General features: G+C 38.6%; 5 protein-coding genes and 2 pseudogenes across 5 annotated transcripts; 6 read left to right on the forward strand and 1 right to left on the reverse strand.

Annotated features, from left to right (window-relative positions):
* Window positions 1-24,302: 24,302 nt before the first annotated feature.
* LOC140921999 (melatonin receptor type 1A-like) lies at window positions 24,303-36,188 on the forward strand. The gene is made up of 2 exons (XM_073372019.1): window positions 24,303-24,823; window positions 35,048-36,188. Exon 2 carries the CDS (start codon window positions 35,080-35,082, stop codon window positions 36,079-36,081), a length of 1,002 nt encoding a protein of 333 aa, XP_073228120.1. The 5' UTR covers window positions 24,303-24,823; window positions 35,048-35,079; the 3' UTR covers window positions 36,082-36,188.
* Window positions 36,189-39,969: 3,781 nt separating this feature from the next.
* Window positions 39,970-40,977, forward strand: LOC140953631 (melatonin receptor type 1B-B-like). Its single transcript, XM_073403049.1, has one exon. It carries the CDS (start codon window positions 39,970-39,972, stop codon window positions 40,975-40,977), a length of 1,008 nt encoding a protein of 335 aa, XP_073259150.1.
* A 1,083-nt stretch (window positions 40,978-42,060) lies between these two features.
* On the forward strand, window positions 42,061-43,068 carry LOC140953632 (histamine H2 receptor-like). Its single transcript, XM_073403050.1, has one exon. It carries the CDS (start codon window positions 42,061-42,063, stop codon window positions 43,066-43,068), a length of 1,008 nt encoding a protein of 335 aa, XP_073259151.1.
* Window positions 43,069-48,062: 4,994 nt separating this feature from the next.
* On the forward strand, window positions 48,063-49,091 carry LOC140953633 (melatonin-related receptor-like). Its single transcript, XM_073403051.1, has one exon. The coding sequence runs from the start codon at window positions 48,063-48,065 to the stop codon at window positions 49,089-49,091; it is 1,029 nt and encodes a 342-aa protein (XP_073259152.1).
* A 7,232-nt stretch (window positions 49,092-56,323) lies between these two features.
* On the forward strand, window positions 56,324-57,346 carry LOC140953634 (melatonin-related receptor-like; annotated as a pseudogene).
* Window positions 57,347-63,805: 6,459 nt separating this feature from the next.
* Window positions 63,806-64,935, forward strand: LOC140953521 (beta-2 adrenergic receptor-like). Its single transcript, XM_073402923.1, has one exon. The coding sequence runs from the start codon at window positions 63,824-63,826 to the stop codon at window positions 64,793-64,795; it is 972 nt and encodes a 323-aa protein (XP_073259024.1). The 5' UTR covers window positions 63,806-63,823; the 3' UTR covers window positions 64,796-64,935.
* A 6,715-nt stretch (window positions 64,936-71,650) lies between these two features.
* LOC140953635 (uncharacterized) overlaps window positions 71,651-72,089 on the reverse strand; it is a 1,523-nt pseudogene continuing 1,084 nt past the window's right edge.

Consider the following 72,089-nt stretch of genomic DNA (forward strand, 5'->3'; position numbering starts at 1 on the left):
GCAAATCGTGCAAAAGAAAAAAAAACGATTTTGCAAAAGTCGAATTCATATGAAGCACCACCAAAACAGGAATTTAAAGCCTAGTATTACGGTATTTTCAGCTTTGGCCAATATGGAGAAAAAAGCCCACACTGTTATATAACAATGGGTTTTTCTGCTTTACAAATGGTTAGTCGCCAAAGACCTTTACTAACAAATTATTTGAAATGTTAATTAACTTTCAAGTCCCAAATGCCATAAGGTGTAGGTGGTAAACAACCCTTGTTCTTGCTACATAGACACGTGCGGTAAGAAAATCCAATCAGAAATAATTATTCAAATTGCGAAACGTTGCTCCGCGCTACATTCAAAACTTAATAGCTTCAGTTGCGAAGGCTGCTCCCGAAAGAGAAACAAGACGCTATAATTCACAGAAAGCTGGCTAGAAACCCCTCTTTCTCAGCCTCACTACAAGAAAGCTTACAATGAAAGCAGTCTTGGATGTCAAAACCAGCGCCTGAGGTAAAATTTCTTGTTAAAGTTACCTTCAATTCGGTAGAAATTTGTCATTCTGGCCAGTCCAACTTAAAATTAAATTACTTCATTGTCGAATATTCTTGTTTTAGATTAAGCTAATTTGTTGTCTGAAAGGAACGTAACAGTGGAAATGAAAGTAAATGCTAAAGCAAGATTTCAGAAGGACTTGGAAATCCCTGCCGTAGAGTTCGTACACGTGCATGCGGCAGTCACTAAATTACGAGCGAAGCTCAGTGAAAACATCATTGACCACAAAGAAAACCAAAAAATCATGTCTCGCTTTTCTTCCAATTCATATTGGCGATCCAGAGACGAATTATTTTACAAAAATGACAAAATTAACCACTTTCTTTCCCGCCAGGTTATATTTTACAGGCGAGATTTTGACGGAGTTAACCTCACAAAATGAGGCCATAATACTTTTAAATGAGGTGGATCTAGGCTATTACTACCCTGGTCCCAGAGGTTTTTCTTGATTTTTCTTCGCGAAAGAGATCAAGAGGAAGGCGCGAAGCGGCGACAACGAGTCGCGAAAGCGACGAGGAGAGAGAGAAAAACCTCTGGTTACCTTGGCCTCGAATCTCACTTTCATGCAGACGACAGGGTCAGGATCTGACCCTCGGGCGTTGATTGGTTAATAGTTTTTCAAACACGCAAACCAATTTGATTGGCTCGTTTAACTGTAACTGCCGAGGGGACGCTGAGGATTTTCACACTTCATTTTGCCTCTCTCTACTAGGGAAGAAAATTGTTTGTATGCTGCACTCGCAATAACATTTGCACGGGACCAAGGCACGTAAAGGCACGCCATATTTCGAGATTTTGACATAGATGTTGTTCCTGAAAGAATATTCGAAGAAATTTTGACCTCGGTACTTAATGAGCGCTTTCCTGAGTCTCACTGAACAACAAAAGAAAGCTTTGTTCGCTGCGTTGAGTAGAAAGGATGTGTTCACCATTTTATCAACCGGACATGGAAAGTATATTTTCTGTTACAATACTGTCATTCCATTAAATAAACTAACTTGTTTCGGGCAGCAAAATAAAAAATCTCCGAATACGGAATGAAAGTTTCTTTGTAGGAAAAAAAACATACAACTTTGTACAAGTACGTAATCATTTTCGGTGCAGCTTGATTTTCCTGCGACGCCCAAAAAAGATCTAACCAACGTTATTTTTGGCATAGACCTATTCGGCTAACTCAATGTTGTACCCAATTCAAATCTCCCGGGGATAAGATTCTTTGTGTATTGCATTTGCATTACAATATGGCATTCACATTTAAATGATATGGAAATTCCTGAAACAAAACGTTTTATTCCCAAAGGGTTTGAATTGGGTACAACATTGAGTTAGCCGAATAGGTCTATTGGGTCAACAAAAACCTCTGAAAGTACAGTCCGAACATTAAGGGTTTGTTGTGCTGCATGACTCTTCCTAGCGTCGTTGTTCCAAAAAAAAAGGAAATGGAGCCGCCAAACCAAAATGCGAGCCAGATTGCCAGAATACATAGTAATATTACTTTTTTGAAGGGAATGCCCGCGAATCGACGCGAACGGTGCGCCCCGCAGAAGTAAACAATGCAATAAGCGCGATTGATAGACTCTTGCAAACTTTACAACTTCCCGCTGGCACACTGCCGACAGAACAGATGACAATGTTTGTGAAAAATCCTTGTTATTATACCCAAAAAAGTTGATTTTAGACCGGCCACTTACTTTTACATAAATTCTGCAAATCCTGCAGCAGTCGTTTGGAACAATGTCGGTTTCTTTATAAAGTGGTCTTCTTATTCCTGGACTCTTGTCGCCCATCGTTAACACATGCTTTAGCTTGACCCCGATTAACAAATCACTCTTTACCACCCAAGTGGAGATGGTTTGTTCATAACATAATTTCCCCAGGTCTACCCCAACTTAAAAAAATAGCGGCTGATAAGCACGTGTTTGCTAAGTTGCCATTGGTCACTCCTTTAATTAGCAATTTGACGCGTTTGACAGCTGTCGTCTGCATGAAAGTGAGATTCGAGGCCAAGGTAACCAGAGGTTTTTCTCTCTCTCCTCGTCGCTTTTGTGACTCGTTGTCGCCCCTTTACGGCTTGCTGTTGATCTCTTTCGCGAAGAAAAATCAAGAAAAACCTCTGGGACCAGGGTAGGCTATTACCGAAAGCCTTGATTTTTTTGCTAGATGTTTTTGTGATTTTGAACTTATTTAAACAAAAACGTCTGTTAAATTGAATAGAGAAAAGTAAGATTTCCTTACAGCCCCATACATTTATTATGCATAGATGATTCGACTCTTCGTGAGATGGAAGTTGCTGCATGTACAATGAATGTGTGGAGTTGTACGGAAATCTTACCAATAAGAAATGGTGTTTGAATTCTCCTTCTTCTTTCATACACGAAACCTATCGTTAAAAATGATTGTAAACAGTTATAACTAATAATTAGACTAATTTTATATTAATGATTTGATTTTTAGATTAATGTTGAGTGCAAGAATGAATTAATTGCGATATAGTTGTGAAAATTTGATCAGTTTTCGCATTTTTCATATGGTTTCGATTATTTTTGGCCAGATTGCTGCTAAACTGTTCAGCAAAAAACAAACAAAACAATTTCAATATGGCGGCCATCTGCAATCAAACCTTGATATCACACCTCATATGGCGATAACAGCGCGCGACACGCGCGAACTCTCGCGCGAGTAGCTTGCGACAGAGCCTGGATTGTTACATGATGTTGGGCATTGCAATTAATGATACGTGCTACAAATAATGGAAAATATTCGGCGCGGAAAGATCGTCAGCACAGCTGGCCCTGGATCACTATGAGTTTGTGTCATTGTAGCCTATTGCAAATGCCGGGAACGTGAAATTTTAAGTATTCCTTTTTTCCTCCAGTTCTCTTTATGTAGTTCTCTGGCGCGCTCATTTGAGCCATTTCACTACTATTACCTCATCTTTTTATCTTTCCAATTTTCAGCCCTTAAACCAGACCATCCTTTTCAGGTAGACCTTCAGATAAGACCACGGAACCAGACCACCACTGTACACCAGTTTGTAAGATCCACCCCACATCAGACCACCACAACAGATCTGATGGGGCCCCAGATCAGATCACCAAATCCGAGCACCATTCCAGACCATCAGACCCAACCGTTCGCCAAGTCAGACTATCAGAGTAGACTGCCACCGCCACACCAGCCTACCAAATTAGATCAGCCATCCAGACTATCATCTTTGCCTACTCAGCTTCAAATCAGCACAGCACACCCAGCCTCCTGAAGTAGTACAGGTCAGGTGCATTCCTTGTGGGTTGGGACAAGGGGGTATATAGAGCTCTGGATGAACCTTGCAAAGCATACTATCCACACACTTTCGGCCTAAAGCATCCGGACGGTTTATTCGGCTTAACTTAACAGTAGTTAGATTAGCTAGTGAGCTCCCCGGACTGGTAAGGGCCTCCCCTGCCCTTTTTCATAAGTTGGGTTCCTTTGCAGGTGTTCGGTCAGCGACAAGAGTTCGGCTTTTAGGATTCGGTTTGGCATTTAGGACTCGCTTCGGCTCCGTCTTTCTGCGCCTTTTTCACGTGGACTTCGCCCGCCACTTGCTGTCGTCGTCATCGTCTTCACTGCAGTCTCCCGCTTAGTTGCGCCAAATTCATTTATCTATAACACTTCACTTGACAGTCTATGCGCTGGGCAAGTGAAGCTTTCAATCGTAAGGTTCAACCAGATATTGATCATTTAAAGACATAACTTAGTAAACCAGAGACTTTACATCATTCAGCTTCAGTGAGAGGACCTTATTTGGTCACCAGGTACAAGCTCAATGGTCTTGTACCGCCACCGAAATGATCCCCACCATCGAAATGATCTCCGCCACCGAAATGACCCCCAATCACCGCCGAAATGATCCCCACCACCGAAATGATACCGGCGGTCACCACCGAAATGATCCCCGGAATATCGGGAATGGAATTAAGAGGACTACAAAAACTGGACAACAATTTAGAGCGTGCTCTTTATGTATTTATATTGCATCTTTTTTACGGTGTGTAATTTACCTTTTTACCGCGCTTTATTTTGCAGTAAATTGTTTGCTTGTTTTTTTTGGTTTAACACTAGACAATTCTTGTTCAATAGATGCATTTCACTTATGTCTTCTATTTCTTCGAATTTCTTTTTATATTTTTGCAAGAAAATTAATCTTCTTAATCAGTGTATAGAACTGTTACCAGTCTATTTGCTTTCTCTATTTTCCTCTGTTTAGAATCGTGTTTGCATGAATAAACGAAAAATTTAGAATAGGTAGCAAAGTCCCAAGTCCATTTAAGCCAAGGTTCCGAAAATTTAAGACGGGATCATTTCGATTGCGAATAGGTATCATTTCGGTGGTGGGATCATTTCGGTGGCGGAGATCATTTCGATGGTGGGGATCATTTCGGTGGCGGTACAGGTCTCTCTGGTTACAGGTAGATAGTTAGTTTAGTCTCGCATATTCGAAGTCTGCTCCTACCCTGGCCAATTTGACTTTTCACGTTAAACAGTACGAATGTGAATCGAAAATGTTTAATGTGCTTTGATTTTCAGACTTCGAACTTGTGAGGGTAGATCAGTTGACAGGTTTAGTCTTACAAAGAAGGTAATTTGCGACCAGGCGTTTCTTCCCGCGAAGAGTCATCGCTTTGTTGCAGGTTACCATGGTAACATGGGACAATCCACACACTATAGGCTAGATCGTTTACAAATCGTAAGCGTAGGAAGTCTTCGAGACCAATCTACGACGCAGTTTCATCGTTGGAGGAGCCCGCACAAGCCGATAGGCTTTTAGTAACGTTAGTAGGCTGCGAAGTAATTACGAGAATGCTACTTGACCGAATATTTCCGGGACACACATGTGGAGGCCCACCATACCTCCATATGCGTGCCCCTGAATGGCATTCAGGTGAAAACCTCGCAGGTTATAGATAGTTTTTCCGGAGGAAACAGGAAAATAGGAGAGGATACCCTGGCTTGGCATCGTTGACACTAAGACGATAGTTTGTCTTCTTGTTAATTTTGCCTTGCTGGAGGATTTTCTTCTTAGGAAGCCCTGCATTGCACTACGCAGGCACAGACCGTCTACAAATGGTAGGCGTACGTAGTCTTCACGTCAACCGTTCGTGGCTTTCTGTTTCTCCTGATCTGAGAGTGGCCTGCAGTGTTCTACTCCCAAGGCTCTTGCAGTTGAAGGACGTCATGGTTGGGACTGAATCCTAAAGCAGCACACTATTTGTTTAACTTATTTCTGAATCTTGTAACGAGAAACATTTGCTTTTGGAAATGTGAATAAAATATATCTTATCGTACTTTATGGTATTTTATTGTAATGTATTGTATTTTGCGTCCTTGGCTACATCAAGGGAAGAGGCCGGCCGAAGAAAGAAGAACAAAGATTTCTCAGATGTATAGAAAGATAGTTCAGTTAATTAAGTACGCGAAGTAGCTGCCTTTGCAGGACCAAGCCAGACAATGATGATGATGATGATGACCACGATGATGACGACCATGATGATGATGATGATGGCGTTAATCGCTTACACTATGACTTATTTCTGCTTCTACTAAAGTTAGTTTCGTTGCCGTCGGATTAGGGTCAAAATTGATTGAAAGAAAATTACGCTGAATGTAGATTGGCAATTTTGCAAACAGAAGCCGATGACATCGTAGTGAAAACTACTTCATCATTAGGAAGGCAAGGTAAAGGCAGAGGAGACAGCATATAGCAATAACTTTAAAGCGAGCTGTCTTAACTAACGTTGATTTCTGTGAGGGCCTATATCTGTCCATCTCTTTCACTTTTTCTTTAAAAAAAATTACTCACGTTAATTCTGAAATTAGCTGAATTTTGTTATCTCAGATCCCCTGTCCCGCAGTTTTTGATGTCTCGTAGTTCAATTTTAGTTGAGACAGTTTCTTCAATTAATTTTTCAATTAATTGAAAAATTAATTGGCCGGCCGGACTTCACCTTTGGACAACTCCGCCATCATGGACTTCTAAGACTTCTTTTTCTTTCCAATATCTACGCCTTGGTGTATTGGATTGTGAGTACCCGTCTCTTTGGTCCTTTGGTTGAGGAACATGACAGTGTACAGCAGCCCATATAAGGTAGGGCTGATTTATGCTGGTACAAAGTTTGCACAAAGCTGACTCACTTGGTCTGGAATAGCGTAATTAGCACATTCAATTTCCTCGGCGACGTTGTGTTTATATTAAAGCCAAAGTTCGTAGCTAATGCAAACATTGCACCGCATCAATCAGCCCAAGTAATAATCCAAAGTGGCACGAGGTATGTGGAATTTTTTTCTTCTTTAAGCAATTTAATTTTCGGTTCGGTCCACTCGGCTTTTTTCGGTTTTCGATTCGACTTTCGATCTGGCTCCGGATTCGGTTTAAAAAATATGAAGGCTTAATATGGACAATGTTTCGATAGCGAGCCGCCAAATATCCCTGCGAGCCGTCTGGGGGACCCTGGTGTGTTTCATTCGAGGTGTCAAAGGTTTAATGGACACATGTCACACTCCTCGGTCTTGCTTGGACGTCAAATTCTTAGGAGCGCACCCCATCTGTGTAGAGTACTTAATTTCTGTAAATTACGAACTCAATATAATAAAAACACTTGAACTAATGTGTCGTCTGTGGGATTTTTTCTTTTAGTATAAAAAAGTTAAATCTGTAATAAAGTAGTTAATTATAGGTACTAATGACGATTTGATTTGCAGAGATTACAAAATACTTGATGTAATAATGGCAATAAAAAATAAAACAGCCAAAAAACACTGACTGTGAGTGTGATGTCTTTTAATTACGCACAAAAACAAAATCTAACTCACTTTGTTTGATTTATTAATTATAGGTACTAATGACGATTTGAGTTACAGGAATTACAAAATACTTGATGTAATATTAGCAATGAAAAATAAAAAAGCCAAAAGAAAAACACTGAGTTGTGGATGTGATGTCTTTTAATTACGCACAAACACAAAGAATCTAACTCACTTCATTTAATTAATTATAGGTAATAATGACGATTTGAGTTGCAGGGATTACAAAATACTTGATGTAATAATGGCAATAAAAAATAAAACAGCCAAAAAACACTGAGTTGTGAGTGTGATGTCTTTTCATTACGCACAAACACAAAATCTAACTCACTTTGTTTAATTAATTATAGGTACTAATGACGATTTGATTTGCAGGAATTACAAAATACTTGATGTAATATTAGCAATGAAAAAATAAAAAGGCCAAAAGAAAAACACTGAATTGTCAGTGTGATGTCTTTTAATTACGCACAAAGAAAGAATCTAACTCACTTCATTTAATTAATTATAGGTACTTATGACGATTTGAGTTGCAGGGATTACAAAATACTTGATGTAATAATGGCAATAAAAAATAAAAAAGCCAAAAAAAACACTGAGTTGTGAGTGTGATGTCTTTTAATTACGCGCAAACACAAAATCTAACTAACTTCATTTGATTAATTGTAGGTACTAATGACGATTTGATTTGCAGGGATTACAAAATACTTGATGTAATATTTGCAATGAAAAATAAAAAAGCCAAAAAAAAAAAAAAACTTAGTTGTGAGTGCGATGTCTTTTTAGTATGCACATTGAGTCATTGAGTGACATTTTTTGAGTGTCGCATTAGTGTGTTTGCTCTATGAAAACACAAAGTCTAACTCACTTCATTTAATTAATTATAGGTACTAATGACGATTTGAGTTGCAGGGATTACAAAATACTTGATGTAATAATGGCAATAAAAAATAAAAAAAACCCAAAAACACTGAGTTGTGAGTGTGATGTCTTTTAATTAAGCAACATTGAGTGACATTTTTTTAGTGTCGTATCAGTGTGTTTGCAAGAAAAACACAAATAACTAACTCATTTCATTTCAGCTACGTCAGATATCATTAATTTCATCTTTTTTGGACTCAGTCGTCACTTTTTTTTCTAGTTTGAATGGACACATTTTTTTTGGGCACGCTCCCTCAAGATGACCCTGTTTTTGTCTTCCTTCTACTGCGTTTTGGATGCGTTCTTGAAGAAACGCGTGGCACTACCGTACTTGGAAGTCGGAAGTGAAGTTCTGAATGCAGGACGATATTCTTATACCAATGCTCTTGTAATTACATTGTACCTGTCTAATTAAAATTTGTTGAAAAATAAAGTTTAACAAACAAAAGGTATATCATCAGCTTCTTTTGTTTTATTCTTTTATTATTTTTTTCAATTAAACCTGCGCTAAATAGTCTAAATAAGTTAGTTTTTGTTGTAAAGGAGTTGCTTTTAAGGTGACTCGACCCAGTTTTTTGGGGGGGGTACCATCCTACTTTGAAGCTCTCTGGTATCCCCACCTTTACTTTTATCGTAAGTCTAACACTTAGAATGGATAACATATAGATCAATCTACAATACAACATAAAATTTTTGGCGATCGGAGTAAATGTCACGTGGTTATAATGCCACGCCCCTTTGAGGTCTGAGTCGAAAATCTGCTGTTGCCGGCATTTTTTCGTGAAAATCTCTCGGCTACACATAGTGCGCATTAGTGCCTTGCGCTGAACAGAGTTTCACCAAAATGGCAAAGACCCAATTCGAGAAATTCAGCGGTTTCCAAATTTAGGTCATAATTTATGCAAAAATGATAAGCAAACTTTACACGGATTATATCTAATAAACTATGAGATTCATCTCTTTATTTTGGGCATCGTTATAACAGATGGGTCCTTGCAAGTGAGCAAAACGCTTTAGGGCCTTGTAAATGCGCGCGATTTCGAGCAAAGCAAACATATAGAAATTATAGTTTTCGCTATTTGTTGACGTTTGTCAGCGTTTAAGAGTCCTTCTCACGAAAAAAGCATTTTCTTAAAAATTCGTAGTTTTTTTTCCTTCAAATTTTTTCAGGGCCACAATTGATTAACTAACTACCCGGACTCTGAATTTCATGGTCATTGAAAAACTGTGACATTAGCTTCTATAAGCCCAAACTTGAGTAAACATTGAAGATTTTTAGCGTTTTGGCTGAGTTTGTGCTTTGAGAGTTGTCTATTGTTTCTAGTCTGTCATTATACAGCATTCTTGTTCAGCACGCGTGCAATGACCACGCTTGGCTGACTTCCGAATGCTCACCGAGATATTCCCGTCACGACTTGGTTTAATTATTGGCTTGCATTAAACCTATGGAAAAATGATATTTTTTTTAACAGTAAGTTGATTTAGTGTGTAGCACTTCTTGATTTTTTTGCAAAGGCACAAGAAGCACGAGAATATTGATTAAAAATTGTGACTTAAACCTCTATGTATCACGCGATGGCCTGTCTCACTGTACCAAAATTATTATACCTCGGTGAGCATTCGGAAGTCAGCCAAGCGCGGTCTTTGCACGCGTGCTGAACAAGAATGCTGTATAATGACAGACTAGAAACAATAGACAACTCTCAAAGCACAAACTCAGCCAAAACGCTAAAAATCTTCAATGTTTACTCAAGTTTGGGCTTATAGAAGATAATGTCACAGTTTTTCAATGACCATGAAATTCAGAGTCCGGGTAGTTAGTTAATCAATTGTGGCCCTGAAAAAATTTGAAGGAAAAAAAACTACGAATTTTTAAGAAAATGCTTTTTTCGTGAGAAGGACTCTTAAACGCTGACAAACGTCAACAAATAGCGAAAACTATAATTTCTATATGTTTGCTTTGCTCGAAATCGCGCGCATTTACAAGGCCCTAAAGCGTTTTGCTGACTTGCAAGGACCCATCTGTTATAACGATGCCCAAAATAAAGAGATGAATCTCATAGTTTATTAGATATAATCCGTGTAAAGTTTGCTTATCATTTTCGCATAAATTATGACCTAAATTTGGAAACCGCTGAATTTCTCGAATTGGGTCTTTGCGATTTTGGTGAAACTCTTTTCGGCGCAAGGCACTAATGCGCACTATGTGTAGCCGAGAGATTTTCACGAAAAAATGCCGGCAACAGCAGATTTTCGACTCAGACCTCAAAGGGGCGTGGCATTATAACCACGTGACATTTACTCCGATCGCCAAAAATTTTATGTTATATTGTAGATTGATCTATATGTTATCCATTCTAAGTGTTAGACTTACGATAAAAGTAAAGGTGGGGATACCAGAGAGCTTCAAAGTAGGGTGGTACCCCCCCAAAAAAACTGGGTCGAGTCACCTTAAGGAAACTACAATAAAGATTGACCAACACGTTGTCGCTTCACCAGTGTATTTTTTTCTAATAAACCGACATTAAGTGATTTAAAAAGTTTTATTTCAGGAACTTCGTACGTGGTCTTTTTAAACACTTTTTTCGTACTAACATCATCTTCTCCATGCAAGACGTCTTTTTGGGCGCGCCCTGTCAAGACCAAGCGCGCTAAACTGATTGTTTGACGTATGCTCTCAAGAAGCGACGTTTCGGAAGTATTTCTTGCTGCGTTCCCGAAGAAACGCATGATGATAGTAACTTCAACTGAAAAACAACTCAAAGTTCTAAAGGTAAGGCATATGTTTGTTTATTTTTGATGTTCTAACTGTTAGATTATCTTTTTGGGTTTCAGTTTTAGAGCGGGAAGTTAGCGTTTGCCAGCGCATAAAAGGTAAGGAAGAATGACAGAGACCGCGAGTACATTAATCTGTGATTGTGATGATACACGCACTTATCCCGAGATGATAGTAAAACGTATTCGTTAAGGCGTAAGTGGAATTCAAACCCTCGACCTGTGTATTCACTGGTCCTCCTAGTCGATCAAAGAATTAAAATTTTAAGACGTAGGATTCCAAACGATCGACTGAATCTATTTGATGCTAGCTGACAGAGATTGATTGCCTGTCAGCAGTAGTCTAGTAGTCAATTCCAAGGCCCTTTTTAAAGTAGACGGAGTCTCCAATCAGTTTTCCGACTGCTCAAAAAATCAGTGTTTTGATACTATATACTTACTCTGTTCTTAAGAAGTATTTCTTTTAGGTCAGAGAAGTCCAGCCGTGATATGGCAGTTCAAAAGTCTTTTCAGCAGCGATGTGTAACTTGTACGTAAGTACCGAATATAACAAAGTCTTGGTCTTCAAGAGCATAAACATGCTAACCCGAACAGAGTCATTTACAGAAAGAGTTTAAAGTCAATTGTGCTCCTACTGCACCAAGTCGTAACTTTATAAGTGAATCCTCTGTTCATGCTAACCTGAACAGTGTCATTCACAGAAAAAGTTTAAAGTCAATTGTGCTCCTACTGCACCAACTAGTAACTTTTTTTAAATTACAAGTGGGATTCCAACCTGTGAACTTTGCTTCATCAGTGAGCAAATCGATATGAAATTATTACTGAGATTCAACTGTAAGGGCGTCTTAAAGAACTCGCTGTACACTTTGAAGTTAATTTTCAACTGTCATGGTAAACCTATGCTTTGGTTATTTGTTTTAAGAAGCTTTTTATTCAGGTCTGTGCAATGCCAGAAGTTGTTTCCAACCCACTGTCCTATAGCCGGCCCATTGACATTGGGATTTGAACAAGTGACCCTAGCTACCAGATCCGAGGTAAGTACCGGAAAGGTAAAACATACTCACCCAAATATTCTGAAAGGAATTGAAATAAACCCTTTGATTGTCATTTCAAGCCGTGACTCTCACGCCAATAATCATAGTACTCGGAGCTCTACAAAGATGAATATCACGTTTAAATGGAATACAAATCCAAGACTGAGGTCATATCCGAAACAGCGGTTTGGCTACAGGGAAAATACCGGGAATTAATAAGAGCAATTATTTAGTTTGTAAAAACCATGGGAAAACTTAATCCATGTTCTTGAGAAACCTTGCATTTAGGTCTAAAAATTCCTGATAAAATCAGTGGAGAAAAGCAACCAGGAAGTCTCTCTTCAACTGTTACATAGAAAGTGATGGTAAGTACAGAAGAAAAATACGAACACGTTTAAATCAACCTTATCATAAAAGTACCAGGAAAAAAAACGGATAACAAAGGCAGCTCACCATGTGGCATTTGCTCAAGTTGTGAACTAGCAGGGCATACACTTATAAAACTGCATATTGCAAAACAAGCAACTAGGAAGTTATGCTGGATACCTGTTGATGTTGATTGAATCACCCAGGGGCAAATCATAATTTCAGTTGAAGGTCCCTATACTGCACATTAAAACACCTCCTCTCCTCAATGGACTTTTAACTGGTGAACGTTGCTTTCATTCATGAACCTAGGCCTTCTAAAAGGAGCGAAATATGCAATAGGCTCTCAGTTGCCGAAGGACAAACTTCCCTTCGATAAGCTAAATATTTTGTTCTTGAGATGTATGTTATTTAGATCCAGAAGATTTCAGATGTCGCGCCTCGTCAGCTGGTCGCAGTCAGTGACTTAAAAATTATGTGGAGGAGCCTGCTTAACTCAACAGAGGTAAGTAAAAGAGCAATATTTCTCCATCTAATTTGCAAAGACTAGACTGACAAGAAATTAGTCTCGGATCCAAACCGTGCGGAAATTCTGACAATTTTGTAAAGAATTGAATCGACTAAACATGTACCAAAACTGCAAAAATATTGGAGTAAAAGGGCGTAGCTAATTCTTTATTCCTTCCGAACTTTTACTAAATTTTCTTGCAGTCTTAAATTTTTGCTTTAGCGTGATTTAGGGGAAGGCTGACAAGGCACTGTCATGGGCAGAAGCTAGTAGAGGGCTAGATAAATGACAGACACCTATTGTATTGATGATGATGATTATTTTGCTGATGGCAATGACAGTGATGATGACGACCAAGAAAATGATAATGATGATGTCAAACAATGACGATTATGGTGATGTGGCCATGTCATTCTTCAACAGGTGAAAACGTACCTTGAAACTTTAGTAATTTAGGCAACATCCAAATCCAGCTATTTTAACTAAATCCATAGAACTTTAACGACACAACAGCAAAGACAAAATAAAGTGACTTGAACTTTTTTTTCTTCGGACGGCGTTGGCGCTCTTCTCGGAGGATTTTGAGGCCAGTAGGGATAACACTTCAAATAATACAATGCTGTTGGACTAATTGGAAGCACAAAATTAAGGCAAAGAAAAAGGTCAAAAAAGAAAATAAATGTAGAAAAATGGAGCAAAAATGAACATAAAATGAGAGAAATGAAAAGAAAAATATATAGATAAATAATAATAAAATAATAAATAATAAAGTATCCTATAATAATGAAACTAAATATGAATTTAAATGAATAATAATAAGGATAATAATGATCAAGATAATGATATAAATAATAGAAAAGGAATTAACAAGCAGCTGCAAAAAAAAAAAAAAAATAATAAAAAAATACTCGACTGATTTTTGAAAAAGTAACTGTTAGCACTTTAAATCAGTCACGTTTCAAAAATCCAGCTAGAAGTATGAACGCTTTTCCTTTTCTATTAAAATCATTATATATAATCATCATTATTTATTTTATTATTTCTATCTGTTGACTATTAGTTTAAAGTAAGGTAATATTTGTTACATTCTTCAAATTTATTTACTTTTTTGACATTTTCTCTTCGTTATTTTGCGCGTAAGTCATCATTTTTAAAATAAGTCTCTATTGGCCAGTATTATTTTTAGGTTTTAAGCAATCGTATCAAATTTCCAACTTTGCTGCTTTCATACTAAATAAGCACGACCTGACTATCGGAAATACGCGGAAACGCAATGTAGCTTTGGTCTTTGCTGTTTTGTCATTATAGTTAATGAAACGGGGGCGGGGGGGGGGGGGGGGGGCGGGGGTAGACTACTAAGGTTTGATAATAAGTTCAGTTAACTGTGTGGTCTTGACTTCCTTGAGAGATTTAGGAGAAGTGAACGTTGGCAAGCAAGGCAGCCTGTTGAGGTATTGCGATGTGGAAAGAGCAAGATGACTGATGCCTGTTACATTGTTGACGATGACGACCATGGCGATGATGATGATAATAATGATGATGCTGATGACGATGCTGACTGACGCTGACAATGACGAAAATTGTGATGATGATGCTGATGAGCTGACAAAGACTGATGCACACGATGATGATGATGATGATGACAAAGACTGGTGCTGAAAATGCTGACGATTATGTTGATGACGCTACAGTGACAATGACGCTGACAATGATGATAACGATGGTAATCATGATAATGACGATGAAGAAGATGATGATGGTGCTGACAAATACGGAAGCTGACGTTTATGTTGATGACGCTAACGATGACGATGACACTAACGATGATGATGATGATGATGAAGCATTTATGAAAATAAGTAATTGTAGCTGTTACCTCACAGTTTTTTTAGCAAACCCTATGATGTCAGCATGGAAATAAAACTCTTTCAGCAATAATCGATGTTTAGAACTTTAAGAAATAGAAAGCAAGATCGGAAATAAACATTTATGAATAAGGACTGGTATTCTTAAGAGGCAATTAAAGCAAAAGGGTTGATAAGAATCCGTAGTTTACTTGTTATAATCAGTACTAGTTTCGTGCTAGATGAGCATGGAATAAAGTCATTATTCAAAAAATGTGAGACCCATGATGTAAAGTGAGAAAGCTGTTTTACAAATAGCAAGATCTAGTGAGATGTAGAATTATCACAGCTTCACTGTACGTAAGAGCGTAACTTGGAACTTCTCAATTCTTCTTAATTAATGCAACTGACGGCGCTGATTTCATAGCTTAAGCAAGTAACATAACCAGCGATAACCTTCTAATGCATGAAGATTTTGAAAGGTTCCAAGGAAATGTTTTGTCTGCTACGAATTTGTCTGAAGGAAAAATTATAGCGGCTATCTCGCAAGTGAAGGTACGGAATTATAGCTTTCAAACCTTTACATTGGTTTAGTAAACACAATTTAATATTTTGCAGGCTTTAAATTATTACGCGCTTAAAGTGCTTTGATATCTTTGCTTGAGCACTTTGAAACGGAGACAGTCGTGAGATGTTCAAGTCGCGCTATTCTAGGGTCAACTAGGGTTAGGGCTAGGGCTAGGGTTAGCTATTCTAGGGTCGCTATTCAACTTCAGTCAGCGAATAGCCTGCGAAAACGGCCGTTTCTTCTCGTTCTTAAGACTATATTCCACGAATGCTAACAGTTTTGTTATAGATGCATTGCGCTTACCTTTGACTTTTGTGGCCTTCTATCTTTTGTATGTCATTCGTAAACAATAGCTGAAACAATATAACTACTATGTCGACCAATCAGAGCTCCTGACCAGATTTCAGATACGTCATCAGTATGGCATTTCTGTTGCTGAGGCGCAGACTTCTCTCTTGGCAAAACCTCCAAAGCGGAGAGAAGCGAGGAGAAACGTATGTTTTCGCAGGCTAGTAAGCAAGCCTACACGAGAGATGTACTTCTATTACCTTGACTTGAATTTTTTTTCTCGTATTTCTATACGCTATCAGGCCTTAAGACCCCAATAAGGCAGCACCATAGTACTGGCCCTGGGAGTACACGGTCCCCATTTTTTCGAAAATTAGTTTTCCGGGTTTACTTGTCCGGCTTTGGTGAACTCTTTTTTTTTTGTGATGATGATACATGTAATCTTAATTTATTTCTCACTAATAAAGTATACTTTCTTGGGTTTTCTTAAAACGCGTGTCTGTTTCTTTGGCTGTTACCCTGCGAGTAGAGGTTTCTCGCTTGCGTGACTTTTAACGTTTACAAAGTTGTACGCGTCGATCGCTTGTCAGTCGCGTAATTGGTTTGTTTCATACCAGAATACCAAGCAAAGCGAACGATTTCGCAAACGCTAAAACGGTGGCATGCAAGAGAGAAACTTCTGCTCGCAGGGTATTTGGTTGTTAATATGAAGAGTCCATGAAGGGGGCGCAAAACATTTTGTCAACTAGAACAACATGATGACGCTCTTATCGTAGGGTAACATGATTTAATAATTTCTTATTCCTTTTTGTTTTATGAAAGGTTGATATGTATCGTTTCAGTGACTTATTTGCTGCACAAAATATTGTGTCACGTCTCAGTTCTTTCTTGATTTAGGGAGTGTTAATTATTTATCCTTTGGGGAGCAAGCGAGGATTGGCGATATCAGGCGGGGGGTGTGGGGCAGAAAAGTTTGAGGTGCTTCCTTATTGGGGAGGTCATTTGAGTTTCAAGATAGTTACTGTGTGTGTCATAATAATGAATTTTACAAAACTTGAGCATTTGAAGGCTGGAATTAAAGGTGAAGAACTATTCTTGTGATGGATGTGCCTACGAGCTGAAGGAACACTGACAAGTCTGAGCTTTATATATTTCATATTTCTTAAAGGTTGAAGACTTCTGTTTATTACCTAATAAATCTGGAAACTTGTGTACTCAATACCAGCAAACAAGCAAACAAACTAACCAGCTTTGTAAACAAATACAAAAAAGAAAGAAACAATTTTTTTTACTAAATCAATGCTTGTTTCTTACGAAACAATAGACCTTTTTACCGATACGACGGCCATATTGAATTAATTAGATTTAGGAACATTATGGGATGACCAAGAGGCATGAGCACGATCCAATGTACTCGCTTGGTATTTACGCGCGCTTTTCAGGCAATTTTTCTGAACGTTTTCCTACAATAAGATTGTAACCAGTTTCTTCGCGATCGGAGGTTGGTTTCTGCTTTTGCAAGGACCCAAGGCACTTGGCTACTTGAACGAGACTGCTGAGCCGGTAGGGATTTAAGGTGAACAAAAATGCTAAAGTTTGCTTAAGGTGGCTCGATACAGTTTTTCAGGGCCAATACCATCCCAAAATATCTCGATAACGTTCTTACAGATGTCGCTTAAACTTCACGAACATCGAGGCGGCTATTGGAGGAAAAAGCTCCCGAAAATGATTTTGGAAGAACAGTTCCCAGTGCCGAGAAATACTGCGGCAAGTAAAATAGGTAATAGCGTCATTTCGTTGCTATGACAACTCCGATGTCATTGTAACCCTGATCATAACAAGTTTTCATCTTTATCTAATACAACTGTGGTGGCAACTTTGTTTATGGCGACGTCGTTTATGCTCAAACTTGGGAGGTATTGGTCTTGGAAAAATGTATCGAGCCACCTTAAATCATTTTAAGTTTGGAAGATCAGTTGGCAGTTATCCTCATCCCAGCACTTTCTGACGGGCTATGATCGGGAAAGAGTAACGCGTAAGAGAAAGGCTCCCATGGACAGGCTTCCAATACAACCAATTAGGACTAAAAAGGAGAAGCCAGATACTGAAAAAAGAAGCAATATTGTGGACACCCCGAAGAAACTGTTATGGTATTTCACTGTACTATTTCTCGGATAAAAGGCGATCGTTATTACATTCAAACACGGTACAAAGATTTTTTTTCCCATTGCAATCCATCTTATTCTGGGAAAACTTTAAGAAAAATTGCCTCGAAAAGGGCGCATAAATACTGAGCTAGTATATCGGGTGGTGCTCATGCCGCCCTGGGCATCCCACAATACTTCTTAATTCTAATCATAGTCATTAGAGGAGACTGGTTATGAAAAGCGACAAGCATCAATGACAAAAACAACAGCGCTGCAGTTTATGTTGGAAGCACCCTGAAAGTGCACAATCCTTTGTTTTCTGTTGGCAAATTGTTACGGAATAAATTAATGCAACGTTTTTATTGGCCAATACAATCAAAATGATAGGAATTCTTTTGAACGTTGTGCACTTTCGGGTCCAGAAAAACATATAACAAAGGAGTCTGACGGGTTTCATAACCATTCCACTCAATTAACTATGTCCTAATTAATCAAGAGAGGATAAAGGGGACAGAGAAGGCATCCCCAATACACACCCTATTCCATAGGTGATTCGTCTCGAGTTATTTTTAGAATCGGGATAATGTTACCTCGCGCGCTGCGTGGATGTTTCGTGGAGGTTTCGCATGACTAAACGCCGTGCAAAACATGTCGGGCGAAAGGCAATGAAAGCGTAAAAAGATCGAGAGCATTCCTGAATATCGACGCGAAATGAGTCGGGTGATCACCTGGGAAAAGGGAATCGTTAGACTCTTTGACAACCCGGGAAATCAGTTTAAATCGAAGTTGTCATTTTAATCAAATGAGAAATTTCCCTTGTCTATTGAAACCGGTCGTTTGTACAATAAAACAAGTAGGACGCCAAGTGTTATTTTTGTTGAATAATAAAAGCCTAATAAAAGAATAAATATTAAAACAGAAATTGCTCTCTCCAAACTGTAAATTATAAATGATCCTGAGAGAATATTCAGTGTGTTAAGGATTTCCCTGCTGTACTGTCAGCTCTATACAAGAGAGGAAGGACGATTCTTTTTTAATTTCCGTTTCGCTGACAGAGCTTTAGCAGAAATCTCTCTGTAGTCGTTTTCGTCGACAAAACGAATAGCAATATCGCTCTCCGCGTCTTCCGCCATTTTGTTCTGCATCAATTCGTGAAGGACGCGTGGCTCTGAGCGTGGGTCATCCACGCCGAACTCATTCGCGCTATGTGATTGGCTGTTGTCTAATCCCCCTTGGGATCCGTGGTCTTAAAAATAACATGAGACGAATTACCTATGGAATAGGGTGTGTATGTGGGATGCCTTCTCTGTCCCCTTTATCCTCTCTTGAATTAGTTCAACATGGCTCGTGAAGGGATCGAATACTTGTACTGCAGAAAGATAATGAATATCATCGACTGTACAATTCGCATTTTCTTCGACCTCAAAAACGTTATGTTGATCCACGGAAATTTCAATAAATATCACTTCTTGTGCATGTAATATTTTCTCTTCTACTAAGGTTATTTCGGGGGTAAACACTTCAAAATGTTTCAAAAGACGAATTTGGACCAATATCTTCATTAAAAGTGTTGACGATTGCAATTTGCGAGGAACCTCCTTATTAAGAATCGATTCAGAAACAAACGGTAAATTCAGTTGAACATGGTGGGTAGACATGATTTTCAACAATTCTTACGGATGTGTTTCGATCGGACGTTTGTCGTCGAGGTTCGTAAGTGTAGTAATCATGCGACTGATTTGGACAAAACACACGCTCTGTGGCCGACTACGCCACATTTGTAGCCTGGTATGGCCCTGAGATGTGAACCCATGCCCGGTATAACGAGGGTGATAACGCTGCAGTGCTGCAGTCTGAGAATTTCCTTCACGATTTGGAAATTGGGGGAGAAACCTTCCCTTTAAGACTCTATTTCGTCTTTTATATACTGACGCAATGGTCAAGTTAAAACCATCTTGTAAATATTTCTTTACAATTGTTTAAGTTGCTTTGGTTATTTGCAATAGTGCGATCAACTAATTCAGTTGACGGCTTGCCAAGTTCACTGGTGTGAGGTAATCTTTCGGCTGACGCATCAAAACTTGACGTTTAATTTCGGCACGCAACCCGTTAACAAAATAGTAAAACTGGTTTTCTTTACACTCACCTAATCGTCGACAAGTGCTATTGGCAAATTCGATATAAGAATCCAAAGATTCATGGAGACCCTGTTGTCGCGAAATGAGCAACTGTCTTAGGCGCCATTTCAAATCATCGGAGAAAAATCGTTCTTTAGGCGCCGTAGTTAAGAAGTCGAAATTAGAACGTCTTGTCTCCGGGTTCAAGAGAGAAATAAAGAGTCTCGGCAAGTCCTATTAAATGATATGCCAAGTTAACGGCCAAACATGCCGAATCTAGTCTGCGATCGCAGCCCTTAAACTGATTTTCAAATTTCTCAAGCCAGCAATAAATATCCTGGGATTCGTGACAGGAAGTGTTCCAAGTTTTTTTCAGCGCAGTCATGGTGTGATATGGTTTGATAACTTTGCAATGCAAAACAACAGAGGTAAACATTTGTCGACTTATAAGCTGATCTAAGTTTTATTGCTAAAAATGTAAATGTTTTCCGAGGGACATCAAGTTTGGAGACAAGATGTCTCACTCTTAAAACGTACACTGTTTCTGTGTATCTTTCTAAATGAAAACCTTATTATCAAATTGGTTATTTATCATGTTTTATTTTTCAAAGTAAATACTTAGAATATTCTATAACCTTAAAAGCCTATTGATGGGATATTTATCGATCTTTCATTAACTTTCTATATCTTCAAAATCGGGGACATAGGTCCTGTAACAAACGTATCACTAATGTTTGCATGTTGTCTTTTGACAGTTTTGAGGCTCTATTGATCGGGCCACCTCTGTTGGCACGTATTTGGAGGAAAAATCCACAGTGCTTTCAACGTGAGTTAATTACTGAAAAAAAAAAAACGGAAAGCCTTCCGCCCCGCCGAACGCTCTCGTCTCGTCTCTATCCTAAACCCCTTCGGAGGACGAGTAATATAGTAACACGGCAATTCCGCGCCTGAAAAACTCGTCTGACACGAACATGCTTGACGACTCGCCTAAGACACGTTAGTTTGCATCATAACTTCCAAGGCGTGAAATACGATGCGGAAAAATTCAAAGAGCTATGTGGCAAAGCTACGCATGCGTCAAAGGTCTGGGCTGGAACAAACACAATTTCGTGTACATGGTGTACAACGGTTCGCTTCAGAGTCAGGGAGTTGTGATAACAAGTCGTTGTTTGTGGCATGAAAGAGTCGATAGGTATGCTACCCACTTTTATACACCGATTCAGCCTAAGACCGGAAGTTGCATGAAAGCGAGGCCTAAGGGCTATCGTTCGCGCGAATCTCAAAAACATGGTGTCTTCAAGTAAACAAAAGAGTTCGAGTTACAAATGTTGCGCGGCTGATCTTTGCAATAATCGTTCAGATAACCGACCAGATTTAATTTTTCATAATTTCCCTCTAGCCGAAAATCTTAAGAAAATCAGGGATCAAAAAATGAAGCGTGGCGACAAAAAATTTGCCTCGAACAGCTCACTCTTCTGCTGTTCTGAACATTTTAGTGAGACGGACTACAGGAAAAGCCTTACCGGCAAAAGACGTGATCTTGTAAAGAATGCTGTTCCTTCCATTTTCCCATGGTCAGTTGGCAATGACAAAGCCTCTGATAGGTCCGAAAGAGCCAAAAGTCGGGAATGCTAAAGGATTAAACTTTCTGCGATCCCATCCAAGAGTATGGAAAATAAACATCACTCATACGATGCACCTGACATCTATGCAAAGGACTCAAGACGAAGATTCAGGTGAAAAACCATTCGAAGAAGAGAGAGATTTGGTTGCCAAGAATTATGATCTTAAACAAAAGCTGCTTCTTTCAAAATTTGGTTTGGAGAGGTTTGGATCGAATGATGATGACATATTTTTCTACACAGGATTTCAGAGTTACCGAGCTTTCATGGCATTTTGGAACTTTATTAAACCTTGCTCTGGGTCTCTGATGTCGTGGAACACAGCACGCCGAAAAGTGAAAGAAAGCTCCGCAAACAATGCTAATCTATTTCCTTTTTTGCAAGGACAGGAGAAACAAAGAAATAGAAAGAGAGAAATAGAGCCCATCGATCAGCTGTGATTGTTTCTAACAAGGGTGCGTCTTGGCTTATTCGAGCGTGACTTGGCACATAGATTTAGTGTTTCTGTAAGTACCGTGTCTGATGTTTTTATTACTTGGGCAAATTACCTTTACATAATGTTGGGATGTTTGCCTTTATGGCCTTCAAGAGACAAAATAAAACAACACTTGCCAGATTCTTTTAAAGGAAGGTATGGAAACGTACGTGGAATTCTTGATTGCACAGAGCTGAAATGTGAGTTGCTCAAGGATTCTCAGAAGCACTCAGAAATGTACTCAGACTATAAATCTCACGACACATTTAAAGGGCTCATCTTAATTTCACAGAGTGGATGGATAACATTTGTTAGTCAGTTGTATCCAGGAAGAATAAGTGATAAGGAAATTGTGGAGAAGAGTAACTTCTGTCAGTTAATTGAAATGGGGGACCAGTACCTTGCAGACAAGGGTTTTGAGATCCATGACCTAATGGCCCACTGAGGAGCAAGTTTATACATTCCTCCAAAGAGATTTTCTGCCAATGACCAGTTCACACAAAGCCAGTGTTTCGAGACCATGAGTATAGCAAATGTGCGTATTCATGTTGAAAGAGCAATTAAGTGAAACAACGCTTGGCATATTTTTAGTCAAGTTCTGTCTCTTTCGAGCTTTGGGTCCGTAAATCAGATATGGACTGTATGCAGGGGCGGATCTAGGGGGAGGGTGCAGGGGGTGCGCACCCCCCCCCCCCTGAGATGACCTGCGGTTTTCTAATACAACTGGTATTCTGCAAAAAAAACTAAGTGGTTTATTGGTGTTGACGTAGAGCAAGAGACGAGTGCACCCCCTCCTAAAAAAAATCCTGGATCCGCTCCTAGTATGTGCTTTGTTAGTAAATTTCCAATATCCAATTATTTCAGTTTAAAGAAAGAAAGCTTTCAGTTTTTTGGAAGGGATGGGTTCTTATATTAGGGAACTAACAAGTGTGTTTTTGAGGAATTGAATGTTAAACTAAAGATTCTGAAGCTGTTCAGGTCTTGTTACTTTGTATAAGTCTCTGGTTTGGGTTTTTTCAATAATTGGAGGACTTGATATGTGAAAAAGTGAATGCAAAAATAATATTATTCTGTCAAATGCGCATGGGTAGTTTGTGTACTCAGATTTAAAACTGATGGAGACTGACTGTGATTGAAGAAAATATATTTGTCATAGTAATGATGATGGTGATATAATATAGAAAATAAAACTAAAATTTGTCTTTTTTTCAAAACTAAAAGTCTATCTGTAAGACAAATCCTAAAAAATTACAGTCAAAATTTTCAAAAACAATACACAAAAATATCTAGTTTCACCTTCCCTTACACCACCATCCCATCACTTGTAAAGTATAACTTGAATACCATTCCTTGTGCTTTAAAACATACTAAAGCTCTTATGCAGACATTTTGTTAGAGTCAACTTATATCAGTTTCCAAGAAACTAATAGTGTTGCTTTGCGTTCTAAAAACACAACTGTTTTTATTTTGAGATATAGTTCTTGTGAAAAGCAATTAAACTAGGCTTAATTTCATCCTCCCACCTAGACGATGATGTGACCTTGAGAACCAAAACTGGAAATGTGTTGTTGGTTAATATGACAAAGTCAGTTAATGGAATTCCACTGACCCCCATTTGCATCTGGGACTAAAACCAATATTTGTGCTTTTCTTTTACTACAAAGACAGAGTTCAGTTCCATAATTGGCAAACTGCTTTCCTTTTGATGATTATTTATTGCAGTCTCTGGTGACATATCCTGCTTGGACTCTAAACATTTTATTTCCACATTTCTGTATTCAATGTCACCATTGGCATATACTATTGTTGCAATTCTGTCAGGGCTTGCTGCAAGAACATCATTTTCTTTGTCTAAAATTAATCCAATCTCTTGACCTGTCACTTCCTTGATGTCTGGCAATAACAAGAGATATTCTTTGTACAAATCAGCTGCCACAGGTTCATTTTCAATACCAAAGATCAATCCTTTACTTTTATAATTAAAATGTTTAGCTTGTGAATAGCTGACCATTTTTTGGGGTGCTCCTTTTTCTGTATTTTTTTTTACTAGATTTTCTGGTAATTTTGACCCCTGTTTTTGCATGTGAGAAAAGACATCTTTACAGTTACTGGCGGTTATTCTGTTTTGCTTTTGTTCAAACCAAACAGGATTCGTTGATTGTCCTCTTGCTGTCATTTCAATTTGCTTTTGCTTTTCTGTAAGAGTTTCAATAAATAATGTTTCTGTTTGGACTGTTGGCAGTTGTACTTCAGATGGATCAATTGTACTTTCAATAAAACTTGAAATATTCTGTTCTTGCTTTTTGTTATTAACATTACAATCTGATATCTGCTGAAGCTGTAGCTCATCATAATCATTAGAAGGAGTGCTAAGGGGTGCCATTTCTGATTCACACTGCACATTGCAGGGTGGAGCAGAGATTTCATGATTCAAACTTGAATTTGAATTCAGTGCTTGCCCATTTGAGACAGGATTCACATTTTCTTTACCGGCAAGGGAGGAACTACTAACACAGGGTACTACCAAATTTGGAGGCTGCTGGGAATAATCTTGAAGTTGCTTATGAATTGTTGAACCTTTAGCAACAGTGCCAACTATAGTCATTACTGTTTGAATTGTCTTTTCCTCTGGTAACATAGCAGCAAAGGGTATACAAGCATTTATTTTCTGAAGATCTTGCCTCAGCTTTACAATTCCATCAGCATCAAGCTTCTTTGATTTCAATGGTCTGGGGTCGTAAAACTGAGAGTCAATACTCCTTTTCTTCCTACCAGGTAAGTCAGACGCATGTCTTGGTTTTGTTATTTTTAAAGCCATCACTGGAGAGAACTCTAATTCTCGTCTACCCCCTTTTTCCCCATTCCCTCGGTTTTGATGTGCAGCATCTGTTGTCAGGAGTGATATTTTTTAGCTCTGACTTTCTCGCCATGTCCTCAAGTTTCCATATGAGCGCCATAACATGACAACAACACCCACTGTTGGAAGCCGGACACTGCCTACCACACTTTGCTGCTAGAATCTTTGGGGTCCCGCTTTGTTTACAAACCATTTTCACCTTGTATTTAACATTCATCTTATAGGAAGCCCAACAGCAAACACGGACGTATATGATGTTATTTTCCGTGTTATCATACACCTGTAAATCATGCACAAAATTGACCATACGGAGGTCTTTGTCATTTGAGTTTATAACAACTGCTGCATTGGTAAATTTCTTCATGGATTTACCGGAATTTTTACCTGCTCAAAAGCATCCATAAGCACAAATGGGGGCAAAACAGAAAAGTCCTCTGAAAATTGAGTGTTTTCATCCGGTGGGAAAGTGTCTAAAATCGAATTACACAAGCTTGCTTGTTGGTCGATCAGCTCAGTCTGGACTGTTTCGATATCAAGGATCTTAAGCTTTCGTGTAGTTCTTCTCAGGATCAGGGTCAAAAACTTTCTCTCTGTAGTAAGGAATCGTGTTGAATGCCTTAACCCCGCCCCACAAAAGAAAGAAATCTCAAATTAAAAGCAGAAAAGAAAAGATTTTAGCGAAAACGAAATTCTTTTGACTAGCGTGGAAGGTTAGATAACAGTGTTTATGTAATACAGGTGCTGCGAAACTTACTTTTCGACAAGATCTTTCTTCAGTCCCTGTTGGTTCAGTCTTCTCCATTTCAACCAAAATTTCAACTGTGGAATTGTACATTTACTTATGTCTTCTCCATTTTTCTGGGATGAACATGGAATGTCTTCTAGTGTAAGGTTTACATCAGAAGACATTTCATGTCTTCCATGCAAAGTGTCGGTGTTTTCCGCCATGATTTTTGAGATTCTCTCGAAAGATAGCCCTTAGGCCTCGCTTTTATGCAACTTCCGGTCTTAGGCTGAATCGGTGTATCGAATCCACATGGATAAATGATGTGTTTTAAGAATAAAATTAGTTCGGTGAGACCAGTTATACCATGCTGGCTTTCTATAGGTTTTGCCTTTAACAGATAGAGAGAGAAATTTGTTTAAGTTGAAACGCTCTTTTCTTCAGCTGTAATAATCGTAACTCTTTGTAACCTCTGTAGCAATTTGTAATAAGCCGTGTCGCACTTTGTAATAAAGAACTAGCTGTAGCAATATGTATGAACTACCCATTGCACTTTGCAATAAACTGAGCTGTCGCAATTTGAAATAATTTTATCGCCCAGTTGTAATGAACTGTAGATATGAGATTCTCTTGTTGTGAGATTCGCTTTTTAATTATGACGTTGATCTCTGTCAAGACTGACATGAAACATCTTTTGACATGTAGCCTTGTTCGTGTTTAATTAATGGCCCGTTCCTATTTATATACGTGTTGGTTATGTTTTTGATTAGCGATTTTCAGAATGAAAGATTCAACCAGTTTCTATGATTTTTGACATCTGTAATAAATAATAATGGAACTTTAAGAAAATGTTATTTATTTTTGGTAGGTATAAAAGCCTTTGAGATATAGGCATATATTAAAAACCGCATTTTTACGAAAAATGTAAATAACTTCGAAATCCCATGACAGATTTTTCCCTAACTTCAGCAAATAAGCCTCACAGCTCTCTAGTTTTACATCTGAAAGTTTGGAGGCAATCGTGACCGTAGAACTCGCTGCACAAAATTCTGATCAAATTTAACCTTAAAATGCTACGCTAACACATTTGTGAAAGTTGACACACGAATAGAGGTAGCGTGCCGACAGACTATCTCCTATCCGAAAGGACATTCCTACCTAAAGCTTTATTGCAAAAAACAGAGTAATCAGAAACCTACGGCGAATACAGTCAGCACTTTAAGAAGAACAATTTTAAGCTGAGTGCGCACAGTAATATTAAAGAACTTCTATTCATCAAACTTACTTTGTATTTGTCCCTCTCTTTTGAAAACAAATCTTAACAAAGCAAGTTATAGTATCTACGAAAAACTCTCAAGAGTTTTTAGAGAAATAAGGCCACCAACGCCAGTAGTTCTAACCATCCATTTTCAGCTATAATGAACCCTTCATATATGGTAATTTATTCGGGCTTTTAAGACTTACCATCACATTCGCACGGGCAGATTGCTGTTGGGGATAATGAGAAGAATAAGACGATTGTCATATTTGTCTTCATCTTTATTACCAAGTGGTAAACTTCCCTTGCGAATGTGATGGCAAGTCTTAAACGCTTGAATAAATTACCAAATACAAGGGTTTTCAATGCAGCTGGAAAATGGATGGTTAGAAGTACTGGGGTTGGTGGCCTTATTTCTCTTCAGAACGGGAACCTGCGCCCCAAAAAACTCTTGAGAGGTTTTCGTAGATGCTATATTTTGCTTCGTTAAGATTTGTTTTCAAAATAGAGGGGACAAATACAACGTAAGTTTGATGAATAGAAGTTCTTTAATATTACCGCGCACTCAGCATAAAGTTGTTCTTCTTGTAGTGCTAACTATGTTCGCCCGTAGGTTTCTGATTACTGTGTTTCTTGCAATAAAGCTTTCAGTAGGAATATCTTTTCAGATAGGAGATAGTCTGTCGGCACGCTACCTCTATTCGTGTGTCAACTTTCACAAATGTGTTAGCGTAGTATTTTAAGGTTAAATTTGACCAGAATTTTGTGCAGCGAGTTCTACGGTCACGATTGCCTTCAAACTTGCAGATGTAAAACTAGAGAGCTGTGAGGCTTATTTGCTGAAGTTAGGGAAAAATCTGTCGTGGGATTTCGAAGTTATTTACATTTTTCGTAAAAATGCGGCTTTAAATATATGCCGATATCTCAAAAGTTTTTATGCTTACAAAAAACTAAATAACATTGTCTTAAAGTTCCATTATTATTTATTACAGATGTCAAAAATCATAGAAATCGGTTGAATCTTTCATTCTGAAAAACGCGAATCAAAAACATAATCAACACGCATATAAATAGGAACTGGCCACCTTAATTACTGTTTTCATTGACGGACGTTACACCCAAAACTACCGTTTCTTCGTTGTTTCTTGCTGTTTCCCGAGAGACTAGCTGAAATTTTTTAAAGAGCTCTATCAAGGTTTTAGCATTCTTTGAAAAGCTAAGCAACTTGAGAAAACCCAACAGCTAGTGGCGAACAGCCTTCAACAAATGATAAGAAACCATCAGGGAGTGAAGATCAGTGTCTAATGATGGATGCAGTGGTTATAATGCATTATGATATGATTTTGTTAAAGACATCACACAGAGTGACAGGTTTTCAATAAGCCAAGTTATTTAAATCTTTATAAAAAATGTTGCTGCACTACGAAAAGAAACTACTGAAAGTATGGTTTTAGTCCATTATCATTTGAGTTTTGGTAATAGGGGGCTTGCTTTGTTTACCCGAATTTTTTTGACTCCTGAAAAAAGATTAATTCGGAGTTCGTCAATTTCATAATTAAAAAACTTATGATTATAAAAGTTCGGCAATTTTGTAATATATAGATCTGGCCAAGGCTAAAAGCGAGGCGTCCATTTCTATAATTTTAATTACTTAAAACCAAAAATTACGATATGGATATTTTTTAAAGCATCACAGGGTGTCAGGTTTTCAATTTTCCAAGTTATTTAAATCTTTAGAAAATGTTGCAGGACTACGAAATTCCGTCAAGAAGAAATTTTTTATCATTTAGCAAGAGTTTTACTGATTTTAATAGGTGATTCCCTGAGTACCAAAGACAAGATGTTAATTTTAACCAGGTAAGTTGAATTACTCTCAAGAAGAATATTACAAAGCGCAATGTTTATTACAAATTTGTGACAGGGCAGTTGTTTCAAATTGCGACAACTCTTTCATTAACAAAATGCTTCACGGTTTATTACATGGACACCAATATGGCCGCCGGAAAGCAACAGAAACATCTGTTTTCGAGTTTTCCTTTTAATGCGTGAATTCTTCGCTTGAGGAACTCATAAAGATTAAAGTAATATTTATTCTGACACAAGGAAAGTTTAGATAGCAAAATCTCCCAAGACCGGTAATGTTTTTAACCCACATAAGAAATTTTCCTGCCGTCAGCTAAATGCCGCGTCACGCAAAAGCCTGGAAATTTTAAGCGTCCTCTCTCTCGACAAAAAAAAAAAAAGCCTTTCGAACAAAAAAATTGTTTATTTTAAGTCGTTTAGGTGCTGTAATACCTCGTGAAAGTAGAAACTCAAAGTAATCGACAGTTTCTTAGTTTGATTTTTGGTGACGTCATGTGCAAACCAAAAATAATAACAGTTTGCGTTTCACAAATTAAAACACTCAGACTCCATCTCCATTCACAAAGCGACGGAAAAAGCTATTAAAAGAGATTATACTAAATATTTATGAAGAAGATATCTATTTAACACCATGGTCGGTGACAGTTGAAACAACATATATTATTTGTCGTTAACTGAAGTCCACTTTCGTACTACCGAAGTGACATTGACCATTTTCTTAAAAAGGGAAAGAAGTCCCATCAGGTGAGGTTATTCTACCCCTTAAGAAGAATATCATTCACAAATTATAAGCGTCAGGTAGGTACGGCTAAGATTTATTTAACTTAATATGTTTTCTCTTATGGCCAAAGAAACTCGAGAGACACATAATTTCAGTCACAATTCCATTGTTTTGGGACTCATCAACCTAGCTGAAAAAAAAATCCAGACCAAAGAATTTAATTTTTGCAGGTTTCTTTTTCACTTTCATATATAAGTATAGCACTTTTTGCGCAAAATCCTCGGGTCAATTTAGTAAACAAATAATTCTGTAAACTGTAAGCGGACATCTGTGGATTTGTGCATTGTTTTCGTTAGGCGAATTCCACAAATGTGATCACTTCCATTAACTCTAAATTTGTGGATGTTCTCATCCCTTTCAAATAAAAATCTTAAATCTTAAGTTTCATCTTGAGTTTACGATTTCTCTGCGCAAACATCTTTTCAACGTGAAGAGGGGTGGAAGAAAAGCGGGAATTTCAATGAAAAAGTTGTAGCAAGTTTTTTTTTGGAGAGCCATCCTTTGAAAAAGAACCCGTCTACTGAAATTTAGTGATTAGCCTTCTGTGCCTCATTTTCTCAGCAGAAACATCGTTTTAATAAGTGAACGGTCCTCAGCCACCCATTTTCATCCCTTGTCAGATTCTAAACTAAAATCGTGCGATTTTTTTTTTACAGCTAAAAGGTTTTATCGCAGTGGGATTTGGGGCCTTAGATGGCAGACTTTCCTCTTGTCTTTTTACAGCCGTGTTTTGTTGACAAAAAAAAATCCATCCAGGTATTTTAATGCTATGCCGTCAGACTACAAAATCGATTGCGTTTTACAAATAGGCTCCATAATAAACAGTAAATGTCATTGACCGGTCACAAACATGCAATGTGCGCTAACATGTCACACCTGTGAACAATAACCTTCCAAATAAGCAGACCGTCGGTTGATTCGGCAGATAGGCTCCGTAAGAAACCGTAAATGACGTAAATGTCATTTACCTGTCACAAACATGAGATGTGCGCTAGGATATCACACTCGTAACTAATACTTCACATAAGTTAACTATATTTCGAAACCGACTGTGGCGCGATCTAGGAGACCGAGTGATTTCCAAGTGCCTTCATGCTGACAACCGAGCTGGCTGGCTGGTTCCATCTTTTACCCGTCTCAGCGTCGAGAAGAAGCCCTAAACGAATGCAGCTATCTCTGTTTTTGGAAATTGGCCTCGGTTTCTGATTGATTTCAGATTTACCGATTTCCGGATGATCCGGATTTCCGGTTTTTCACATTTCCGGTTTACGAGTCAACCTGCAGCCGATTGAATGGAAGGTTTACCCGAGGTTGTAGCACTTAAATCTCAATTTTCTTACCGAAAATAAAACCTGCTTAGTTAATTTTCTGATTCTCTAGCAAACGCTCATCTCTGGACAGTTGTTTTACCGAGCTATTTAGCTCGAAACATGACACAGTTTCACCTGTTTTGAGATTTGGATTGTCAGCATGGACTTCAAATCGGGGCGCATACCAGCGATTTTTAAAGTACATTTACCGGAATTTTATGGAATCTGGCATCTCAGGGATTGTAATATGGCTCAATTTGTGAGTCAGTGCTAGTAATGAATTACATAAGCCGTACTTTTGACAAAATCAGCTTGAAATAGATCCGTTACGCTAGAGCTAAAAATATGGAATAAGCTCGCATATGCGTTGATACGATCATAACTTTTAAAATGATGAAATCGTATATGGTTTTTGTATGTTCTTAATAACAGGTGATCCATCTTTTCGTTTATCAGATCTAGAGCTTTCAACTAGGTCCCAAACGTCAGAATTAAGCTGTTAGAAACCCGGGTAATTTTTAGCCTTTCGCTTCAAGGCAATAAGTTGGGGTCATATTTTGCTTGATTTTGTTTTTTCAGCGAAAAACTATAGGTGTTTACCTATAAATATATATAAAATTCATTGGCAGATGGTGCAAATCAAACATTTTACAGCGCCGTAAAAAATGCCCTATTTTCCATTTTCAAGTCGAACAAACTGGCCGTGGCGAGACAAAATACTCAGGGCCCCCAGTGCAGCCCGAGAATTATTGTGAATGAAAGCAAACCTATTTAGTCTCGTTTGCGTAGTAGCGAGACTCATAAACTGCAAGCCATTTTTGTTTTCGTATTAGTACACAAAAGGGGAGTTGTAGTCCCAGGCGTTCTTAGCGGAGACCAAGGAAACTGGTAATAGAGTCGTTGCGTGACCGAAGCCAGGCATGTTTTGCGAAGAAAGCTTAGGAGAGACTAAGGAGGTTCGATCCAGTTTTTCAGAGTCAATATCCACCAAGTTTGAGCATAAACTACGTCGCCATAAACGAAGATTTGGAAATATTGTTACCACAGTTGTATTAGATAAAGATGAAAATTTGTTATGATTGGGGTTGCAATGTCGTCGGAGTTGTCATAGCAACGAAATGACGCCATTACCTATTTTACCTGCAGCAGTATTTCTCGTTACTGGGACTTGTTCTTCCAAAATCGTTCAAGGGAGCATTTCCTCCAAGAGGATCTGGATGGGGTTAACTCACAACTGACAATTGCCTTGGGTTTTACTGACAACTGACAAAGGACCTGATTGTCCATTATTTTCTATAAAACCCGTTTTTAAGGCCTTGGAATCGCTTCACACTTCTCGTCAGACAATGCGATCAAATGTGCGTTTTTATGGGTAATTTTAGCAGTGTCATATTTTGTTAATGATTTACTGTAACACCATTTGTCATATACCATCTGCTCAAATTTACGCTCCTCTGAGAACATGTCAGCATACGATGGCTGCTACTGAGGGCGTTGCAAAAGCAATTGCAAGTTTTTGCCGAAACGATTCAGGTACGGATTTTCTTACAATCTACTTCCCAATATTACCTGCCAACTTTTTCTGAGTCAAATACGTTAGATTTTGACCTCATGACTGGCGGGATTTCCGGAAACGTCTCGGCTACTTCCGCAGATTTCCGACGACTTTCCCGAAGACTTCCGAACGGTGCCCAAAATGTCCGCACGTATTTCGAAGACATCTGAGCACTTCCGAAGCTACTTAAAAGACGACAATTTTAGCGTGCTTTGATTTCGTTAGAACATAAAAAACGACACAAAGTCATCATTTAACGCCTTTTTAGATTGAGGTTTCCTCTTTTTATCATGTGTCAAAGAACGATTTGTCCGGATTTGTGAGTCAGGTGTAAGAAATTGTCCTTGATGCGTGAGTTCGATGTCTTTAGTCCAGAGGCGTCAGTCTTTAGTCAAGACTCGTGCATAATGCGTGAGAGTTGCCAGGTATACAATATTCTGAAGGTATAAATTTTGATTGGCTTAATGTTTGGAAATGTTGAACTTTGGCCCGCAAAAACGTTCGAGTGGGGGAGATTTACACAAGAGTTGAGAAATGGAGGGCCACTTCAAATGCTTACAATAGCAAACCAAATAAAAATTAACCTACTAATTACTGGTCAAGGGTGTTGCACTAAGTGGGGCCAAAAACATGTCATTACAGGATGACTGGCTAGAATCTGGTACTGATTCACTTAGGCCAGCCCTGGTCGCTTCGATTTCATGCACATTTCTCTTCTTTTGCGTTAAAAGACATACCTTTGCTAAGTTTCCTACTTTCTGGAAGTAGTGACATGTAGCATTCTTCGCTGGGCACTGCTCTCGAGGGTGGTGACCCCAGCCACTGTTTTTGCGGGCTTTCGGTCTACTTGAGCCAGTATAAGGAGTTGGTCGCTAGTTTCCTTGGCGTTGATATCCTTTACGAACATTGATCGAGTATACTTGGGTATTCATTAGCTAAAGCTGTTTGTCTGCCGACTCTTCTGACTTTGCCATATCACGAACGCCCTTGAAGGTGAAAGCATTTCCTACTTTGAAGCAGTCCTTTTGAAAACGGTCAGAGTTCATTCTTAGCACAACGAAATCCCTCATGGATCGATCATTGTGCTCGATCAGGTAGTTGGCCTCCTTCACAGGGATTCTCAGTTTTGCAATAAATTATTCCAGAGAGAGGGTACCTTGTCGGTAGTGGTGAAGCTCCTACATTGCTATTAACTCATTGGAGTGTGGCTTTACAAATTTTCGAATGTCATCTAGTAATTATCCAGCTTTTCTAGCTCATCCGCAGACATCTCCCAGCTGTTGAAAAGTTCGATTCCGCGTTCTCCCGACGAGTATAACAGATGCTTGCATTTGATTTCTTCTTCAACTTTCGCCATCGGCCGGGTGACAGTTCACATCTTTGTTTCCACATTTTGGAGCAATTATATAAGTTGTCATCTGTGCTGAAGGCCCCTTGTCGATGAATGAGGGACTCACCATTTTGTTTGTTGTGTCACTCGCTCGTTCGTTCACTGAAGTTGGAAGACTTACACCAGTTTCCTCAGTTGGATTTTCGTGCTGATTTAAACAGAAAGAGTTTATTTTCTTCTTTTTCTAATCCCACGTCTGACACCATGAAAAGATACGCATTAGGTCAAAACACTTGCTTTTAATAATCCTCCGACTCTCTATGAATACAAGCTCGGTCGTAGAGAAACATGTGTTTTAGTGAATGCATTGCGCATGCGCAAGGTTGATTATGTAACACAAGTAAGCACTAAGGTAGTCGAAAAAAAGAAGAATCTTAATTAGAAAACTTCGATGGTGAAGCTAACTGGTCGGGTGTTTTAAACTTGCATTGTATGCAGAGGAGTCTTGCTATGAGCATGCGGTTTATTTTCAGAGATGACTGAAAGAACGCGCCATGTCCATGACCTTTTTTTTTATCTCTGGCAATGATATAATTATCTGTCGAATCGAGGCCCTTGAATTTTCGTGTATTTATACAAGCGTATAGCCTGCGACTGCAGACGTATTTCCGGTCGTCGCTAACACGCGTACTAAATAATCAGTTCAGAAACATATCGTCGAATACGATATAAAAAGTAAATATCCTGAATAATACTCGATCGTCGATAAAGTAGGAAGTGAAAAGCAGAGTAAATCCTGTTTCGTGTAGCATTAATCGCCTCCTCATGTCTTATATAATCTCCAAGCAAGCAAGAGGGACTGTCCGTTTTAAGAGCGTTCTTGTTTAGTTACAGTCTCGATAAAAGCTTTCACTTGCCACAGTTTCAGGCAAAAATATTTTCACGCGAAATGGAGTGGGAGGATTTTACTGAGACAGCCTCTTAAATATTTGTTCCGCTTTTTTATCCATAGTGTAAATAAGGGCATTTATCTGAAGAACTTCACCTTTGGCGTTGAATTTAATAGCGCACCTGAACCGCTTGAAATGCTGTTTCCAATCTGGCCACTCTTGATTACTCTCGCCTATGCGCAGTACAATCATAACAAGTTTAAAATACAAAACCGGGCTTTTTCATTTTGTTGAGTTTTCGTTTCAAGAGAGTATCAACAGTGCGCCTAGTTTGGAAGTCTGCTGTAAATAATTTTGGGATGCGCCCCTTCCCCACGGGCAGAATACCTCTTTTATGATATTCTTTAACCCTCTCCGTATATTTTATCCAGCAGGAACAGTTGACGCTACGAAAGAAAAAAAAATGGATTCCATGAACAGCCAACTGGCAGAAATGTTAAGAGAGTTTAAATCCAGAAGCAAGACCAAAGTTATTCTGGAATCAGGTTTATTCATGCTTATTTTGTTGTTCCTGTTTGTTGGAAACGCCTTAACACTGCTGGTTCTGTTGTTAAACCGACGAATGCGAACAATTCCAAACATGTTCGTGGCATCACTCGCCGTCTCCGACTTATTACTAGGAGTTTTCAGTGTTGGTGCTTTAGGCATCCCTACATTAGTGACTTCTCATTGGCCTTTCAATGACACGATCTGTCAATTTCAAGGTTTCATTATTATTGCGATGGTTGTTGCATCGATCCAAACGTTGGTCTTATTGGCGGTGAACAGATATTTTAGAATCGTCAAATCGACAAAGTACCGCCGTTACTTCACCAAGAAGAAAACCCTAACTATGATTTTTCTGACATGGCTCTATTCTATTTGTTTTCCCCTAATTCACTTGCTAAGAGGGAAAAAAATGATCTTTCATCCCTCCAAGTTCTTCTGTTCTTTTCCAATCGAAAGCAATGCATTTCTAGCCTATGGTTTTCGGCTTTACGTAGGGTTTCTTACCGGTGTTATAATCTACTGCTACATTAGAATCTTCACAACAGTTCGCCACCACAATAACAATTTTCCTGGCAATCCAATAAACCCGGTAAACGTAGAAGAATTTAAGGTGGCTCTCACCATATTCGTAGTAGTGGTGCTTTTTAATCTTTGTTGGATTCCAGTCTTAACAATTGACCTTGTGGACACGGTTCACCAAAAGTGGACCTTCCCTCCCGAGGCTTACCTGGTATATACCTTTTTGGCCACTATAAGCAGCGCTTTGAATCCTTTAATTTACGGCGTGCTCAACAAGAGTTTTCGCAAGAATTACCTGAAGGTACTACGTTGCAGATGCTGCCGATCTCAAGCAGTTGTAGAACCATTGGCTCTGCGAGTAAGAGCGAGGGTTGTCGCCATGGGACCATTGCCTTAATTAAAAGATACTGCTGGAAACGAATTAGCAGTTTAGGTTGTGTCACATTGAACTCCCCTTACCTGCAGTGTGACAACTGGCGTGACCTATTTTCTTATCTCAACATTGAGTCTCGAATAATTACCAAGTCGGCCCATGAGGCATAAAAATGTTATTAAAAACTAAATCATTGGATAATGCAATTCTAGTGCTATGATTGGCTTAGCCATCATAGTATATGGGCCATTATACCATGCTATCCAAATATTGTAACTGTATGCGTCTGCTCAAAATTAAAAACGAGGTAATAATCGGTTGCTTTTACAAATAAAGTCGGGAAGATTTCTTGATATTTTGTTTACGTTTTTAATAAAACAATTATTCCACTCTCTCTCGTTGGATATGAGATGATTATAGCCCACTCGGCGCTCTATACGCGTTGGCTATGTACCATCTCATATCCAACGCACACTGATGGAATAATTGCTAAATATATAATAAGGGTTGGCCAGGGGGATTAGTAATATGCCATTATACCCGAAATGAATTTTGCTGATATACATGAGCGTTACGTTGGTTGCTACCTCGATTCACACATTGGCCGTTTTCACATTTGAGACTGACTATCTACATGTTCAAAACCCGTCAAAATTGACAGACAAACAGACAAAAAGTCAGACTAATTATTCGTCCAAAATTAGAACCGTTCCGTTTTCACATAAAGACTGGTTATTATTCAACGGATAACCCGTCTGGGACGGATGATCCTCTATTGTGTGAAAACGGTCATTGGCCTTATTGACGGTGAACAGGTGCTATAGATCCGTGAAAATAACCAGCCAATTACCGCCGCTATATAATCACCGAGAAGGAACCCCTAAAGATGATTCTTGTGTGGTGGCAATATTTCATATGCGCTTTATTTTATCTTCCAATCGAAAACAGTGCATTTATGGCCTATGGTCAACAACTTTATCTACAGGGTTTCCAAACTGCATCATCTTTTATTGTTATCTTACAGTCTTTAAAACCCTTCGCAGTCATAACAATTTTCATCTCTGTGGTAATCCAAAGAACGCATTAAACGTAGAAGTTAAGGTGGCGCGCACTGTATTCGTCACAGTGAATTAATCTGTTTTGGACAACTTTCTAAAGATGGACCTTCCCTCCTGAGGTTTCCATGGCATAAGCGTTTCTGGCCACTTTATGCGACGTGATAAACAAGACAAACAAGAGCTTTCGTGAGAATTGTTTGAAGGTGTTACGCTGCAGGTAGTCGGCACTTCCGGTGTAATTAAATGAATAAATAAATAAATAATCACACCTTCGGAAGCAAGTAATTGTCTCCTGAGTGTTATATTTGAACCTTCAAACAACGGACATAAGCATTGAAAAATTGTTAAACCTAATTAACAGTATTGTTGGAGGAGGAGCTTTAAGCAAATTAACCCGGTTTTCAAAACTCCAGGTAGAATTGTAATTATAATGTCTTTATTCATTTGATAAAATGAAAATACATGACAAAAGTTACAGTGGTGGAGACTAAGTTATTTTAAAAAACATACTAACTAACAAGCGCTTAGAAATTCAAAGTAACATAATAAAGGTAAGAGATTGCTAATTAATACTTAAAATTTAACCTATTCATAAAACTATTTTTAAAGCTTTCGGTGTTTACTTTAGGTAACAGGCTACAAATACATCTTAGCTTTGTCGAAGTCATGGGGTATTAATAGTATACATTAATTTGTAAATATTAGCATAACGTCGAAACAGTGAAACAAAACTTCTTGACACTGAAAGCAACCCGTTTTTTTAAAAGCAATAAAATAATAATTTCCTGTACGTCAAAACACCGTAAGGACACACTGCTATTACGGATTTAAAAACTACCATTAATGAAAATAAGAGTAGCGAAAAGCCTTATCTTAATTAATTTTTAGTTTGCATGTCTAATCTGTGTGCAAATTTTCCCCTTTCCTCTCTCCTTTCAGTTTCATTACCTTCTCTATTTTCCTACTAATGAGTCACTTATCAGTTGCGTTTGAATTTTGTTGTTACTTCAATCAACGGTTACTTCTGAAGGTTTATATAAGGGTAGCGTACGAAAAGTCGAGTTAAAAGTTGAATTATTTTTCCGCTATGCGTTTTTTCCTAATGTTTATCATCGCAGTTTGCGGGTTATTTCTTACAATAAAATGGTTCAAAAGGGGAAAATGTTTTTCATCCCAACTGAACTTCATCAGCCACTGTAAAAATGTGATTTTGAGAATGAATATATCGAGAGAGCTGAAAACGTGTCTGCAATTGTCTCAATTCGAAGGGGGTGGGGAGCAGAGAGGTCCTTCGTAACCGGATCTCAATTACCTCCCATCCTTTTGCTTCCTACTTTTGCCTGTTTTTGAAGCTCTTCTCTTGGCAAAAAATGTTGTTATGATCTAGTTTTCATTTTGAGTGTTGGGGTAGACCCTTTTCACTGGTGGTCCGTCTCTTCGCCCTACCCTTCCCCCCTCAAACTGGCGGCAAACCCGTTGGGGGGTAGCGCGAATAGACGGCTGACATTTCAGACTATTTAACTGGCCAAGTTGCATTGAAATCGAAGAGATAGCATGTAGCACACCTGCTTGGTGCACCCATGGACTCACTTTTAATATTGTTCTGCCTGACGTTTGCTCAGGTAGCCCAAGCTCACTATGAGTGCCCTGAACAACATCGTCCTATTTAGCTAATTATAACTATTCATAACGGCAACAATTATAAGACGTTGTATGAGAATTACCCTATTTTTCCATAATTGGGCGAAACATGCATTAAAAGATGACAATAGTTTCCCTCTATTGTCATCTGGGTGAAAAACTGTCGCTCGCAAAAAGGCATTAAACAGTGCCTAGGAGGACTGAAATGCAGCCAGAACTCAAAGAAAAACAAGAAGACGCTAAAGGTAAGTTTCAAAGCGATATTTAATGTAAATTTTGCTAATTTAGTGAGCAAAGAATATTTCTCATGCAACGTCTTACAATTTTCTTGCTGTAAGAATGAGTAATTAACTTAGAAGGGTAGTGCTCTCGGGTTCTTGAAATTCTAAGAGGCCTGAAAAGAAGTCAACCCACAAATAAACATAAGAAAATACAAAATGCAATCTTAAAAGGAAAAAGTGCATGTTTCGCTCAATTATGGAGAAATAGGGTAATTCTCATACAACGTCTTATAATTGTTGTCGTGTGAATAATTAATTAGCTAAATAGGATAATGTTGTTCAGGGCTCTCATATTGAGTTTGGGCTACCTCTGACGTTTGTGGCAGAATCCACTTCTTGTGTCCCAGAAACACCTGCCCCTCGTTGATTAAAACTAAACTATAAAACTTTTAGCACGAGGACTGAATATTGCTAAAGGCAGTTGACAATAGTCGATTTCGGAGCTCAGCCTTATAAGGTATTAGTTTTAATCAACAATGATTTGGATACTGCCACAAGAGAGCTGCTGTTTCAAGAAAACCTAAAAGGACCACAGGTAACTGAACGTCACTTATTCTTCTATTCCACTTTGTGTATTTTATACCCAAATATCAATTGTGGTGCTATTTAATCCTTGATGTAATATTTGGACTGATGATTTTTCTAGAGTTTCTACTGCAAAGTAATAGTAACGCAAGTAAAACACGAAAAAAGGTCGTATTTTACGTATGTTTACACGCAATAATTTTTTCAGTGGCAGAAATCCAGTTAAACAGTCTAGTTCATAAAATTAACCAGGTTTCCTAGTCGAGTTTTCTTCATAGTGGGCGAGTTAAGACATCCGCTGTAATCCTTCCCCTGGCAGAATACCTCGGCTCTTTCAGTGAACTTGTTTAACCCTTTGTGGCGTCAATTTTTTTTTGCTAGCAGGAACTGTTTGACGCTTAAAAAAAATGGATTCCACAGAGGACCAACTTGCAGAAATGTTAAGAGAATTTAAGTCAAGAAGCAAAGCCAAAGTTATTGTGGAATCTGGTTTATACGCTCTTATTGTGTTGTTTGTGTTTGTTGGAAACTTTCTTACACTCCTGGTTATGTTGTTAAACCGACGGATGCGAACAATAGCAAACATGTTGGTAGCATCACTCGCTGTTTCAGACTTATTATTAGGAGTTTTCCTTGCAGCGCCATTAGGCATTCCAACATTGGTGACTTCCCGTTGGCCTTTTAGTGACACGACCTGCCAATTTCAAGGTTACCTATCCTTTTCTTTGGCTTTCGCTTCGATTCACACATTGGTCTTGATGGCAGTGAACAGGTATTATAGAATCGTCAAACCGACAAAGTACCGCCACTACTACACCAAGAAGAAAACCCTTATCATGATACTTGTGACATGGTTCTGTTCTATTTGCGCTCCACTAATTTACGTGCTACTTGGGAACAAAATGGTCTTTCATCCTTCAAAGTTCAAATGTTTTATTCCAATCAAAAACAGTTCATTTTTGGCCTATATTGTTCTTCTTTACGAAGGGATTCCAACCTGTGTTATAATCTACTGCTACTTTAGAATCTTTACAACAGTTCGCCACCACAATAGCAGTTTTCATCACCGCGGCAATCCAATAAGCTCGGTAAACGTAGAAGAAGTTAAGGTGGCTCGTACCATACTTGTTATAGTGCTGTTTTTTAATCTGTGCTGGATTCCAATCTTAATAATTGACTTTTTGGACACGATTTTTCAAAGATGGATCTTCCCTCCCGAGGCTTATATGGCATATACGTTTTTGGGGGCTATAAGCAGCGCTTTGAATCCCTTCATTTACGGCGTGCTCAACAAGAGTTTTCGCAAGAATTATCTGAAGGTACTACGTTGCAGATGCTGCCGATCTCAAGCTGTGGTAGAACCATTGGATGTGCGAGTAAGAGCGAGTGTTGTCGCCATGGGACCATTACCTTAATTAAAAGATACAGATAAAAACGAATTAGCAATTTAGGTTGTGTCACATTTAACTTTTTTTACCTGTAGTGTGACATCTGGCCTGACCTATTTTCTTATCTCAACATTGAGTCTCGAATAAGCGTCATGTCGACCCATGAGGCATTTTATTTGTTGCATAAAAATGTTATTAAAAACTGAGTCATTGGATAATGCAATTCTAGAGCTCTGATTGGCTTAGACTTATTAATAGGGGTTGATATAGTTCCTTTATCCATTGCAGCATTAGCGACATTAGTAACTTCCCATTGGCTTTGCTAGTAAGTGTTATAATATAATCTATATAATGCTACATAATCACCAAGGAGGAACCCTTAGAGATGATTCGTGTGTCGTGGCTTTATTTTGTATGCGCTCTATTTTATCATCCAATCGAAAACAGTGCATTTATAGCCTATGGTCAACAACTTTATCTACAGGGGTTCCAAACTGCATCATCTTTTATTGTTAAGTTAGAATCTTCATTACCCTTCTCAGTTTTCATCAATAGTCGATGTCGGAGCTCAGCCGTTTTATTAACATAAGGTATTAGTTTTAATCTACAAGAATTAGGTGCTTCTGTAACTGTTTTGGCTTCTGCCACAAGGAAGCCGCTGTTTCAAGAAAGCCTAAGAGAAACACAGGTAACTGAACGTCACTTATTCTTCTATTCCACTTTGTGTATTATATACCCAAATATCAACTATGGTTCTATTTTATCCTTACATAATGTAATATTTGGACTTGGACGGAACATTTTTCTAGAGTTTCTACTGCAAAGTAATAATAACGCAAGTAAAACAGGTAAAATACTCGTATTATTCGTCTGTTTACACATTATATTTTTTTCAGTGACAGAAAGTCAGTTAAACACTCTAGTTTATAAATTATACTAGGTTTCCTTGTCGAGTTTTCCTTTCAAGAGGTTCTTAATAGGAGCGAGTTTAGACATCCGCTGTAATCCTTTCCCTGGCAGAATACCTCTGGCAACTCTTTTTAAGAAACTCGTTTAACCCTTCGTGGTGTCAATTTTTTTGTTAGCAGGAACTGTTTGACGCTTAAAAAAATGGATCCCACAGAGGACACACTGGCAGAAATGTTAAGAGAGTTTAAGTCAAGAAGCAAAGCCAAAGTTATTTTGGAATCAGGTTTATACGTTCTTATTGTGTTGTTTGTGTTTGTTGGAAACTTTCTTACACTCCTGGTTATGTTGTTAAACCGACGGATGAGAACAATTCCAAACATGTTCGTAGCGTCACTCGCCGTTTCAGACTTATTAATAGGAGTTAATATAGGTCTTTTATCCATTGCAGCATTAGTGACTTCCCATTGGCCGTTTAAAGACACGACCTGCAAATTTCAAGGTTCATTAGCCTTTACGTTGTGTTTCGCTTCGATTCACACATTGGTCTTGATGGCAGTGAACAGATATTATAGAATTGTCAAACCGACAAAGTACCGACGCTACTTCACGAAGAAAAAAACCCTTATCATGATTCTTGTGTCGTGGTTTTATTCTGTTTGTGCTCCATTAATTTACGTGCTAAGTGAGAGCAAAATGGCCTTGTTTCATCCTTCAAAGTTCTTATGTTTTATTCGGCTCCAAAACACTGCATTTTTGGCCTGTGGTCTTCTACTTTACATAGGGATTCCAACTTGTGTTATAATCTACTCCTACTTAAGAATCTTTACGACAATTCGCCACCACAATAGCAGTTTTCATCACCCCGGCAATCCAATAAGCTCGGTAAACGTAGAAGAAGTTAAGGTGGCTCGCACCATACTTGTTATAGTGCTGTTTTTTAATTTGTGCTGGATTCCAATCTTAACAATTGACTTTTTGGACACGATTTTTCAAAGATGGATCTTCCCTCCCGAGGCTTATATGGCATATACGTTTTTGGGGGCTATAAGCAGCGCTTTGAATCCCTTCATTTACGGCGTGTTCAACAAGAGCTTTCGCAAGAATTATCTGAAGGTACTACGTTGCAGATGCTGCCGATCTCAAGCTGTCGTAGAACCACTGGCTCTACGAGTAAAAGCGAGTGTTGTCGCCATTGGGCCACTGCCTTAAAAGATACATATAAAAACGAATTAGCAATTTGGGTTGTGTCACATTTAACTTTTCTTACTAGTGGTGTGACAGCTGGCCTGACCTATTTTCTTATCTCAACATTGAGCCTCTAATAATTACCAGCTGGTCGGGTCATGAAGCATTTTATTTGTTTCATAAATTAAAATGTTATTAAAAACTGAATCATTGGATAATGCAATTCTAGAGCTCTGATTGGCTTAGCCATCATGATATATGAGCCATTATACCATGCTCTTTAAATGTGGTAACTGTATGCGTCTACTCAAAATGAAAAACGAGCTGAAAATCGGTTGTTTTTACAAATAAATTCGGGAAGCATTCTTGATATTTTGTGGACGTTTTTAATAAAACAATTGTTTCACTTGCTCTTGTTGGATATGAGATGATTAGAGCCCCCTAGGCGCTACGCGTTGGCTTTCTACCATCTCATATCCAACGCGCACTCGTGGAATAATTGTTCAATATATAATCAGAGTTGGCTAGGGGCGATAAGTAGTATACCATTATACCCGAAATGAATTTTGCCAATATGCATGAGCATTACTTTGGTTGCTGCCTCGATTCACACATTGGCCGTTTTCACACTTGAGACTGACTATCCGTTCAAAATCCGTCAAAATGGACGAACGAACTGACAGGTAAAGAAAGACCGATTATTCGTCCAAAATTAAAACCGTTCCGTTTTCACATTAACACAGATTATCCGTCTGACGCGAATTATTCAACGGATAACCTGTCTGAAACGGATGATCCCGTCTCTGGTGTAAGAACCGCCATTGGCTTTGATAGACGCCTTTTGTATTGATTACCATAGTAACGATTATGTACTATTACAAACTTCAGTGTAACTACTACATGTACTACTAAGTGATATTTTAAAAAGTAATACAGTACGAAATGTAAAAGTACTGACACTAAGTGAAAGTAGATTATGATTTGTACTAAGATAAAGATTCTTGTTCAGTCAATAAAGGTCATTAGGTAGAAAGCAATGGAACTGTGAGTACCTCCTTGTTTCATGACTTCACCACGATGATGGTGAACAGGTGTTAATTATAAATTCGTCAAACCAGCCAATTACAGCCGCTATATAATCACCAAGAAGGAACCCCTAGAGATGTTTGGTGTGTCGTGGCTCTATTTTGTATGCGCTAATTTTATCATCCAATCGAAAACAGTGCATTTATGGGCTATGCCTATGATCAACAATTTTATCTACAGGGTTTCCAAACTGCATCATTTTTTTATTGTTAACTTAGAATCTTCAAAACCCTTCGCAGTCATAACTGTTTTCATATCCCTGGTAATCCAATAAGCGCATAAAACGTAAAAGTTAAGGTGACGCGAACCGACTTCGTCACAGTGTATTTTTAATCTGTGTTGGACACAATTTTCTAAGATGGATATTCCCATATGGAGTAAGCGTTTCTGACCACTTTATGCCACTTGATAAACAAGAGCTTTCCTGAGAATTATTTGAAGGTGCTACGCTGCAGGTAGTGGGCACTACTTGTAATTAATCAATTAAATAAATAATAAAAAAGCACACCTTTAGGGCAAACAGTTGTATCCCGAGTGCGAGTGTTATATTTGAACCTACAGACAACCGACATAGGTAATGAAAAGCATTTAGGCTTGACAGTATTGTTGGCGAGCTTTGACGGGGAATAGGTGATTCCTTCAACAACATAACCAAGTCTTTCTGTTCAGCTCGAACTAAGTTTTCACAGCGACCATCTGGATCGTACTCTCCAATAACCGTTGCTGCACCCCTCGTTTTAATAGTTGCCAATAAACCCATCTGTTTAACCCAAATTGATGCTTACGTAAGTCTGATTTTCGATCATGAATCGGTAATTTTCTCTTTCATATTTTCTTTCACTTTTATTTGCCCAGATTTTCAAGTATCCTTTCTTCCACCTTTCAATTCGTTTATGGGATGAATCTTGTAACTTTGTTTCCAAGACCGGCTACAATAATTGCTTTCGAATGCAATTTTCTGATGTACGACGCCACTTTTGTGTGTAACTCAAATTCATTTTCTATTTTTAATTGTTGTATTTGGGTTATGGTAGAACATCTGAGAAACGAAACCCAGTCTCTGAAAACTTCAGCTTCTTTAAATTTGCAATTGAAAATTAATTGGTATGATCCAGGTTCACCTATAAAAATTGTATATGTTGCTGTATAATTCTAAGGAGGGGACGATTCACCACCGCTATTTTTTTGGTATTCTTTTTTTATATTTCTCACTCACATAATCGATGATAGCAGATATACATTTTCGTATTATCAATATAATAAGTCATTTAGATTTCTAAATCATTGTAGAAAAATTTCTGTTCCATCGCTCAGTATAATTTTCGAAGGCTTGGCGCTTTCTAGCGGACCTCTTAGGAAACAGACGTTTACTTCAACGGGTTCAAAAGGTCATGGTTTGTGATTTGCGATTGGTGGATTTCGATTCGTTTTGTGTGTGTTCGTTGCTTTTGAGCTAGCCTGCGAGCAAGCTCCCCGGGGCGCTCCGGCGGCGGGGCGGGAAAGGAAGGACAGCTTGCAACTAGGTCTCTGGAATTTGAATACCTGCATCGAAAAAGTCGATGCGAAATGCTGATTGGCGGAGATGACATGGCAACTAGATTCCCAAGGTGAAATTGTTCCTATAGAGCTTTCAAATCCAGACGAAACACTGATACAGAGGGTGAAGACGAAAGGATACGTTCCCGTCAACATTTAACTTTTGCAGCTTCTGCTCGTTATTGCCGTCTTTATTTGACAAACAAGGATTGGATGCTATGGTAACGGTTTGATTGACGTCGAAGAAGAACCCAAAATCCTGCCAAAAGTTTTTGACAACAAAGGTCGCGTATTATCCGAAACAGCTGTAACTTGTAGTAATTTACTGTCTATCAGTTTAAAGATTCTTTGTATCTTTTCGAAATCTTCACTAGATACTTCAAAATCAGAGCCTCGTGAATGATTAATATTTTTCTATCATGCTGATTTTCTTCTTATTTTATGTTTATTCGCATGAAAATCACAATAATCAGATTGAAACCGATATGCCCTAATTTGGCCGCATTTATCACAAATAGTATATCCCTTTTTTATACCAAAAATATCAGTCATGTTATTGCAACACTTTTTGTTTTAACCTTTGTTTTACTTCTTTAATTCAAAATCATTCCACAAATTGATGATCAATTTCTTTACAAATCGTAACTATATATTGTTATTATTTTACTCCAAAATAACAGACTGATTGAGATTTGTTTTAAAAAGAGGTCGAATTGGAAATAAACTTAAAACTTAAATTGGCAATCTATGCCTTACAATGGTTTCTTGGCAATTAAATATGTGGCTTGGTCGCTTCGCTTCCCTCGCCACAAAATTATACAATTAAATTGGAAATTAAGTTTGGCAATTAAAAAATAGCTAGTCGTCGCCCTCGCATGCTCGCTTCGCTCACGCCGTTCTACTTCACAGTCAGTCGTCACTTCGTTCCTTCTTCATGCAAGTAAGAACAAACTTAATGAAAAAATATTTACAACTCGCTTATTAAAAATTAAATTGGCAATGAAAACAGGAAGCAAGGACTCGTACTTGTCATATTTCGTAATTCACACTCAACGACAAGTACCTGCCCTTGTTTACCTGTTTCCATTTTCAAATTGAAAATCAAATTGACAAATCGATTGTCAATTAAATTTTGAATTTGATTGACAGGATAGGAAAGGGTATGGGAAATACAAGCTTATAAATAGAGCGCATCTCGAATTATGGGCTGGTACCCCCTATGATTTCCTATACTACTTGTTTAGACCCCTAATCACTCGATTTTTAGTACCTTCGGGACTGTTGGGGGAGGGAGTATAGTAAGTAACTGAAAATTAAGGGGCTACCTTTGTTTACTCATTTTCCTTTACTTCTGAAAAATGATTAGTAAAAGTTCAGTTTTTGTGCCAGACATTTCAACAAGATACATTAGGGGGCGATGATAGTAATTTATACTAACATCTATAAATGCTAAAATTTTGTCGCCTAATTGCTTCTCAGCACTTAACTTGAGGCTTGTTTATAGAGAAATATTCTTTTCACCATGCACGGAAATGAGTTTAGCAGAAGATATAATAAAGGCAATTTGGCATTGCTGTTCACTGTTTTATTTCATGAAAACCGATGTTCCCATAACGCCGCTTGGCTAGTTCACTGTTTACGAATAATTCGTTGCAAGTTGCCACAACGCTTCAGTGAAAGCAACAAAGTCATTTTTTGAAGTACTTGGGCGCGAAGGTAAATACATAGGTTAATTTTCAAGAGGGGGGATGTGCAATATATTTATATGCCTTATTGACCAAGCTTGAGTTCAGGATGGTTGGATATTGGCCAAGTTCCTTTTGGGGGTTTTTTGACCGAGACCAAGTCGAAGTCAATAAAAACGCAAAAAAGAACAAGGCCAATACAAGCCATTTTGACCGAAAAAGCTTGGTCAATGAAGGATTTATTATATCGCCAAAAAGATATTTTTTTTCTCAAGAACGGGCAAGATGGGCCCATCTTAAGTTGCCATTTAGAATTTAGGTGCCCACTCGCGAATTCAGCCATATAATAAAAAGAAATATAGTTGGCCTTGGTGTTGCAAGCGGTAGTTTCAACTGTTTGTCGCTGGAGAGTTTGCTTATCACGCAAGGCTGTAATTTTTTTTTTCATGCACTTGTAAAGCCAATAACTCTGGCGTGAATTTCGTTAATCGTTTGATAGCCTCCAGAGAAACTAGACGAAGAAGACGTTTTTAGTTCACGGATGTCATCTCGATTTTTCGTTCCATGAAAGTCTCAATACTGAGCAGAGATTAGTCGTCTGCTGTAGTTAATCAGTTCTGGATCCGCCTCCTGGGCAGAATACCTATTTTAAAGACCTTGATAACTCTCAGCGTATCTTTTATCCAGCAGGAACTGTTTGACAGGCAAAAAATGGATTCCACAGAGAACCAACTGGCAGAAATGTTAAGAAGTTTAAAATCAAGAAGTAAAGCCAAAGTTATGCTAGAATCAGGTTTATACATGCTTATATTGTTGTTCCTGTTTGTTGGAAACTCCTTAACACTCCTGGTAATGTTGTTGTACAGACGGATGCGAAGAATTCCAAACATGTTTGTAGCATCAATCGCCGTTTCAGACTTATTTTTAGGAGTTGTCAGTGCAGTTCCTTTAAGCATCCCTACATTAGTGACGTCTCATTGGCCGTTTAATGATACCACCTGTCAATTTCAAGGTTACATAGCATGTACTTTGGGTAACGCCTCGATCCAAACGTTGGTCTTATTGGCCGTGAACAGATATTATAGAATAGTCAAACCAACCAAGTACCGACGCTACTTCACTAAGAAAAAAACCCTAATCATGATTCTTGTGTCATGGTTCTATTCTATCTGCGCTCCGTTAATTTACGTGCTAAGTGGGAGCAAAATGGTCTTTCATCCTTCCAAGTTCTTCTGTTATTTTCCAATCGAAAACAGTGCATTTATGGCCTATGGTATTCCACTTTACGTAGGTATTCCAACCTGTGTTATAATCTACTGCTACTTTAGAATCTTCACAACAGTTCGCCACCACAATAGCAATTTTCATCACTCTGGCAATCCAATAAGCACAGTAAACGTAGAAGAAATTAAGGTGGCGAGCACCATCTTCGTGATAGTGATACTGTTTAGTATGTGTTGGTTGCCAGTTTGTACAATTGACCTTGTGGACGCAGTTTTCCAAAAATGGTTGTTTCCTCGTGAGGTTTACGTGGCATATACATTTTTGGGCACTATAAGCAGCGCTTTGAATCCTTTAATTTACGGCTTGCTCAACAAGAGTTTTCGTAAGCATTACTGGAAGGTGCTACGGTACAGATGCTGCCGATCTCAAACTGTCGTAGAACCGTTGGCTTGGCGCGGAAGGGTGAATGTTGTGTGTAGGGTACCATTGCCTGATGTACAGATAAATGCGAATTGAAAAAGCTGCTTCAAGTCAGTCTCATCCATTTTGTTTACTGTTCCAACTTCGTTACGAAACTAACGTTACTGAGGAAACTCCATGTAATTTAATTTTTAAAAAAATACAGCTAAATACTACCTGGGTGACAAACAAATATATGCCCGTGTGTGTCTGGAAGAGGAACTTTTGACGGGGACTAATTGATCCCTTCAACAAAATAATCAAGTCTCTCTGTTCAGCTCGTACTAAGTTTGCATAGTACTATCTGGATCGCATTCTCCAGAAACCGCTGCCGCTCCTTTTTTTTATAGCGGCCAAATTAACGCTGAGACGTAAGTCTTCTTCGATTTTCTAGAAAAGCTGCTTTCTCCGTGAAAACGATTCTCTTTCTTAAATCTCGCTTTAAATGAGCTTAAGTTGTCCATTCAATTTAAAACAAGGAGAGCAATATGAAATTGCAAGCCACTGGCCTGTGTATAGAACTTTTATAATCAGAGTAAGGAGTAGATACTAAAAATATAGTTTGAAAATCATGTCAAGGCGATCCACAGAAGGTATCAAGCTTCCTCATCGAAAATGATTGGCTAAACTTTTTTCCATAAATTAAATATAAACTGAATCGACCTGTTGCAGTTTAAGTCCGTCCTAATAGACGTTTTGTTTAGTTCCTTTGGGAACAATCAGGTGTCACCAGGTTTCTGTCACAGAGGGGTGTGAAAGACCATGTCATGAAGGAAAATACCTTCGTTTTTAACTCGTGGATTTACGCGAAGCGTGTTCCGCAATGTTTGTCTCTTAAACAGGTAGTGTTGACAAGCATTAAAGTTCACTTTACGGTCCGCCGGAATTTTCCTTGGGCTTATTTCAACTTTGAACAATTTTGAAATGTCACCAGTGGTATTTATGCCAAATATCATGTACAAATCATGCTATTATTTGTCTATACTACTACCCGCAAAGGTTTTGTAAATTTCACTGCGGATCCTTTATCCTTTCATAGACTTGTAACATCTCATTGGCCGTTCAACAATGCACCTTGAACCTTGGCACCTATCCCGTAGTCATAGTGACCGTTGGGGCACCATGGACCTAGCAACCCTTTCCCTCCATTTGATTTTGTTTTCAGCTTCTCTTAGGGCGTTGCAAAACTTCAACATTGTCCACTCAGAGATATTATTCTCCCAACGCTTCTTTTGTGAACCCCTTCTTCTCCCTCCTTGCACTGTTCCTTTTGAAATTGTCTTGGCAAGCGCTGCTGATCTTGATACGTGTCTAAACTACTTTAATTTGCATTTATTTACCATGGTTAAGATATCATCATAGGGCCCAATGGCTTGCTTGAATCTGTCTCTGACTGCATCGTTGGTGATGTGGTCTCTGTATGAGATGCCAAACAGTTTCCTAAAGCATCTCATCTCAGCGGCCTGCAATTTCTTCAGGATATCCGCTGTCAATGCACAGGTTTCGCAGGCGTACAACAATACTGAGATAACAAGGGAGCGCGTTAGTCTGATCTTTGAGTTTATAGAGATGTATGCTTTTCCTTCCAGATGGTCTTCAATCTCGCTAGTGCCGCTGTTGTCTGTACAATTCTGAACAGTACTTCAGGCTTGGGACCTTGATCCGTGACGACTGCGCCCAGATACTTGAAGCTGTCAAGCTGGCCAATTTTTCACCGTTCATTCTGGTGTCAATGCTGATCCCATTTGCGTAGTTGGTCATCAGTCTGGTCTTCTCTGCACTAATTTCCTGCAGAAGTCTTATCCAGGCGATCCACCGGGGAGGCTAGTGCCTCCTGTTTTCCTGCCAGGCCATCAATGTCATCAGCAAAACGAAACTTGCTAATTGTTTTGCCTCCGATGCTGACTGTTCCTTGCTGCTCTTCTAGTGCGTCAGTCATAATTCTCTCCTGAGAGGTGTTGAAAAGATTCGGTGAGAGTAAACACCCTTTTCTGACTTCGACTGTGGTTCTGAAACAGTCTCCTATGCCGCCACTAAGGTACACTGCACTTTTGGCCTTGTTGTAGAGGTTTTCAATGAATTGGATCGGGTTGACGTTAATGTTATAAAGCCTCATAGTAGACCAAAGGGCTTTATGCCATACTCTGTCAAACGCCTTTTTAAAATCAATAAAGACGTGATAGAGGTCTTGTTGATGTTGGAGGTACCTCTCGCACAGTATCCTAAGATTGAAGATCTGTTCTGTCGTACTGCGACCTGATCGAAAACCTGCCTGTTCTTCTACGATGATTGATTCTGCCTGAATCTTCAATCTGTTTAACGGCACCTTCAGCAGGACTTTACTTGGGTGGCATATTAGGCTGATCGTATGGTAGTTCTTGCACTGTTTTTTTTTTTTTTTTTTTTTTTTTTTTTTATTTGCTTTACTTAACCCAATAATTACAATATTGAACACTGCTTACACTGCTTACATTATTTACAACATTCATACCATACTTACAATACTGACAATACTTATTGCTTACATTGCTAACAATACTACTGTTTTCAAACATTATTACATTTCGTATGCTTCAAGTACACAGTTGCATCGGAAGAAACTTATTTAAGGATAGTTGGCGTTATTGAGGCAGGATAAGCTACGGATGAAAGACATAGAGAATATCAGGGGGCGTTGGGAATAGCGCCATGGTAGAAACGATAGTTTCTACGTGATGTCGTGTAGGAATGACCATTGTTTGGGCAGAACATTGTTTGCTTCTGCTTGTGCTTGTATGTTGTAAATTGTCTTTAGGTGTTTGAGAAATCCTTGCAATAGAGGTATAGCTTCTTTTGTTTTGCAGAGCCAGATATAGTGCCTGGCAATAAGAAAACAAAAGTTGATCTGGCGTTGAAGTTTAGAAGAGTCTGATCTCAGGCCTAGTGAAACAGTCATGTCTGCAGAGTAACTATCGGGAATAATTTGGCAAAGTTTTAATCGCGTTATGATGCTCTCCCAGAAGAGCGCCGTTTTGGGGCAGGACCAGAAAAGGTGTACGAGTTTTTCTGGTTCTTTTTTACAAAAGGAGCAGTTGGAGTTTTCTTTTACTCTTATCTTAGTTAAGAAAGCGTTTGTTGGTATTCTTCTGTGCAGCAATTTAAATTGAAATTCCCTGAGTTTTATGCTTTTTGTGATTTTATGAGCTAGCTGGTAGGTCGCACCCCACGTTATTTCGTTTTGACCTAAGTTGCAGTCTTGATTCCATTTTTGCTGGCTTGTAGTAGGGGGGGCACTTTTCTTTGTAATTAATTTGTCATACACCAACTTGCTTGCTTTTTGGGCTTTCATTAGTTTTGTCGAAAAGCTTTCGTAACTATTACCTTCGTTTGTGTGGTCACCTTGGTTGAATGTGTTGCATAGCTTTTTAAGAGCAGAAATTATTCCACAGTATGCCAAGGGTTGGACCTTGATGTCGTATTTGTTTAAAAGTTCTGGTGGAGTGAGGAATTTTCCTTCTCTGTTCCTTAAGTGCTTAACTTTTGTGATGCCTTTACGATACCATTCTTTAAAGAAAATAGGGCTGTCGTTAATCCTTACAAGTGAGTTGTACCATATGCCTTGTTCTGAAAGCTGGCTCTCTGATGTTATCCTCTCTTCAAAATTGATTTCTGACCAGATTAGGAGAATTTCCTTTAAGAAACTGTCTTGCGTTTTGAAGATATTAGCTATGTCTATCTTATTAAGGTTGCTTGTGAACGGTAGGGTACACTCAAACTTTTTCAGTTCAAGATCTAGAAAAAGTTTCCATTTACCCTGATTATCTGTATCCAGGTACTTTTTTATCCAAGTGGTTTTTAGCGCTTTATTGAAAGATAGTATGTCAATCATTTTGAGGCCACCTGCTGGGTAATTGTTAATCATAATATCTCGCTTTATTTTATCGCCCTTTCCGTTCCAAAGGAACAAGTAAAAGAGCTTGTTAATCTCGCTAATTATTTTTTTGTTTGTGCACAAGGGTGCCAAGACGTACACAATTTGAGAAGCTACTAAGCTTTTCAGAACAGTGATCTTCCCACTTAAGGTTAATCTACGGTATTTCCAGTTGCTTAGAATATTGTTAATTTTTTCCAGTTTTTCCTTATAATTTAGAAGTACAGTGTTTTCAGGGTCTGTCGTAAACCAAACGCCTAAAGATTTTACTTTGTTTGTTTGCCATCTGAAATTTCTTTCTGGAAGAAGAATTTCTGTTTTTCCACTATATGTTCCGATCCAAATTGCTTCTGTTTTTTTACTGTTGAGTTTGAGACCCGAGGCTTCTCCAAAATCGTCAAGTGTGTTGAGAGCAGCTGAGAGCGACGTTTGTGAACCATTCAATATTAAGGTTGTATCGTCTGCGTATTGACTTATTTTAATTTCCTCTTGGTTAACGTGTATTCCTCTGATATTGCTGTTTCTTTTAAAAGCCTTGGCTAAGACTTCGACTGAAAGAACAAATAGATATGGAGACAACGGGCACCCCTGCCTGACCCCTCTTTCAATTTTAAAGAAATTGCTTGTCCAGCCGTTGTTTAAGAAGCAGCTCTCTATGTTGCTGTAAAGGCATTTGACCCAGTTTACAACACTTGGGCCGAAACCGAAGTATTGAAGAGAATTTATGATAAAAGGCCATTCAATCGTGTCAAACGCCTTTTCGAAATCAAGAAATAATAATAGCCCTGGGATATTTTTTTCTTTGGTAAAACGAATAACATAGTCTATTAATCGTATGTTCTCGCCAATAAACCTGCCTTTCATAAAGCCAGTTTGATCACAGCTGATGAGATCGGGAAGAACCTTTTTCAGCCTGTTAGCCACAGCCTTTGCTGCAATTTTGTAGTCGCAGTTGAGAAGAGTAAGAGGTCTCCAGTTTTTAATGAAATACGGCTCAGCGTCTTTCTTGGGAATGAGTTTGATTACTCCTCTTCTTTGTGTGATGGAAAGCTGACTCGTTTCGTGCGCATAATTAAGAGCATTAATCAATAAGTTTGATATGTTTGTCCAAAATACTCTATAAAATTCTGAAGGTAGCCCATCAGATCCAGGGGTTTTTCCCTGTTCCATGGTTTTCAGGGCTGCAAGGCATTCCCTTTCAGTTAGCAGGCCTTCACAGTTCTTGCACTGTTGAAGGTTGCCTTTCTTGGGAAGGGTGATGATAAGAGACTGGGTCCATAGTATGGGCCACTCTCCTGTCTGCTATATACCTTACTGCAGATTTTACGAAAGGTGCCTATCACGGCATCTCCTTCTGCCTGCACCAGCTCCCTCGCGATATTGTCTATCCTTGGAGATTTTCCCTTCTTGAGCGATTTCTCAGCTGCTTCGACCTCTTCCCGCAGGATTGGGTAATTATCAGTGTCGGTTACCAGTGGGACAGTCAGCACCTCAGGGTCACCTGGCTGTACAGTTCTGCGTGATTATATTCAATCTGTTGTCCATTGATGGTTTCAAAGTGTACTTTGTCCATCTTAGAGAGGTTTCTGTCCTATATAGTCATTAAACTACGTTAAAATGACTAAAAGGCGGCAGAGACAAACACCAGTGTTCGGCTTCTATGAGAAGAGTTGAGTGAATAAATAACATACAAATAACTGACGATAGGTATAGGGAGGGGAGATACACGGCTGTGGACAACTAACCCACATCCAATTTAACCTTTATTGTTAAAACACGGGCCTTACCAGCGGGTGGCAAGTTCTTTGTACGGTATTTACCCACTCCTTGTTTTTGTATCAGAAATCGAACGACTGAGCGCAGCGAACAAGTGAGATTTCTGATACGTCAACTCACGCGTATATACCATACGCGCGCACTTGCCATAAAGTCGGTATTATATATATATATTGATTTGAAGCTAGATGTAACTTTTACTATGTGTAATAAAATGTTATCTATACTATCCACGAATCTTAAATTTTAAATGTAGTGTGAATTAATTGGTAATTAACGTGTTTCGATACAGCTTTATCGTCTTCAGTTAAATGCGATTTTTTCCCTGTCCCAGTGCCATAAAGTTTTCACCACTAACTAACTATCAAAATGAGTTTTAAAGAAAATCGATGTTCCCATAAGAAAGAAAAACAAAAAAACTTTGAAATAGATAACAGACGAAACTTGCGCGATCTAGACCCAGTACTATGGAATATCCGTTACCGGGAAGTTAAAGTGTGGTCAGTTTAGTAAATAACGTTCGAAATTAGTATAACGTCAAAACAGTGAATTGCTGGTTCTCAACCACTTGACAAGGAGGCTTTGTTGGTTGACAAAACAATATTTTTTTGCAGAATTTCCACGGAACAAGAGTTAAATTCCCAGCGGAGAGAAAGTCATTTGTTTTCTTCTACCAGCATGGCTGAAAACCAGCAATTCAGGATTCCAGCGAAACAAAACTTCTTGCCACTGAAAGCAACACGTTTTACGAAAAAACTGCAAAAGAGGGGGAGGCAGTAGATTAGATAGGCCGTTACGTCACGTTACCATGGTAGTCAATATCTGGATCTCAACAAACCGTGGTCCTGCAAATATGGCATGTCAGAAAAATAAAAAAGACAAAAAATAATTGACATGTATGACTTTCCAGTGTATGATTGCCTTCAGGAACAAAACTTTAGCCCATACTTTTCTTCCATCGTTCGAAAATCAAATAGCCGTCTCTGTCAAGAAAGATTGTTGACATCCACAAATCTTGCTACCATGGTAAACTGACGTTACACTTCTCCTCTCTATTGAGATCCGGTTACGAAAGCCCCACTTTGAATAGAGGCAATTGCAGACACATTTTCAGCCCTCTCGAGACCCTACAGATATTCACATTTTCATTGAGTCTGATGGCGTTCAGTTGAGGCGGGTGAACGTTTTTATGGTGTTTTGAGTACGGACAGGAAATTATCATTTTATTGCTTTCTTAAACCTGGACTGTGCCACAAGGAGCTGTTGTAGAGAACATTGATCCTAGTGGATGGCTTAGAATGTTAACGCAGCTCCGCTTTTAGGCCTGGCTGAATTATATATTTAGACGAATATCTACTGTTTGTACTGTTTGTACTGCAAAGACGGTTGTTGTATTGGTAACACAGGTAAATCACTGAGGATTGCCTGAAATACCACAGGACATTTTTCCAGTGCCTGAGATCCATTCAATAGTGCTCCTATAGTTTGGCCTTCCTCTGCAGTCCGCCTGTTGGAACAATAACACCTCAGCCGTTTCACCGACCTCGTTTGACTCTTTGGGTGTATTGTTCTATTTACCAGGAACGGTTAGACGCTACAGAAAATGGACTCCACAGAGAACCAAATGGCAGAAATGTCAAGAGAGTTTAAATCAAGAAGCAAAACCAAAGTCATTCTAGAATTACGTTTATACGTTCTTATTGTGTTGTTCCTGTTTGTTGGAAACTGTCTAACGCTCTTGGTTATGATTTTAAACCGACGGATGCGAACAATTCCAAACATGTTCGTAGCGTCACTCACTGTTTCCGACTTATTAATAGGAGTTTTCAGTGTAGCTCCATTATCCATTCCAACATTAGTGACTTCCCATTGGCCGTTTAACGACACAACCTGCCAATTTCAAGGTTACGTAGTTGGTATGTTGGCTGCGGCATCGATTCACACATTGGTCTTGACGGCAGTGAACAGATATTACAGAATTGTAAAACCCACAAAGTACTGACGCTACTTCACCAAGAAGAAAACCCTAGTTATTATTTTTGTGTCCTGGTTGAATTCCATTTGTGCTCCATTAATTTTTGTGCTAAGTGGAAACAAAATAGTCTTTCTTCCTTCCAAGTTCTTCTGTTTTTTTCCAATCGAAAAAGGGGCATTCTTGGCCTATGGTATTCTGCTTTATATTGGTATTCCAACCTGTGTTATTGTTTACTGCTACTTTAGAATCTTTACAACTGTACGCAACCACAATAATAGCAATTTTCATCTTCCTGGAAATCCAATAAGTTCGGTAAACGTAGAAGAAGTTAAGGTGGCTCGCACCTTACTTATAATCGTGGTGTTCTTTAATCTGTGTTGGATTCCAATCTTAACAATTGACTTTGTGGATACGATTTCCCAACGATATAATTTTCCTTCTGAGGTTTATGTGGCATATACGTTTTTGGCCACTATAAGCAGCGCCTTGAATCCTTTAATTTATGGAGTCATGAATAAGAGTTTTCGAAGGAATTATCTGAAAGTGCTACGCTGCAGATACTGCCGATCTCAAGCTGTCGTGAAACCTTTGGCTTTACGCGGAATGACGAATGTTGTGGGGACGTTACCATTGGAAGATCAGAATGGATAAATGGGAACTGTAGGGGTGGTGTCACGTCAGTCTCTTCTATTTTGTTTTCTGTTATAACCTCGCTAAGAAACCGACGCTATTGAGGAAACTTAACTTGTTATTAAATGAGAAAAGAAATATCACAGCTTTGGGACAAACATGTAGCATTTATCTATAGTATTATATAATAAACAACTACAGCTGAATAATTTCAGCTTGATCTTGTCTCGGCCGAGTCATTTTTCCAAATAATCGTCAATTTTGTCAGTGATTATGCCAGGCCAGTGCTTTGCGAATTTAACCCTTTTTTGACCGGGAGGGCTTTTGAACCCTCCCCCCTCACGTAAAAGTTCTAAAAATTACCTGGGAACATTTTAAAGTCGTCCTGTCGCGCGCTTCAACATTCACATTACCATAGCAACCTCGCTTTGACAGCCATTATTTTTAAAATCACATTGACCAGGTAGTTGAAATCTTGGTCCCCTGTCTGCCATCATTTGTCAATATATCCTCTTTTTCCTAATTAAAATAAATAGCCTTTGCGTACAGCAACAGCCCCACCTTACTTATCTCTACATTAATTGCGTAAAAGATGCCTTGCTTGCCTAATTTCATCGAACAGAAGCACAATGCCGTCACTGCTCCTCCTCTATAATTTATGGGTCTTTCCTCATAATCGAGCATGATGACAAATAGAGATGGTGCCTTAATGTCACCCTGCATGACCGTTGAGAGTATCTGAAAATAGTCCATTTGGCCGTCAAGAGATCGGATGAAACCTTTGCTTTGATGTTGATGTACATTAGAATGGTCGCATTGATGTTTCTCTTAAGAGTGTCATAATGTGGAAAGCATCTTGAACATCGCTTGATGGTAGATAGAGTCTAATGTATTCTTGAAGTATAGAAATAATGCTAATTGGACTGAGTGGAGTGCAATTCGGTCTGAGTTCATACGTGTTATCTTAAAATCGGACAAGTACGCAGTCAGAGTTCAATTTGACATCAAAAGTATGATTTCAGACGCAAAGTGCAAGACAGGAAGTTAAATTATAACTTCATTACAGCCATTTAAAATCGCAAAATTCAGTCATTACCATTGTTTTATTGATCTATTAGCCGGTCTGTTGAAAGGGAAACGAGAACGGTTTTACATCTCATTTTGTTTGCAAAACAGAATATTAATGATGCGATTAAGATCAGAAATGACGCCATTTATTTAGAAAATGAATGATGCGCTTTCGAACAGATCTGATTTAGAGAAAAAGGTGTGATAGATCAATCGTGAAAAAATCACATTGCTTGGTGCCAATAAGATCGCAAGAATCACCATAATGGTTAATCACCAGAATGGCGAATCACCAAAGAATTACTAATGAATGTAATATAGGGCAAAATTTAGTGTGATTCGTGAATGAATCTTTCTGATGAGGGCGAATAAGATTGCGGGAATCAGCAGTGATTTCAGCATGGATGCAACAAATTCAGTAATCGATGTTTATGCTTTTTCTTGTGTGATGATTGATGGAGCCGTGCGAAAGTCATTCTTATTGTATGGCAGATATGGATCTCTTTCTGGATATATTGTGTTAGCAACTGGTGACGTTAAGCTAATTAATGCGTAGTATGTAGTTTACGGTGTATGTTGAGTTGCCCGATTTGAGAATTGGTTTTAAGTTGCGAATGGTAATATTTCGGAAAGCATACAAAGAGAATTTAAATCACAAAAGTAGGACTCATCTACAAACCTAATTCATTCAGATTGCTTTAATAAAACTGCATACTTCCCATTCACTGCGAACAATTTATAAGGACTTGCCGTTTATTAGAATTCTAATTGCTGAACGTCTGTGGGGAATTTGTCAGATATCCTTGAACACTGATAGCTCAGAGGGACATCGGGATTCAGCAAAAGAAAAGTCATGTTGCCAGGAAAAGCAATACCTAATCTTTCAAAACGCTGTAAAGCCGGGTAAGCGACAATAGAGATCCGAAAAGCCTCCCTCTTTCAAAAAGAGACATGATTGACACCATCTTTACCTATGATGTATGACACTATTCAACCCACTCGAGACCCCTAATGAGCTCGACACATCCCTTCTTAAAAATGTAGCTGATGACGTTCAGTTAAGGAAAATGAAATATTCCCCTTTTGAACTTTCAATGGTGTTCCCAGTGCAGGAAATATTATCTTATTACTTCCTTAAATTGTCCCTATTGTTTTACTTGGCGTTTGTGGCAAAATACATCTCACTTGTCATAGAACCACCTGCCTCTTGTTGACTAAACCGATCAAATACTGAGCTCGCGGATCGAATATAGCTAAAGGCAGTCGACAAAAGTTGATCTTCGAGTGCAGTCTTAGAGCAAAGTAGTTTTTACCACTATGGGGAGGTGGCGTCAGTGAAGATTGAAGTGGATTCTGCTACAAGTGAGCGGTTGTTTTAAGAATTCTCGTTCCACTTTGCGTCTTGTTTTCCCATACATCAATTATTGTCCTATAATATTGATGGAGTAATATTTGAACGGAATAATTTCCTGACAATGAACACACGTAAATTAGTCATATTATTATGTGTGTCTATAGACACGATCAGGACCATTTGGTATAAATCCACCTAGACAGTGAAGTTTATTTCATAAACCAGATCTCCTTGTAAAGTTTTCTTTTCAAGGGTCAGTCTCAATTGTGCGCCGAATTTGGACGTGCGCTGTCATCCACTCCTTAACCTTGTTTAACCCTTTGCGTATATTTTGTCAAATACGTCAACTTGCGGTTGACAATATTAGCTCGATTTATCAGTTTTAAATTCCGGCTTAGTTTTGCCCTATTTAGCCGATGCTTCTCTGATAGTGAGGTGAACTCTGTCACGAACAAGCTGTTACTTAGAAAAACCTGAAAGGAAAGAAATAAAGCAGGTAACTGAAATTTGCTTTTTTCATTTTTACTTTGTTCATAATACAGGTGCAAATTTTATGTCGTACACAAAACACAGCACAAGCACAACACAGTCAGAATTTTACTCCACACACTCATTCTATCATTTGTAATGGCTGTTTCACTCATCAAAAACATTTCTTTAAAAGTTTATTTGTCAAAATGGGAAACTTATTTAATGTACTGAAATGATGTCTTCAAATTGTGAGGGATTGTGTGCTTATGAATAATTACCTTCAGAACCATTTTCATTATTTGTAAACGTTCTCTGCAGACCGAATAACAGTATCGAACCGAATAACAGTATCCAGGGAATGTAGGTGGGTTGTAAATTTGCTTTTACGAACTTCAAACCTTCGCGGTTGGAAATTTAACATTTTAACTGCTTACGATTTTTGACTGTCCCTCTTTAGTACAGGTTTTACAATGAAGAAATAAAAAGGACATGAAAACCATTGAAGTGTTTTCGTTAGAGCTCGTCAAATTTGAACGAAAAACATCCATTCTTTAACATTCTTTGCTCATTTTCTTGCGAACCTTTCCGGTTTTGCATAAGACGTAAAAGACTTAAAATATGTACAAGCACTTTTCTGCCAAACAGCCTAGCATTCATTTTTAATTAATGAATTCAAATTTTTTAAAATAATTTGTAGTTTACAGCACTAAATTTCCGCAACTGTTTTCTTGACCTGAATAATCCAGCTCAAAGTATGAGTTTAAGTGTCAACGAATCTAAGTTTTGGTTTAAAAAATCGTTTAATAAACTAAGCTAAACTAGCTTGTTTCGGTTCCTAACAAGTGACAACGGAAATTGACTGATTTGTTCTTTAGCCAACGGTAAACAAAATATAGGCAATTTCTTCCAAATAAAAATTGACTTCTGTAACTATAAGAGAGAGCTTCAGTGTAAACTTAGCAGTCTGTGCAGGTTTTCGCTCTTTGCATTTAGGAAATATCAGTATTCTGAAAAAGCAAAATTTTGGGGTGACAAAGGGTTATTCAAAGTCTAGTCTGTATACTCCAAAAAAAGTTGAAGTTTTCAACATTAAATATTTAAAAAATATTTTGTCTTTTGGCCTTACAGTTTTGGAAGAGGTAATTGTGCTATGCCCTTTCAATATTTAGATTTGGCATTTTTCATTTTGCAACTTGATTAGAAAACAGGAAGCGAAAGCTAATGAGAAGAAAACTGTAAACAATGATTAACCCGGAGAATCGTGTCTTCGCAATTACCAGGGCTTGACTCAGAAATGGCTTAAGCTTCTTTAGTTGGAGACTGACTGGGTTTACCCTTTGCAAAATCACTCCCATTTACAGAAATATAATCAAAGTGGCTGTGAGTCACAAAACGCGGAAAAAATTATGTTGTTAGTAAAATCGTAAGATATGTCATTGGTTCTTGGTTAGTCGGATAATGTTACCTGTTTACCAGATATTTAAAATTTAAAGCTCATAAAGAAATATCATTCAACTTTTTTCTTCACCGTTTTTTTTTTTCTTTGCTTACGTCCATGTTATGCTTTTGACGAAATAATGTTAATTTTGAAAAATTTTAAAGGCAAATAGAATCAACTGTGGTTGTTTTGTGTCCTCAATGTAATATTTACAGGGCTGCAAATAACGGACAGCAGGTTGCCGGTCATGATGACCGGCCCAATATTTTTTAGCCCGGACGAACCCCGATTCTGGCCGGTCAAATAATGAAGACTAATAATTTTTTTTTTTTTGCCTAAGGAATATCCAATTATGCTGGCAATAGATCGTTATTACTACATTGCCGTTCACATTTTTGACAGCAAATTGGTGAAAAATGCATTCGCACGTTGTAGAGTTCCTTTCCGCGGTTTTCGCGCGTTCTAATGTTACGTTCTACCTTGAGTATCATTGCACGGCGGTGTCGGAAGTCTCTAGAGGTAAAAAGTGAAGCGTAAATCCTTTTCAAACTCCCAAGGTTCAGGAAACGGAATACAGTTCAGCAAACTTTAGAAATTACGAAAAAAACCAAAAAAAATTGGGTTATTTTACAAAATCTGCACACGCTTGTTTTACGTTAATGTTCCGAAATGAACATCGGTGAAACTTGATCTTTTTCCTTGCCTGGCACATGATCGAAAGTCACTTCAATTCCTCAAAGAAGAATCGTCGCTGATATTTTCGGCAAAGAAGTTGATTTGCATTGGCGAGAAGTTTGTTCCACTAACAGCGTGTTGATGATCTGAAGTCAATAAATAAATTTGGGTCATCGCGCAACATTTTATCGCGAAGGGCTCAAATGTCAACAGAAATTTCCATAAAGTTGTTTACAAGAACGAGAATCTAGCGCCGCGATAGACGACGACCTTCCCTCTTGAGTAGCTTAAATTTTTATCAGACCATTCTGGAATCGAGTCTGCAAACGAGATTCATGTTCGACATTAAAGAAATTATTATTAATCGATGCGCTTACATTTATTCCCGGAGAAACACAGGACGACCTGTTGAGAACTGCGATCGATTTGCCTGAATTCCTTCGAATTCCCAAAGGTCACATTGCTGATTACAGCAAAGCCGAAGGTACAGTACGACTTGCAACGTTGCGTTACTTTCCAACTCAGTTTGTTATTCACTTTGTTGCGTTAGATTACGACATGAAATTAATTTATTGCGGCGTTCTTTTTGTTAGAAGGGTTTAGTGCAAAGCAGCAAAAAACGCCAAAGAAAAAAGAAATCATTGCAGCGTTATAGAGCATTAAGCGACAACTGTATGGAAAATAAAGTGTTTGTATCCAAAAATGACCGGTCAAAATGACCGGCAAGACCGGAGTTTGACCGGTCAAGTCCGCGATCAGGCCGGACATTGTCCGTTGACCGGCCGTTATTTGCAGCCATTATTTAGACAAAATACTTTGCTTGTTATTCTACTGTAAACATGCTTATCGTAGTAAACAACAGCTGGTAAGTCATTGATTGCCTGAAAACAGAAGTTTAGGAATGTTCGTATTTTTACGTCAGGATTTTTTCAGTTGCAGACGTCCAGTAGAATAATGCAGTTTGTACAATAAACCGAATTTCCCTGTCAAGTTTTCTTTATTTTTTAAGTAATATGTATCAAGAATGAGACGCAGTGATTCATCACCAGATGAAACACAAAGAAGGGAGTTGAAAATACGACGCGCCGCGGAGTATTTTTGACGAACTTCGAGGTGTTTCATTTGGTGATGAAACGCTGTGACCAGTGCTTGACGTTACTTCTCAAACGAAAGGATTTTAGAAGGAAAAATTAAGGATGCAAAAATTAGCAGTTTCCATCTGATTTCCAAACACTCATTAAACATTAATTTTCCTTCTATTTTCTTTATGAATTATTAAAGAGTTTGAGAAGAGATATTCAATGGAGCGCCGAGTTTGGATGCCCATTGTATTCGCAGTTCCCCTCTGGATACTTAACAATTATTCCTCGAGGCTATATGGGCTCTGAGTCAATAGCCCATCAATAGCCCATGAGGTCGAAGGCTTCAATGAACTCGTTTAACCCTTTGCGTATATTTTTCTATCTACCAGGAACTGTTTCACGCAACAAAAATGAACTACACGTTAGAGAACCAACTGGCAGAAATGTTAAAAGAGTTTCAATCAAGGAGCCAAGCCAAAGCTGCTTTGGTATTAGGTTTATACGTGCTTATTTTGTTGCTTTTGTTTCTTGGGAACAGTCTTACACTCCTTGTTATGTTGTTAAATCGACGGATGAGGACAATTCCAAACATGTTCGTTGCATCACTCGCTGTTTCTGACGTATTATTAGGCCTTTGCAGTTTTGTGCCTTTTGGCATTCCAGTATTAGTGACTTCCCATTGGCTGTTTAACGATACAGCTTGCCAATTTCAAGGTTACATTACTATCGCGTTGGTTGTCGCTTCAATTCATACATTGGTCTTAATGGCAGTGAACAGATATTATAGAATCGTCAAACCAGCAAAGTACCAACGCTACTTCACAAAGAAGAAAACCCTCATCATGATTCTTGTGTCATGGTTCTCTTCTTTTTGTGCTCCATTGCCTCACGTGCTAAGCGGAATAAAAATAGTCTTTCATCCTGCCAAGTTCTTCTGTTACTTTGTCATAGAAAAAAGGGCATTCCTACATTATGGCAGTCCACTTTACATAGGTGTCCCAACCTGTGTTATTATTTACTGCTACTCAAGAATCTTCTCAACAGTTCGCAATCACAACAGAAATTTTCATCCTCCCAACAATCTGATAAGCTCGGTCAACGTAGAAGACGTTAAAGTGGCTCGCACCATATTTTTAGTAGTAGTATTTTTTAATCTTTGTTGGATTCCAATCTTAACAGTTAACGTTTTGGACGATGTATTCCAAAAATGGATCTTCCCTACTGAGGTCTACATTTTAAATTCGTTTTTGGGCACTTTAAGCAGCGCGGTGAATCCTTTACTTTACGGCGTGATGAACAAGAGTTTTCGTACGAATTATTTGAAGCTGTTACGCTGCACGTACTGCCGATCTCAAGTTGTTGTAGGAACATTGGCTCGGTAAGGACAAGCGAATACGATGACTTTCGCTTAAAAATATACAGTTGGAAGTGAATTACTTAATAATTTAGGTTGCGTCTGACATTTGAAAGTTGAAAAAACGTATTTTCTCTCTTGACGGCATTGGCTTTCAAATCACCACCGGGTCGAGTATATGACCCCACGCTCACAGGCAATCAATAGTTGACTTGGGGGAACAAATCAGGTAATTAGGGACCATGACAGGAATTGAACACGGGTTCTCAGAATATATGTCCAGCACTCTTACTTCTTAACCTTTTGACGTTGGCCATTCATTATCCATAAGATACTGTTAAACGAGCTATACGATCATAAGTTTAATCATACCAAAAAGACCTAACCGCGCGCTTCTGCATCAGGGAGTGGTTCGAGTGTGCCTAATAATGAAGCCTATTCTGCATGAATTGGGTACTAGATCTTTCTTCAGCAAACGTAGGCTTACTAGCCGTGCTCGTGGTACAGCTTGCTCACTTATGACCATTGGTTGAATGAATGGAAGCTCACACTCGGAAAACCAGTTCCAGAAATTCGGGCGTCAGCGACTTCAAAGGCTTGACACGATTTAGGCAGACCCTCCTCTTGTCCTCTCACTAAAAGAAGACAAAAGGCTCGTCTGCCCACAGGTTGACCAGAGGATTAGTAATAAGCCATCATACCCCAAATGCGGATTTTGCCACCAGCATGCTTGCATCTTCGATCCACACAATGTCCTTGATGGCGGTGAACGCGTTCTAAAACGAGTAATTACCGCTGCTATGTTATTACCAACAAGAAAACTCTACCGATGATTCTTGCATTGTGTCGTGGCCTTATTCATGCCAGTCATTGCCATATTTTCTGGCTGGGAAGAGAATGGTTCCGTCATCATCCAATCAAAAACAGTGCTGGCATTCATGACCTATTTGGTCAACCATGCTATCTTGTGTTTCCAAACTGCACCATCTTCTATAAGTAAGTAAGTAAGTAAGGCTGTGTTTTCACTAGGGCGATTACCTAGCTGAACATTCTTTCGAAGATTTGTTTACAAACCGACTTTTATTAGTTAAACGTGACAACTGTTTTCACTGTGAAATTTAACCGGCAATCTAAGCCACTAACTCTCAGAGGATTCAAATTGCAAAAGCGCGCCACAATAAAAAATGAAAGGGGACGAAGTGCTTGAATGTAATGACTTCTCTTGTGATTATTTTCGCTGTATTTTTGCGAAGGAGAAGGAGTTTTTTTCAGGAAATGAGGCTTATGTCCTTACAAATTAGGAAGATGCGACGAAATCTTTTAATTCTGTCAATCCAACAACGAAACAACATTCAGTGCCATAACTGGGATAAGCGCAAGACTATGTGGGTTTATCCAAGACCACAATTCTGGTTTAAGGACCTGGCCGAAGAAATAGAGAATCCAGTGGGGTCGGTGGGATTGTAAATCGAAAGAAATGACCGTTAGAATTGTCTGCCATGTTGAATTTCTCAAGTTCAACCAAGAGGCAATAGTCTGGAAAATAATATTACCAGATTATTTGGCAGGCGTCTGTCACTATGCGCGGCCCGATTGGTTATTGCGTTTATCAGGACAAGTTATACCATCTCGCGAGGTAGTATAACTCTGCGTGAATTTCCGCTAGTAAAGGCGAGAAAATCCCGTGTTTTTGCTTGTGAAAACAGCTCGCATTTTTAACTAGCTAAAACCAAGACGAGGTGTTTTCACAGTATTTCCGGACTTTTCCGGCTTTATCTAGTTAAAATTGTTCTAGTGAAAACACAGCCTAAGTAAGTAATTTTATTTAACCACATATCGCATATGAGAGAGAGCTCGTTTAAATGCAAATGTGCCATAAAAATTACAACGTGATAATTTACATAATGTACAAGTACAAGTGATAAATAGAAATAAGAAATAGAGAAATTAAATCAACTAAAAAATAATAATAATTTAAAAAGAGAAATTATTGGTAATCAGATTGTCTATTTACAAAATACACAGTTGCAGTCATACGATGAAGACAACTGTATGTTTTGTAGGTTTTTCCTAAAAATAGAGAGGGACTCCGACTTCCTTATTTTGTCTCGTAGATTGTTCCATTGTTTGCCAGCCTGGTACGTGAAAGAATGTTGCATATAAGATGAGGTCGGCCTTGAAAGAACAACCTTAAGATGGCACCGTAGGCTGTAACCATTGCTTCGCAGTAAAAACATTTCCCGAATGTAGTTCGGTGCCTGGTTATAAATGCTATTGTATACGAGTATCAGTGATTGTTCTATGCGTCGATGTTCCAAGCTTTTGATATGTACAGTTTTAAGCAGCTCTTCATAAGTAGTCGATTTAGAGTAGTTAAGAAGAGTCCTAAAAGCAAATGCGTTGGTTGACTCTAGTTTTGTAGACAAACCTTTACTTAGACCTGTGAACAATGGTGATGCGTATTCAAAGTGAGGCAGAATAAATGCTTTGTACAGTTTAATCATAATATCTGAGGGTATAATTTTACGAATGCGACGAAGAATTGAAACTTTTGTGTTCACTTTCCGGCAAATTTCTTTAATATGTGCTTTAAAAAAGAGTGAATTGTCGATAATTACACCAAGGAGCTTGATCTGTGGAACGTAATCCAGTTCATTGCTGTCAATAACAAAGGGCGTTGGTAGAGTTGCTCTATTGAAGACGGTGGATTGAGATTTACTATGGTTAATCGCCAGGAAGTTCTTACAAAACCAGGAAACGAGTAGATCAAGGTTGTTTTGTAGATTTATTTGCAAGGTGGATGGACAAGGGCTTGAAGAGTACCCCGTAGTGTCATCGGCATAGAATCTTAAGGAGCACGAAATATCTGAAAAATTCGCATCATTCATGTATATATATATATATTGAAGAGAAGGGGGCCCAAGATCGAACCTTGAGGAACTCCACACTTCATAATTTGCCAATGTAACAGGTTACCGTCTATCTTGACATGTTGCTTTCGGTGAGTCAAGTAAGAACGTAGAAGTTGTAGGGCGTCTTCAGTTACACCGTACGCTGACAGCTTTGTAAGAAGCAAATTATGGTTAATAGAGTCAAATGCTTTGGAGAGGTCTATGGTAATTGCTGCAGAGTGCTCGCTAGAGTCTAAATCTGCTCTAATATCTTCGCATGTTTTGAGGAGGGCTGTTGTACATGAATGTCCTTTCAGAAAACCAGATAAATTCCCGCTGAGGAAGTGAAGGGAAAACTCGTATAGCTGATCAAAGATTACTCTTTCGGCTATCTTTGAAACAGCCGATAACACAGATACAGGACGGTAATTAGATTTTAGAGTCTCGCTATCTTTTTTATAGATCGGAGAAATAATGGAAGTTTTCCAATTTGTAGGCCAGGAACTACCAGTGATGCATCGATTAATACATTTTGTGAGAGAACTGAGGATTGCTGGTTCAGCAAGCTTCAATAAGCGTGGAGAGATTCCGTCAGCACCGGTGGCTTTATTAATTTTGATACTGGAAAGTATCCTCTTGATGTAGGAATCCCGAACAGGAGTAAATGAGAAGCTCATTTGCCCTTTAAATTTCTGTTCAATGGCTATAACACTGGAATGGGTCTTAAACTCTTCTGGCTGTAAGTTAGACATGTAGGTAGGCCTGGGTACTGCATGAATGAAATAATCGTTTAGAAGATTGGCGACATCAATACTGTCAGTAATGAGGCGCCCATCTTCAATCAGTTGAATATGGCTGTTACCTCTGTCCTTGCTTGGAAGCAAACAATGAAATTTCTTCCAAATTCCCCAGGGTGTTCGGAGTTTGTGGATACATTAATGCGGTATGACTTGAGGGAAGAGCGTTTTAAAGAAGTGACAAAGTTCCGTTGTTTCCTATAGGCCTCCCAATTTTCAGACGTTTTGTTCTTAGTAAACTTTCTGTGTAGACGATTTCTAGTGTTTATAGCCTGAATAATTTTTGGTGTCATCCATGACACAGTGTCACCGCGTACCAGTTTCCTCTTAAGGGGTGCGTGACGATCAATTACTTCAGTGAATAATTTATACCAGTGCGCCCAGATGTCGTCGATATCATCGTAAATAAACGCAGAGTCCCAGGGGACACTGTTGAGGTCCTGAAGAAAAATATTAGCGTCAAACCGTTTCATTGAGCGATAACCGATGAGTTTTGGTGGAGGTTTTGGTAGCTTCCACTTGCGAATTGTAACAACCATATCGTATTTCTTTCATACCGTATCGAATTTCTATCTTAGAACCTAAAAAACCGTTCGTAGTCTTAAAAACAATTTTTTAGCGTGGATCTACCCTCCGGAGGTTTCCATATATGGCATATACGTTTTTGATCACTTTAGGCAACGCTTTGAATCCTCTGATACGACCTTATAAAAGGAGAGTTTTCGTGAGAATTATTTGAAGGTGCAACGCTGCACGTAGTGAACACTAGGTAAATATTAGCCAATAACTAATGTAGGCTACCTCTAAGAAAGAACAAGTAATCAACTCTTGATGTCTTACAAAATAGAGAGAGGGTTTCAGAGTTATGGATATTTTTCGAAATAATTCTCATTTGACGACAACGTCTCAATTTTGAAGCCGGTTGTAGTTTAACGTTTTGCGCTCGACACTTTGCTTGAGGTTAAAGTCGCAAAAGAGAAATCTCTAGATAGCCTAGCTAAAACGCAAAGGCATGCTTGACGAGCTAATTTTGTTTTGAACAGAACAGCTGCACAAACCAGAACTGATTGGACAGACTGGATGATAACCTTCCGAGCCCGCAGCTGGCGCATAGAAAGATGATTAGGCATGATGATGCATTTATTACGGTGCGGGTCGGTCAAATATGTCAAGCTGCCGTTGACGATATTAGCTCGATCAGTTTTAAATTCCGGCTTAGTTTTGCCCTACATAGCCGGTGTTTCTTTAATGGTGGAGTGGACTCTGTCATTAACAAGCTGTTGTTTAGAAAAACCTGAAAGGACAGAGATAAAGCAGGTAACTGAAATTTTCTATTTTCATTTTTACTTTGTACATAATACTGGTGCAAATATTATACCATGTACAAAACACAACATGCACATTGGGCCTCAACATACACAGTAGAATTTTACTCCACACATTTTCATACTATCATTTGTGATGGTACTTTCATTAATCATTCCCTTAAAAGTTTAATTGTGAAAATCGGAATCTACGTGTATGATGTACTGAGATGATGAGTTAAGAGAGTGTCTCTGTAAGAGCGGTCCGGTCGATTTTCCTTGAGACACAGATTTAACTCATTTCTTGTGTGTTGTAAGACATTCATGTACCTATACTAAAACCGCAATCCGTTTGATCGGATCTCTTTATTTTTCAGAGTTTTACGGAAATTAAATTTCACTCGACCGAAGGCCTGTCGTGACACTTTTCAAGACGTTAATTTGAGGCAACTTTGCCGGACAATTTACAAAAAACTACGAGACTCAGCAAAAAACAAATACCACAGCCATGTATATTAACTCTATCTTATCCATCGCGGTGACTTTCGTGAACATCACGTACCAATCAAGCAAACAGGAAGACTTGAACGACACCTTATCGGTTCGCTTAAGTCACACACGCGAAAACCGATCATATTCAAGGTACATTTTTGAAAAAGTGAGGCGTTCTTAACTGATCCAACTAATATAGCTAGGAAGTAGGAGCCATAGAAAAGGTAACTACAGAAAAAAACTTTGCGGCCCGACCTTTACTAAAACTTTATAACTCCGTGAACTTACCTAATTTTCGGCAATCTCCAAGTTTTGCCGCCATTTTGAGGGACTTGTCAACATGAAGCGTAGCAGATATAAATCGAGCAGGTAGATCTAAAACAGTCAGAAATACGTACAAAAGCATTCCAATGAACTTCACTTTCAATTCAAGGGGCAAAATTTGAAATTGTTCGTTAAACCTACCATTCCTACATCCCAATGCGACCATTACTTCCAACATATCAAACACTACAACTAGTGACCACTAGTGTTCGAATTTCCCTTGTCGATTCCACCGTAAAAAATAACCTGTGCCACCCAAGCTTCGATTCGAATGTGAAATACGAATCAAACAACATAACTGCGTCATCTTCGAGGCCATATCACACTGGTATTTTGATTTTCTGATCGACAAGAACGGTGATCAGGAGGTGATCGCCATGTTTACCTCATAAAGGTGTCCGCTGACCAGCCGCTGAATGAAAACAGTACGGCGCAGAGTGGTGTGGGTGGCGGACTTATCGTGGTAAGATATTCGAATACATGCTAAAAAAGCTTTAGGACTCTCAGTCTAAACAGTCAAGGCATGCTTCGTGGTACAGACAACTTTTATTTTATTCTCATAACTTTTTCCTTTAAATTAGAACTGGTATTAATTAATAGAGTTATTTAAATATTTTTAACCGAGGTACCCATATGACCTTTTGGCTTGTCCTCAGTGGTATAAAATAAGGTGTCTTTTCTTCCAGAACCTTTTATTCATGCGTTATTGCACGGAATGAACACTATACTTAGAAGGTTTGTTCTAAGTCATTTTTGCTGTTCCCAAGAATGTATGCAAAATCATAGCTCTATACAAAGCTGACTCTAAAATATGATTTTCCGTAACAGTAACTAATGTCATTTACGTAAGGTGTTAATAAAACTAGTAATGTAAAATTTTTAGCGTTTTCCACTTATAAGCCTGACATACAATTGTCAAGTGAACTATGTTAGTTTCAGCTCATTTCTTGATTCGATGTGACCTTTTATCACTAAACCCCATTCTTTTCATTTGTAATTTTCCTGTACTTTTTTTTTCATGCGACAAGGACAAAGAGTTTTATAAGTAAACTGATTTTTTGGTGTACCACGCTTATCACATTATATATACAAATACATGCAAAAGGCCGGCTAAATAAGCTCCTCCTCCTGCTCCTAATTTTTTGGGTTGCCTTCGCCCCATGCCTCTGCACGACTCCCATTTAAATGGGAGCTCGAAGAAAGTACAGATTTCCTTAAGCATGGAAACAGTAAAATAGTTCAATTTTCCCTCCTTGACGTAGTCACACAAGTCATAAATGTCATAGACAATCGGATGCGTTAAGCCAATTTCTGTTACAACTGATTCGACGGTGGTCATGTGATTCACTTCTTCCTCGTCAATTAATTCCTCGTCAGATTTATCGTCAACCGCGGTGCTCGGAGACGAACCTACCCGTCTCCATCTCGAGAAGGACAAACAAAAGAAAAATCCTTGTATTTGGGCTTTGGTCAGCCACTCTTCCCGGGAAAACAGGCCCTCCCTGTTTTCCCTC

The sequence above is a fragment of the Porites lutea genome, chromosome 12 (assembly GCF_958299795.1).
Source record: "Porites lutea chromosome 12, jaPorLute2.1, whole genome shotgun sequence".
NCBI classification, from domain to species: Eukaryota; Metazoa; Cnidaria; class Anthozoa; order Scleractinia; family Poritidae; genus Porites; species Porites lutea.

Excerpts from the sequence above, each read along its gene's own strand:
- LOC140921999 (XM_073372019.1), top strand. The coding sequence starts at position 35,080 with ATGGATTCCATGAACAGCCAACTGGCAGAAATGTTAAGAGAGTTTAAA.
- LOC140953631 (XM_073403049.1), top strand. The coding sequence starts at position 39,970 with ATGGATTCCACAGAGGACCAACTTGCAGAAATGTTAAGAGAATTTAAG.
- LOC140953632 (XM_073403050.1), top strand. The coding sequence starts at position 42,061 with ATGGATCCCACAGAGGACACACTGGCAGAAATGTTAAGAGAGTTTAAG.
- LOC140953633 (XM_073403051.1), top strand. The coding sequence starts at position 48,063 with ATGGATTCCACAGAGAACCAACTGGCAGAAATGTTAAGAAGTTTAAAA.
- LOC140953521 (XM_073402923.1), top strand. The coding sequence starts at position 63,824 with ATGAACTACACGTTAGAGAACCAACTGGCAGAAATGTTAAAAGAGTTT.